A 72,089-nucleotide genomic window follows, 5' to 3' on the forward strand; every position below is an offset into this window, starting at 1 on the left:
TTTCAGATTTGAAAAACTTAATATTATGATGTCTGAATTTTTTAAATTGAATAAAAAACACATATTTTTATTAGCATAGCAATAAAAGAAAAATTCGTTGTTCTGCGAAAATTGCGTAAATTGATGTTCTCTTTTATTCGTTTATCAAGCTTGTTTTCCATTCAAGATCTCAACAGTTTCTCCGCCATTTCTGGGTGGGGTTTGCCCTTGCGCGACATTTTTTTATTCGAGTTGTCACTCAGGTTTTGACAAGCTTCGTCTTGACGAATAAAAGTGCTTTGTTTGTGAAACGTAGCTTTTATTTTTCCACAAATAAGCCACAAGTTTTGCTGCATTCAGAAAAGAATATTCAATGCAGTGAAGTGTCTGATTCAAATTCACTTTTTCTCGCACACAATTTAATAAGGAATAAAGAATTCGAAAACTACCAGACACATTCTAAACAAATAAAAAAAGGAAAAAAAAATCGAAGTGACGACAGCCGATCGTCTGCCTTTTTCCAATCTTGTAGTGACGCCACGGTTGCCATGGCGATGATTGTGTGATAAAGGGTGCGGTGGCACGTGAGTCACTTCCCTATGCTTTACCTAAAGATGAAATAATCAAAAATAGAAACAAACACACTTGACGATCCTTTTTGGCATTTTGCGCCTTTTCAGTTCTATCTTTTTTTTTTTCGGTTTCATTTTTAACTTAACAGCCCTCTCTTATAGATTAGAAAAGATACTCAAACTGTCGTTAAAATGTTCCTTCTCTTTTCTTTTTTTTCTTTTGCCTTTTCAGTTCCTAGCAGTGTCGTTTGGTATTAGCAGTGAATGATTACACTAAAAAACGAACCCTTTTCACTTTCAAACATAAAACTGAAAGTTTTTGCTTGCGCACGATGACACAAGATAGCTCTTAAGAAAGTAAAAAATCAAACTCGTTAACTGCATGTCTATGAGGTTTGGACTGAAAAGTTTCATCAATCCAAGAACTAAATAAAATAAAATTAAATTAAAAATTAATTTGAATTTTGACATCTGGAATTCAAATTGTGTTTTTCGCAATCACGAGTATGTGTGTGTGTATGTAGGCAGGTGTGTTTGTGTGTGTGTGGGGGGGGGGTGTATGTGTGTGTAGGCATATGTGTTTGTGTCTGTGTGCAGGCATGAGTGTGTGGGTAGTTGTGTGTAGGTGTCTGAATGTATGTGTAGGTGTCTGTATGTATGCGTGTGTGTGTATGTATGTGTTTGAGTGTGTGTTTGTGTGTGTGTATGTGTTTGTATATATGTGTGTAGGTGTATGTATTTGTGTGTGTGTGTAGTTATGTATGTATGCACGTGTGTGTAGCATATGGATGCAACCTGGAGCCGGCTTTCGCTATAGGAGCAGCATCGTGAGGAGCCGGTCGACGGTGGTGCTGGCAGAGGGTGCTGGCGGGAAAATAAAATAATAGCACATCAAAACAGTCAAATGAAAGCAATAAGCAATCGTGATTGCTCAAAAAAGAATTCTACTTTCGGTTTTTCCATCAGAATACTTCCTCTCTTTTACATACGACAAATGAAAATTCCACACAAAGCAGAAAATATACAGACACTGTTCAAATAAAGGTAAGTACTCCGGAGCGGGAATAGGAGTCGAGTCAACAGAGTGCTTCAAGTGGGTCAAGCCATCGCTCGAACCACTGAGGCGCCCAAGCAGTAACTTCAGATTGGTTCATTTCACTAGCGCAGCCAGAATTACCTTCTGGAAGGGGTTATTTCAAACGGTCCTTGCACACTGCTGTATTAGGGTTGGCAATGATGTTAAAACCAAACCAAGGCCTCTAGGGAGTGTCCCCTCCTCCCTCCTCCCTTCGCGGAGCCACTCGTTCATTTACGTATCAATGAGCTGCGTATAGTGCTGCTAATTAGCATGTAAAAAAAAGATTTTTCCTTGTCAGCAGATTGCAGCATTGAGTCTTGTTTGTTCCAAAAAACATAAAGTGGTGGAAAGTTCACTCACATGCTTCAATTTAAGTAGACAATGTTGTTTTAAACTAACTTAAAATATTTAGAAGATTTTAGCTGTACAAAATCAACAAGTGAATGGAATTATCAACGGAGTGTGAGTTCATCCACATTCGAATTTTCACCATACTGTGTGGAGCACGATAAGCTTTTTGCTTTTTTAAGAATACCTTTGTAGCGTTTGAATAATTTGCATTTTTAGTTCACAATCAAAATAATTGAAGTAATAAAAACAGCTTTTTTTGATTTAAACACCAGAAGAGATTTTATTTGAAATTGAAATACAACTTTTAAAAAAGCTAAGGCAATCCCGAAATCCCGCGGGATTGAAACCTTAGGCCTCCTTTACACAAGGCAAAGTACTTGAATCAACTTTCGAACGGGCGCACAGTGTGGCATAGTGGGCAAAAATCCACCGAACTCGCGGGTTTTGAGCTAGAATCTTCTTTTATGGCTCAAAATGCGGCAAAATTCTTCGACTATTTCGTAGTGGTGCTACAATTTTGAATTTCTTAACCCCCTAAGCCCCGCAGAGCTCAGAATGGACCCAAGTCGCGATTTTGAAAACTAAAAAGTATGACCACATTTTTTCCCTGATATATCGCTCAATGTTGAGTACAAATCGAGGAATTGGATGATAAAACACAACTTTTGATCGTTGCCGCGTGTTTAGAAGTGATTTTTTCCACTGTATAAGTCATTAAAAACGTGATTTTTCAGGTTTTTCCGTTGAAAAAATCGGTTTTAACGGTCTTTACAAATTTCCCGCGCAAGAACAACTATATATTTTAATTCTAAACTACTACTTTTCAATCATTTTTCAAAGTTCAAAAGGTAAAATCCTCCCTACAACACCGAAAAATCGCTCAAAGTCCGAATTTCAGCTCGAGAATCTACCATTGTCAATGTGCAATAGCGGCAAACAGATTATTTTGTATGTGTACATTTATATGATATACATTTCGAGAATAATTCGTCTGCGTTCAAGTAAAGACATTTACATTTAGAATTTTCAAATACTTTAATGTTTTTTTGAAAATTTAATGTATTAAAGTAACAGTTGAGCAAGTGTGTACACTGTAAAAAAAATCCGTAAAATTTACAGAAAAAAACTGTCAGCCAGGACGCCAGTTTTCTTCCGTTTATTTTACAGAAATCTTCCGTATTTTTATTATTTATTCAAGCTGATTTATTATTTTATGAAGATTAAAAAATGAAACTATACTTTCATAAATCCATTTCAATATTTACTATACTACTACGAAATGCATGTATACAAAGGTAAATTTCCGAATATGCCTCTGTAACAGATGATAAAAAAACATAATAATAAAATATTGATTAGAATTCAATGAAATGGAAGTTGCAAACGATTTAAGACTTACTCGCTTTAAATAAACATAAGATCAAAAACTCGAGCACGAGAACGAAAATCCAAACACGCGGGCGAAATTTCGAAGATTCGAAGAAAAACAAAATACAACCGGTTACAGATTCAAAAAAAAAAAAAAACAGAGAAATCCTGTATTTTATTACGAACAGTTTTTTTTCTGTAAAAAATACGGATAACTTCTTCAAAATTTACAGTTTTTTTTTTACAGTGTAGACGCAAAATTAGGATGTTTGTCTGTTTCCTTGGAATAATCGTAATAATCGAATTGTAACAGGTATTTTCACTCTTTTACGTAAGTGTTTTTGTTGAAATTCTAACTTAAAATGTAAAAACACATGTTAAAATTTTCATGTTTTAGCCTAAACAATTAATGCTCAGATGAACCTTTTTAGACTCAGTGTTGTTCCTAACAACATCATTTATAGGTTATAATACAGCAAATTTAAAGTAGGACTGAAAGGATAAATGAAATTATGATTTTACTTCACTTTATTTAATTTAAAAAACGAATATTTACAAACATATGTCCATTAGCTTTCACTTTAGAAGTATGAAAAACAGTAAAGACATGTTATTTTAACTTTATTATAAAGTTTGATTGAATTTATATTAAAGTTTTTGTTGTTTTGTTGGTCTAACACGCAGATACTAATTTTAAAAAATGTAATTTACATAATTTGTTTAAATACTTATTTATGTAACAGAGAGGACAAAGTTTTCCATTTTGTATACTTAATGTAAAAGAGTAAACATACCTATTACAATTCTAATATTACGATTAATCCAAGGAAACAGACAACAATTTTGCGTTTACACATTTGCTCAACTGTTACTTGAATACATTACATTTTCTTAAAAACATCAAAAGCATTCGGAAATTCTAAATGTAAAGGTCTTTATTCGAACGCAGACGATTTAATCTCAAAATGTATTACACATAAATGTATACATATAAAATAAGTTGTTTGCCACTATTGCACAGATGTATTCTCGTGGGCAATGGTAGGATCTCAAGCTGAAATTCGGATTTTGAGAAATTTTCGGTGTTTTAGGGAGGTTTTTACCTTTTGAACTTTGGAAAATGATTGAAAAGTTGTAGTTTAGAATTAAAATCTATATTTGTTCTTGCGCGCAAGATGTGTGAAGACCGTTAAAACCAATTTTTTCAACTAAAAAACCTGAAAAATCATGTTTTTAATGGCTTATACCGTGGAAAAGAAAAGCATTTCTAAACACGCGGCAGCGATCAAAAGCTGTGTTTTATCATCCAATTCCTCGATTTGTACTAAACATTAAGCCACATATCAGGGAAAAAACATGGTCATATTTTTTAGTTTTCAAAATCGCGACTTGGGTCCATTCTGAGCTCTGCGGGGCTTAGGGGGTTGAGAAATTCAAAATTGTAGCACCACTACGAAATAGTCGAAAATTTTTGCCGCATTTTGTGTGAGCCATAATAGAAGATTCTAACTCAAAACCCGCGAGTTCGGTGGATTTTTGCCCACTATGCCACACTGTGGGGCGGTTATCAGGAATCCAGGCAGAAAAGTGAAGGAATCGCCCGTCATCCCTCACACTACTGTTAACTCATCAGGCATATATGCCGCAACCATTATCATCAGGGCATTGCCAAGCATTCGATCAACAAACCAGTAAACTAGTTGAATCAACTCTGTTCATTTTCAACAGCGTCTGTGGAGCAGCAGCTCGAATAAATTCGGCTTATTAGAAGAAAAGTTGGTTTAACTAAACTGCCTCGGTGTAGACATAACGAAAAATGTCAGTCAACTAAATAACAGGCAACTTTTTTGAAAAGTTGATTCAACTAACCACCTCTTGTATAGGAGGCCGTAGTCCAGGCGTATTTGGGATCAGAAAATTTTGTGTTGCCGTTTCTGAAAATTTTAGGATGACAGCACATAACCCCCCCCCCCAAAAAAAAAAACATTATTAATATTAATAAAACAAAAAACTTTTAAAATAGTTTCTGCAATGATTTCAATGATTTTTCTATGCATATTTGAAACGTTTTTATGGGAGGTGAGGGGCGGGGGGGGGGGGTACAAGCTTTCTCATAGTTTCTGAAAATTTCACACTGTCTTCAGAAAACTTTACTTGGATCTACTATCACCCGCCGCCTTAGTCAAAACGCAGGGTTTTTGAGAGACTTTAATCCCTAAACCCGCTGTGTCTCTGATCCAGTACCTTCTAACTTCAAATACGAGAAAGGTTTATTACATAGATGTTTATCATTGATTCTTAACTTGTGCTCCGCTAGCAACTTTCATGTGAAAATTGATCTACATCACCTTTAGAATTGTCATTTATTATTTTTTAAGAAAACGTTCTTATTCATCTCATTTACTGAATACTATGATTGCTGTAAAAACGAGCTGATGTGTGCATCACATGACTTCCTTTTACTCCAAATTAATGTCATTTCCCCATTATTGGCAATTTTAATGTGATTCAATTGTTTACTCTCTAAATATCACCAACAGTAGACAAATTGAAACAGATTTTAAAAAAAATCGCCAAATATGTCGCCAAGTTGGCGAAAAAACTTGACGACCAAAAGACTGGCGATATATCGCCAAGTGTCCGACAAATTATAACACCACTTGAGTTTACATCGAAATTAATAATGATTTCCCCCCAAAAAGGGGCAAAAGACCCCCTTAGGAACATCCGAATGCAACCAAAAGGGAAGGGGCACAACTAGGCCCTACTACGAGTCTACGTAACAAATTTCAACTTTCTAGGGCATACCGTTTTTGAATTATTCAAGATGCATACACACATACGCACATACATACGTACATACAGACTTCACGAGAAAACTCGCTGTAATTAACTCGGGGATCGTCGAAATGGATATTTCGGCTGTCTGTACGTTTCTAGGCATATATCCACGTGTGGTCGGTTTGAAAGAAAAACTCAACATTCATTTGGGGGTGAGCAAAATGGAAATTAAGGTCGATTTTTGAGTGAAAATTTTTTCGCGAATACAATACTTCCTTTTTTGTAAAAGGAAGTAAAAATATTATTTCTATCGCACGTCATCCGCTTAGGATTCGGAAGGGTATCAAAAGCTCCTCAGTAGTGAAAAGCCTGAGAACCACTGATCTAGTGCAAAATAACCGGTTGTTTTTAAAAGTAAATTATTCCAATCATGACACTGTAGCAAAGGCGGTTGTTTTTCCTGCAATGATACTGACCTGACAGTGAAACAACTTTTACAAAATTCTTGAATTATTTTAATGAGAGCTATCACACGAGTATTCTCGTGCTTGGAGATGAAATTGGTCGCTACGTTGACGATAAGCCTTTATGTCCACTCGACGTTAAATCCCGGTTATCACAAATTTGCCATTTCAACTGCGCTTGCGCACGGACTTAGCTGATTTCAAAACTCTTGCTAAATTAATTACAAACATTTTAAATTTGGTAATAAATATGAGATGGCAAAAGATAAAAATTAGAAATCACAAAGTTTTTTCTGATTTAGTTTTTAGGCCTCGGTAAAGATTGAATTTTGCGTCTTAATTATTAATGGATTCGGTGTTTGAATCGTCTGTCCTTTTTCAGGACCAAATTTTTAACCTCAGAAGAGCGTACTAGAATTTCAGCATCACTTCTAATACAAAGCCGAACCCTCAACCTAAATAAAAATGTATAATACTAAGTTGTTTTCGCCTTACGTAAAATATCCGCAAAAGACGGATTTCTGTACTAATATTCCAATCATTTTTGAAGTACACAACGTGTTTTACATTTATGTTAAATAAATATTTCCAAACTAATAAATATTGAAGTGTCATTTTTCTCTTAAGATTATCAGTTATTCATATCCGTAGTTTCATATAGTATATCACGAAGTCGCTGTGAAAATATTCTAATCGCATTCATTAATTTGGTGGGACTCTCGCTCAGCTTAAATATAAACAAGCAACACGAAATCTTAAAGCAGAAAGCCCAAAAAGCTAAGTCCGCGCGCAAGCGCAGTTGAAATGGCAAATTTGTGATAACCGGGATTTAACGTTAAGTTTTATGTCCTTAGATAAAGTTAGAGAGCTCTGAAACAGTTTTTCCAAAATATGGGTCGAGCGCTGATTTTTGGTGAGTCGCGACAGTCTCACGATTTATTTAGTTTCATTCCGAGAAATTATTTCTTAATTTCGTTGCTGATTTTAAATTCAGGAACTATTTCTGAAAAGAAAAAAACCGGAGCCTGAGTTTTTTTCTTTATTATAATTTTGAAAAATGTCGGTTTCCATGTGATAAAATAAAAACTGCTTGGAAAAAATCATGTTGTTAAATGTTAGAAGTAAATACTACTTGGTTTTACTACTTTGGTGTTTGAAAACTTTTGGTAAATACTTTTAAAGGCAATTTAAGATCCCTCTTAGAGCAGAAATCAACTAAGACACAATGGGCTATCTCTAACTTTTCTCACCTTATTAAACCGAAAAGTGTCTAAATCTTAAAAACTCCCCGTTTTAGCACGGGCATCGCCGTACGGGTACAGCTAGTACTTAGATATTTGCTGAGACAAGGGTCAAATGTTGTTAATTTCGAGTTTCCCCTCAATTTCTTTTTGATTTTCAACTTTCTTTTGGTTATTTATCCTCAATGATTCCTTTCATGTTTAGTTGAATACTATTTCATTTTCAGGCATTAAAATGGTAAAATCCTTTTTCTTTACTTAAAAACTTCGCAGTTCTTTGTATCATGGCAAAGAAAATGAGGAGGGGTGAAGGTAGGGGGCATTTAAATCAAAAATAATAATGGGTTGTTTCATTTTGCGAATACATTCCATACTTCTAATAATTTGATTAGTTCATTATTAAGTCGAAATACTTTTTAGGAAGTCCGTCATTTAAACGTTTTCCAAAAAAATTTTCCTCAAAATTTTCAATGTGAAGGTTTTTGGTTGTGTGTCATCGATGTCGGTATCCTCGTTGGTTTTGACCGCCTTTGTCACTCCTAAAAGCCCTTCTTCCAGTTGGTTCTGAACTGCATGAGTTTAATAACTTTACTTCTGGAAAGAGCTCTGGAACCAATCGTACAAAATGTCTCCAGTGGCCCAAGCTCGATTACTAGCACGGCAAAATGCAGTTTATTACGTGTAATCTACAATATTTAGGAGTTTGGACTTTGGAAGAGGGGAAAATTTTATCTGTTTGCACTTCCTCATCCGCGTAAAACCGAAACTCATCCGCGTAAAATAAAATAAAGGTGTCAGATCCTAAACCGTGTGTAATCGAAACCGCGTAAAATAAACTCGCGTAAAACGAGGGTCTACTGCAGTAAGAAATTCCTTAGGTACAATTTATATCTTTGAAGAAAGTAATGAATACCAAATTCAATTAGTCGTAAAAACGCATTTTATAGCCTGTCTTCGGTGACATCAGAGAAAAAACGGAGGAGGGGGGATTGCTCCCAGAAAATTACCGAAATTAGCGTACGAAAAATAGTTTTAGTAATTTTTGGTTGTGTTTGGTTGCAAGGAGAAAAGAGTCAGGTATATTCAAGGTGCATGGAAGAAATTTTCAAAATTGACGTCAAATATCGCTATTTTAGGAACTTTTTCGAGACTTCAGGGGGAAAGTAATGTTGGAGTTCTCTTCTAAAATAACTTCAAAATTGAAATCAATTCGAAGCTTTATTTGTGACCGTAGCTTAGGAAAGATCGGCACTCTTCCCGAAAATTTTCCGAAACTGAAGTTTTAAACAAGCAGATTTGTGTTATCTTTTATTGACGTACGTTGCTAGAGGGAGGGAGATTCAATCACCTCCCATTGAAATGTTTCGAAATTGAAGTTTAAAACGCAAATTTAGGCTGTCTTTGGTGACGGCAGGGGATCTGGCGGCTTTCCTCCTGCAATTTCTCGACATATTGTTTCAAAAATCCATTTTTGGCTATATTTGAAAACGATAGGGGAAACGTGAAAATATTCCGAACCAAAATATTTTTCGGAACTAAAATCCATTTTAGGCTATTTTTGGGAAGGAAGGGTTTTGGAGCTCCGAAGCGGATATTTCTAAAAGTGCAATTTTATGCTATCTTTGGTGACGTTAACAAAACTGGGAAGTTTCGGCGGATCTTTCGGATATTTTTCGATATTAATATCTGAAAAACACAACTATAGACTTTCGTCCATCTCACTTCGACGATTGATGGGTATATGCCGCACTGGCGTGAAAAGTTGCATATGGATTTCGGGGCCCTCCATCGCAAAAATTTCGAAAAAGAAATACGAAAAAGGTCCTTAAGCAATTTTTGATGACATTAAGAAGGACTGTCCTCTAAAAACACATTTTGGATTTTAAAGTCAACATTTTCAGGCTATGTTTGATTAAGTTAAGTTGGAAGGGGTGAATCAGATTTAATTGGGTCCTTCAGATCGGTGGTTCAAACAGCAAAATTTTCCGAAGTCCTAAAAACGCCATTTTAAACCTTCTTTAGTCTTGTCAAAGAGGTCATGGCATCCTTTTGGATCTTCGTTTTGGAGCTACGTTTAAACTTACTACCCGGGGCAGTTCATTCATGATTTTAACTCGAAAAAATGCTGTAAAGGGGGAAAATTACAAAATTTTAGTTTGTCATTCATATAGGTTTGACTCTCAGGGGAGTCGCAAATTTCCAGTCTCTCCACGCATCCGCGATTGTTGAAAACATAATTTGTTGTTCGAAATGCTTGCGAGAGTATCTAATCAGTATAGCTTTTTTAAAATATAACATAAAATGTGTCTTCATTGTTTAGGTCTATAAAAGCTTGGGGGGGGGGGGGGGGTAAACATTAGTGGCCGCCCTGGGCCCTGATTACTCCTTTTAGAAGGCACCCTTTCATGCTTCAGGAGGGGGCCATTTCCCTCATCTCCCCTACCCTGTATCCATGCCTGATTACCGGTTCTGTCATAAATTTTGCAACCAAATGAAGCATGTGTGTAAAGAGTAGATATTAATGGACAATAAACCAACACAATGTTCCTTAACAATCTATTTTTCTTAAACTATGCTATGCTGTCGGAAAATCGGCACTTACTTTGATAATTGAACATTTAAAATTCAGCACATTTATTTGACTTGTTATAAGTTATCTTTTGAGAAATTCTCGAGGAATTTCGCTTGATTAAAAGAACTATATGATGCGGCCTACGGCCGCCCTTTGTTTTGGCCGCCCTTGTGCGGTGCACACTCTGCACACCTGCTAGGATCGGCCCTGCATAAGCACATACTGAGATTCCCGAAAATAAGACCCGGTCTTATGTTAATTTTTGTTGCAAAAGATACGCTGGGGTTTCGTTTTAGAAGTTTTTTTTTTTTTTTAATGCACCGTAATTGACATTTGTTCTTTGCTCAAAAAACACATTTATTCGGGTTCAAGAAATACACTTATTCAAATTTAAGAAAGATATTTGCTCAAGTTCAATACACTTATTCTCATTCAATAATCATGACCTCCCATTGATTAAAGCACCAAACCTACGTTTTGAGGAATTTTGATTGAGAAACCAAAACCCCTGTTTGTGCCTCATTAATACATATACAGGGGCGGCATTTCAGCATTTCATTTGGGGGGTCGACTTTCTTAAATACGAATTACCCCAGTATGGAACAAAACACACATTGGCTAACAGCAAGTAATCATGATATGGGGGGAGACTGCATAGTTAAAGAGCCCTACAGAAAAGATATTTGTTGATGTGAGATATTATTTTCAAAAATAGTATGTATTTTTAAAGAGTATCTATGAAAGCATACTATGCATTGAGCAGCTGAAATGTCTTTCTAGCAGAAGAAAGTAAAGAGTACTCATACAGACATATTTAAAGTATGAGCGTAACAATGAATGTAAAACACCAAGGCATTTTCTTGTGAAAATCATGCAGCCACATCACTTCACGGACCTATCATAGCCATCGTTACGCAGAGCACACAAGAACGAGATATTTGGTCTATATGAGGAAATTGCGTCTTTAGTTAAAATTAGCCATGATTCTTCATCCATTTTTGCTGTTCTGAAAATGCCGGTAAAAGCTTGATGAATTTCTAATAATTTAAGCAATGGAAAACACTTGCTCTTGTCTGGAAATGTGTCGAGTTTCATCAATTATTACAGAGAACAAGCAAGGTTGTTTCTCTTGAACATTGATTGGCGATTTACGTAAATTGAATCCTCTCAAAAAATTTGGGGGTGCGACCGCCCCCTTTCGACCCTCCCCCTATTTGCCGCCCCTGTACATATACAACCCCTCTTTCGATTTCTGTGGTCTCAAGTGGGGCTTATTTTAAGAATCGGGGTGATTTGGAGCCAGACAGTACTGCTTTTCAAAGTCCCCTTTCACATAACACCGGTCAGGAATCAAGATTCAATCATTTCTCATTAGCGTTTCGGTTCTAGAAAATTTACGAATTCACTTCTAATACTGAGATATAGCTAGGAATTTTTTTCAAGGCATGAAAATATTCCTTGACATTTTTAAAGGAGTGAAATTCATTTTCGAGAAGCAAAATAAGCGGAAACATCAAACACTATAATCGAAATAGACTAAAAATAAATAAATAATAATAATAATTTTCTGAGGATGAAACGGTAGTTGGCAGGAAAAGAACAGCTGCGTAAAGAAAATTACGAAACATTCAAATTAAAAGTTTTAATAGCGTTTTCCTCCTCGATCCCAGATTTTATTTAAAATACAAAGCATTCAAACGCGCTTGACTAAATTTTTAAGGAGTGTTTTCGTTTTTCAATAAGTGAAATACGCTCGTACAGACGTTAAAAATACCTGTGAGAGAGATTTTTTTTTTCTTCCCCAAAGAGGGTGATTTTTTAAAAAAAATATCTGTATTTTAAATTGACTTCATTTTGTGCTATATTTTTTTCTTTTTTCAAAAAAAAAAAAATTTTTTTTTTTTTTTTGGTTCCTTACTTGAATTTCGCCACCCGAAACTAGTGCGTAAATCCACACTTGGGCACAAAGGTGGATTTTTTTCCATGCCCCCTCGGGGCGTAACCAAGAGAAGATTTGGGGATACAGTCAGACCTCGATATAGGGTCACCCGCTTATAAGGTCATCCCGCATATAGGGTCACTTTTCTAAAGTCCCGGCTCTCTGAATAGGAATTCTATGTCATGTGTTATCGGATATATGGTCAGGTCATAATACATTAATCGCTTATAAGGTCACTTTTGTCAGATTTCTTAGAATGATTTCAGTACCTAGCAGATTCACTTCCAAGAATTCACCGCGATATACGATCCTTAAAAAATGAAAAGTCTTTTTTCCTATTAACGTAGCAGGTAGTGCACAGAATGCAGTAGCAAGTGAGCATTACGACAGTGATACTAAAATATGAAGCAGTAATGCGGGCACTCAGCGTGTATATATTGCACTCTTTACCAGTCATGAGAAGCTGAAGAAATTTTCAGAAAATAATTAGAAACCATTTTGTTTAAGTTAAATAAAAAACACATTACTTAAATTTGTCTTAAATACCGGACTAATGTAAGTTGCACATCAGCTGTTTACTTGGGGATATTTGAATGCTGCTTTACTCTAAATGAAAATTTAAAAAAATAATTTCGAAATTTCTTATTGATTCCAAAAATTTAAATTGGTTCAAATCAATTCAACTATAATAACCTAATTAACTGATAGTTTTGAACGTATTAAATTTTGAAGTGATTTAATGAATTAAATGTTTATTTATCAATGAATATATATGAATCGGTTATAAGGTCAGTTTCGTGAAGTCCCAAGGGATGACCTTATATCGAGGTTCGACTGTATATTCCTCCTCCCCTCTGAAACTCAGAAATTTTCCTTTTTTGCTCATTGGAAAGGATTGAAAATTACCATATCCTCTCTGAAACTTATCCATATCCCACTCAGAATTTTTTTGTTTCTGACTAGGCTACTGAGGATACCTAGCTCGCCCTCTCCTACTTTTTACCTCCTCACCCCCTTCCATTTTGCTTCCTCTTTGTCCCCAATTTAAAAGTCTCTTTCACAGGCAAAAAAAATTATGTTTTAGAAAAAAAAAAAAATAAATAAATAAATGAGTAAATAAATAAAATAAAATAAAATAAAAGCCGAAAACTGACTTTACTAATAAATTTGTCACCTAGGCATAAATTAGCCTCTATAATGTATTTATCTTCCTGCTGTCCTCTTTCGCAGTCTCACAAAGAGATTTGACTTGAAAATCTAACTTAGGGCTTAGTAGGCCGAATTCATTAGCCTTTTCGGAAGGACATGGTAACCAAAAATAATTTTGCGAACGTAGCATATAACATTTTCATACATTCCTGGTTTTTAGACACGTATCCATTTTTCTTTTTTGTTTTGTATGAGCATTAACTAGACGCCTCACCATATTTTTTAACAGGGAGTAAAAATGACACTGAATTTTCCGGGAAGTGTAGCCCGTTCTCTTCTTGCTTAGAAAATTTCTGAAGCTTCTTATTTCAGATTTTTATCGATTTTTTCTTTCAAATGGAGAGAAAAAAATATATACGTATAAACATTGAATTTTTAGAGGTTTACAAACAAGGAATCTGCTTGAATATCATCAAAGACAAAGAAGTTTTTTTTCCCAATAGAACAATATCAAAGTACATCTCATCCGATGATACCGAAATAAATCTCAAATCTCATTAATGCTCCCCTCAAGTCCTTCGAAAAACAGTGAAACAAAGAAATGAATTCGATATTAATTATGTACTTACACTAAATTAGAAAACAAAAGTCGGAATTCACAACGCAGTACTTTCTTGCACTCAAAAATCGAACTAATTTCCATAGTTTTTCAAACAGTCATCACATTTGTTTGTTGAAATCTGAGCAACATTGTTACAACTTATTACTGTCATTGAATCTTCTCATTGTTTTATGCATCATTTATTTTTAAAAATAATTTACGTTCAGTTTTTAGTTCTACAAAAAGCAAGGTTTTTCGCGGGAATATCAGCCCTGAGTCCCCTTTTTAAATCATAACGAAATTGAATCAGGAAATTAGCATTCAAAAATCAGGAAAACATATAAGAAATCGAGGAGAAAAAAGAAATTAATTCATTGTTAAAAAATATTTTAAGTGCTAGTTTCGTTTTTGGGGTTTTGGTTTTGCTTTCAGGTTTTATCGATTAGTCTGATGTCCTACGAATGTTATGTTTAGCGAAAAAAATATCCACACAAAAACGAAATGCTTTGAATTGCTATAAAATAAATGTTTTAGAAGCAAAATGTTAGAATTTATTTCATAAAATAATCCCAATATTATTCCTTTATGATTATTATTTTTTTATTATCTGTCGCCGGTTTAGTGAAGAAGAACAACGGATGTTTATTTTTCCCACATAGTTTGGAAACCATCTTTAAGCATTTGCAGCACTAAGATTGATCAAGCGCTATAGTCTGACGTCATTTTCGGTGCATGTTCTTCAAAGCGTGAAAGAAACGTGTTTGCTGCAAAACTGGATGACTAATCCAGTATCGCGGCTTGATTCTTCCAACGCTTTTTAACGACCAAGAATCTCAAAACAGATTTAGACACCTGTCAGTTGCGTTAGGTATGGAAGGAATAAATCCTGCGTCATTTAACTCCGGTGCAGAAGATTCTAATTTATCTAAAGATTTATTAGGCAATGATTCCCCGTTACTGGATTTCGAAGGTTTAGAAGCTTTAGGTACAGCAAAGAACAATGTTAGTGATCCTAGTTCTGGAATAGATGCGTTGGATGATTTCATTGGTAATTCTCAGTCGGGATTAGTGTCTACGACACGCCCTCTCGTGACTAGCAGTGAAGAGGACCCCTTGGAATTTAGTAAAGGTGCTTCTCCTACCTCTAATTTACTTGATTATGCAAATGCCGATATCGGTTCGTCTTTGATAGAAAGCGGTGCCGATACTCGCGTGGAAGATTCTTCGCACGAGCAACGCGGCGGCGGGGACCGGTTATTGATCGACGACGATCTACTGGCTGACGATTCCGACTTCTTAATTAGTGCCCCGGCAGTCGGCAGAAATTCGCCTGTATCTCCCAACAAAAAAACAGAATCGGAGCCCGAGGAGCACTTGCCAAAAGTTAAAGATCCGAAAATAGACGACAAGCCCAAAGCAGAGTCCGATAATTACGAGTGGGGAAATCGTGCGTATGAGACAGCTGCGCAACCTGCTGTAGAAAGCGAGGTCGCCATGGAGGATCAAGCAGTAGGAAATCAGAGTAAAAATCCTGAATGCGATTGTCCATTTGCTCCAGGTAAGCAACCATTCTTTTATTTCTTTTCTCATGTCAAAACCATGTCTTCGAACCTATCCCACAGTCTCAATTAATATATTATTGCATGCATCAAAATAGTGGCGGAAATGATCTCCGTAATAGCACTAATCCCGCCAGTTATGACTGCATTACTTGTTCGGCCAGAATTTGTTTATCTGGTTGTGTGATTACTTTTGCCACGTATCTATATTTAAAATTACGTTTGCTTTTTTTTTTTATCAACATAAGTGGACGATCTCTTGAGTATGAAAGCCAACCTACTCTACAAATTATATTTTTAGACCCGTTTCCCCCCACTGCCCTTGTTGCTATATCTAATCATTGTTGTGTTTCCTATGTTTTGTCTTTTTATTTGTTTTTATGCTTTAATAACTGTTGCATAAAAAGTTACCATGGTTTTTGCCCATTTCTGTCTAACTCGACGGCAACGTGTTTGATTTGATGTTTGATTTGCTATTTTTAATATAGCAAGAAGTTTTTCTCTTTTAAAGTAAATTTTAAGTGTTTCTATATAATTATTGGTTCTAATCCTGTTTTTTTTTTTTTTTTTTAAATTTTGTAATGAACCTAACCTATACAACCCCCCCCCCCCCCTTCCCGTATATAAATCTCACGATATGCTCCCTATATTTTCGAAGGGTCTTGTTGTGTCTTTTACATTTCTTGTTAAACCCCTCCCATTGAAAAAAAAAGTATGTCAAATGAAGAAAACGATTGACTTAAATTAACTTTAATGTGAAAGCCTGCGTTTAACGTTCCCTCCCTTTCTCTTTGAAGTTTTTCTGTAATTTTAACTCAGTAATTCTGTATTTTTTCCCCCTCTAATTCAACTCAGTTGGACCTAAATGCTTGCATTTCTTTCTTCTTTTATAACTTAAAAATTTTTGCATAACATTTAAATGTTATGTAATTTACAACTGTTGATGCTTTGCCGACTGAAATAATAATTTGGAAAAACTGGTGGTAGAACCGTTGAATTATCTACCAATACAAAGCATTAATATTGCTTATTATAAGGAGGTAATGATGACTTTGGCATATGTTGCAGCTATGAAGATGTATTAGTGATTGTGTTTAGTAATGTAATTTGCATCTACAATACGCTCGTTCTAAGCCTTATTTCAGAACATAAAATCTGATATGCATTATCTTACATAAAAAGAATTCGTGGAGAGTTTTAAATACTTGTTGCAATAAACCGCATAGGTAACAGATTTAATTAAAAAGAAACAAACAAGGTTTGATAAAAGGGAACCTGTAAAATGAAGGAATACTTTGGTCCTTTGAGCAGCCAGAATTATTCTTCTAGGAGAAGGGGGGGGGGGGGGGGGGGGGGGGTACAGCAGTACTTACAGGTGCATAAACGCCATACTGATCCTGATACATCGATAATTTGTAGTAAAACTAAAGGTTGTGGGGATTGAATCCCCCCTCCCTCAGATAAGATTAAAACCCCTCCCTTTATGAAAATCTGGACACGGGCCTGTTAGGTTGGTATTCAGTTATAAAACTTTCATTGTTGAAAACTGCAATGGCTATAATCAGTCTTTGAATGTTCTTTGATAACATACAGAAAATAAATTTGAAATATGTATAGTTAGTTTTTTTAAACAACATCTAATTAATGATAAGATTTTTTACTGCATTTTTTCTTTTAAATTTTTAAAAAACATCGTGACTTTTGTGCAAGCCAATCATTATAGTTATGAATTTATAATTTCTTGCTCCTCAGAAGATGAAAGTTAAAAAATTATACTTTCGTGTTACAGTTTCAAGTGTAATGCAACAGACTGACTCTCTTGTAGAAGGAATTAAAACGAATATTTTAAAATCTTTAAAATAATCATTTCCATTGTATACAGCTCTTGCTCAATACTTTTTTCTTTTTAAAAATTGCTGTTTTGAGGAAAAACACCCAATTTAAGCACTTATTTACTGCTCTGTAATTCAGGAAATGTTCCAAGGAAAATGAAATAAAGAATGAACAAACCGAAATTTAAAATAGCGCAGTATATAATTAGGTAAACATAAATAATTACTTTATATATCTCTAGAAATTTTAAAATTTCCCTTTTTTAAGATGTCTTGACAAATAACAACAATATATATGTTTATTTTTCCTATTGTTAAAGTATCATTTTGCAAGGGTCTAGACAGAAAATTTGAGTGTTTTACAGACTTCAAGAAATTCCGTTCAACAAAAATGGCCACTTCTCAAAATTCCGATTTATCCGAATGGACCTTTCACAAAATTTCGATTGATCAAACTGGACTTGTTTCAAAATTATAATTTTTCAAATCAGTTGGTATGTAAGTGGTTATCAGTGTAATAATGTTCAATAAAAAGTTTAAATTTTGAAATTTCACAACATCTTATTTAAAAAAGTTTTTTTAAATTTACAAAATTTAGACCCAGTGAAAAATTTTAGACAGAGCCCTGTGCTTATGTTTCAACAATGAATTGCTCAACAGTTTACAATAGTGTGAATGCAGCACTTCTTTATACTGCAAAATTCATTTTTTACAGAAGTATAAATCAAATATCCCGTGAAAGGACTTAATCATGATGACGAAAACAGTTGACATTTTGTTTTTTTCCTTTTAAGATGTTATTCTTGCATGTTTTTTGCATTGTCTCTGCATTTTCTGAATTTCTTTTCTTTTTTAAAGTAAGATTTCTTTTTTTCATAAATGTAAAATTCGATCAGGTGTAAAATTTGAGTTTTCATTTTCTAAGCTGTTAAACTGATTCACCTGGAATATTTTCTCCTTTCTGAAGTTTGATGAAAGACTGATTCATAAGTTGTAGGGGAAAAGCATCATAAGATACATCCTTGTTTCTTTACAAAGACATCCAAGGACAAAACTTGACTATCTTTTTCCTACAGGAAAACATAAAGTATTTCCAATTCGAATTAAGATCAGAATTTGTAAAATATCTTGATTATTTTGTTCTCATTCTATTAGGCTATGGAGAATAAAAGCCTAAAAATAACAGGAAAGTATTTTATGGTATGAATTGTTTAAAAATGTAAAAGTTGAAGTCAAAAATATTTTTTTGTTTTGTTTTTTTTTTCTTGTTTAATAGAATAGATTATCTGCATGTTATTTTACACATTTTGTAAACTTTACTGTAATTTTCCATTTTCTTTCATTCAAAACTTTTGAATGCAAGCTACATATTTAAATAAATGCATTTTTTTTTTTTGCAACAAACTATTATTTTCTTTTGTATTATTAAAATTTAACATAATTGCTAATGTCATAATTAATTTAAAAAAAATATCCTTTTAATTTTAGGAGCATGGCTCAATCCAGAAAAGCTTCATCCTGTTGGTAAGTCACTCATAAATATTTAAGAAATCTTTTCCAAACTTATACAGTTGGCTCTCTGTTTAACGACTTTCAAAGGACCACAAAAAATCATCCTTAAGTAGAAAGCGTCCTTAAATAGAATGTTTTTAAAACTATAGTGGACCATCTGGGACCAGTTGGCTCTCTGTTTAACGACTTTCAAGAGACCACAAAAAATCGGACCACAAAAAATCGTTCTCAAGTAGAAAGCGTCCTTAAATGGAATGCTTTTAAAACTATAGTGGACCATCTGGGACCAGTTGGCTCTCTGTTTAACGACTTTCAAGAGACCACAAAAAATCGGACCACAAAAAATCTTCCTTAAGTAGACAGCGTCCTTAAATGGAATGCTTTTAAAACTATAGTGGACCATCTGGGACCAGTTGGCTCTCTGTTTAAACGACTTTCAAGAGACCACAAAAAAATCGTCCTTAAGTAGAAAGCGTCCTTAAATAGAATGCTTTTAAAACTATAGTGGACCATCTGGGACCGTGAAAAGCCGTCGTTAAACAGAGAGCCAACTGTATCTCTGTAACAGGAAACTAATTTTGAACTTCTTTAGTTGCAGATTACATATACTGGAGAGATCCCAAGAAGAGCGGAGTTGCATTTGGGACGTCTCTTGTTTTGCTGTTGTCTCTTAAATATTTTTCCTTCATTAGTGTTGTTGCCTACATAACTTTGGCTGTTTTGACTCTCACAGTGTCCTTCCGCATTTATAAAAATGTACTACAAGCTGTCCAAAAGTCCAATGATGGACATCCGTTCAAGTAAAGTTTTAATTTGTTCGCTTTCTTTTATGATTTGATCTGCTTTTTTAATGTTTGAATTGAATTTTTTTTATCATATGAATCTGATATGCATTATAAATTTGGTATGATACATAAATTCTTACAAAGTATTACGAGTCCAAAATGTTCTAAATAAAATTGAATATGATTAATGGGTCATTCCATATCAATTCAACCAATAGAAAATAAATTTTGAAGGTCAATGTTTTAGATTGTTATGATTTTTTGTCTGTTTATTATACTTACCTTCAGGATGAAGAACTGAAGTTTCAAATTTTTTCAACAATTCTTTCAAAAGTTATGCATTTTTTAAATTTTGGAGGAATCTTTAATTTTACATTTAAAAGGGCTGTTATTTAAGGGATGACTTAAAAGTCTACAATTGGTGCTGTTTTGTTCTGTCCTTCATGAAGTTTTAAAAAATATTAGCTGCGTCGCCCTGCTTTGCACGGTCTACCTCGAAAATTAAAGTTATGTCAAGTGACGCAAGTTCAACAAACACTCAGAATTGTACCAAAAAAAAAGTCAGTGAAATTTTGTGGCAGATTGCGGAAAACCCCCAAAAAGTAAACATTTCAAAACCCCTGATTACAGGAAAAGCCTCAAAACAAAAACAAGAATTTTACCTGTTCATATTCAAGAAAAAAAATGGCTACAGATCTTTCATCTCAGTGATTTTCTTCACGCTATACATTTTAATAAAAGCATTGTTGCGGAAAGTTGAGATGAAGCACTGAATAATAATTTGAATGGAAGGGAAGCCTTCGAAAAATAGGGATTTGATTTTGAAATCTAAGAGTCATAATTAATAGTTTTAAATTGATATCTCCGCTAATTATTATCGGAGGATTATGTTAAATAGCCAAACATGAAGACGGGAAGATTACGAACCCATCGATACCTGGTTTGATGGTCAGTTCACTGTCGTTCTGGAGAAGAAGCTTGGACATACATAGATACATAGGTACATACGCTCAGTTTTTAAAAATATAAGAAAAAACAAAACTTAGTTGCAAGAAAAAAAAATTAAATTTTTTTAAATAAAAAATATTTAATTTATAAAAAATCAAAATTTTTAATTTTCTTGAAAAAAATACAGTGAAACCTCCGAATAGCGGACAGTCAAGGGACTAGAAGTTTTGTCCGTTATTGGGAGGTGTCCGCTATTAGGAGGAACTACTTAATTTACCTTTTTTAAAATGGGCTGTTGTTCCCTTTGTAGAACACAATCGAAACAATTGCGAAAGGTTTACTACATTTTACGTCAAGTGTAATTAATCTGTTTTTTCTTTATAATGGTATACTGATAGCACACACTTGTCTTAAAAAGCATTAAGTAATCAGTTAAAACAGTTTGACATCTCTTTTTTGCATTACCAAAGGCGGCGATTCGGCGGAGCAACCCCCCCTCCCCCACACACTTTTTATGGTTAATTTATTTATTTTATCTCGAGTATCACTATTGCATGATTGACAGTTGGCAATATGACCTTGAATATGGGCAAATCTTTTTCTTATCTAAAAATTAAACAACCCAACGAAACCACGGCGCCATAAAGCCGACTACTAACTGCGCCGGTCTGCTCAATTGCATCTCCCGAGAGCCCCAGTTAGAAAAAGCGCCCAGTTTCTCTTTTTTATCTTAACTTTTGAATAGTTATTGTGTATAAAATTCATTAAAATCTTAAGAAAAACGTACGTTAATTGTTAGACTGACACCAGTTTTCACTTATCTGTTCAATACTCTCAAAACTACCGTTACAAAATTATGACTTTTTCTTTACTTTTTCATTTTTTGCTGCTCGCAAAAAGTACCATGCCTTTTAGTTTTTTTTCTGCCCCCCAACTTTTAAGCCCCAATCGCTGCATCTGCCCATTATCACCCTTTTAATTCCAAGAAACAGTGATAAGGAAATGACGGGGGAGGGGGGGGGGTGGAATATCAGTTGTGTATGATGAAAAGCTTTGTAAGGCAAGCAGTTGCTAAGATATTCTGTGAAAAGAAAAAAAAACCGGAAGTGCTTCGATCGCAAGGGAAATTTTTTGTGAAATAACTGTCCGTTATTCGGAATGTCCGTTATTCAGAGGGAATTACATGGAATGGCCTATATTGAGGGACTGGGACTTGCAAAAATGTCCGTTAATTAGAGGTGTCCGTTATTCGGGAGTGTCCGTTAAGGGAGGTTTCACTGTATATGTTACTTAGCTTTCTGTTAACAACATGTATTCAAAATTTCAAGATGGCCTTCTTTTGGTATCACACAGAAATTTTTTTTTCCTCTTTTAACAGTTACTTTAATTCTAGTTCTAAAAAACACCTGATCTATTAAAGAGTAATTCAAGCATACACCATAGCTATTGCATGGAAAAACAAGTACTTAGCTATTACAAGCAATTTTTTCAAGTGAAGAAATAAAAAATTGAAAACATAATTAATTTAAATTTTTAGTTCAAAAAATTGATTTACTTTTTTTAAAGCACTATTTTAGTAACAAATTTACTGATGTTTATCCTATATATATATTATACATACATGGGGTGTTTTGGTTTAAATGGATGCTTTTTTTTTTTGTTCAACCAGATCCCCCCCCCCCCCCCCAATGTGTTCATGAATTTTCATATTGTTGGAAAATGTAAAATTCAATTTATGCAAAAATATCAGCAAAACTTTAGAAAAACTGAAAAATTTAAAAAAATGCAAAATTATTATTTTCTTAATGCTTTGAAAGTTTTCTGATTTCTCTCTCCCCCCCCCCCCTCCAATATTTCCAATCAGTGCAACTTTAGATACATAACTGCACAACGCAGACAAACTTAAGTTTTTAAAAATTACATGGAGCAAAACCCAAGTAGTTTACTGTCATTATCCTCTCTCTTCCCCCAGTCTGTTACATTCAAAATAGCACAAAAGCATAATTCAGCCAAACCTTCTCTTACTACTTAATTTGCTAGGTAACCAGGGTTGGCAAGTTTCTGCCGAGGCGGTTAAAACAGGGGTGATTGTGTTCCGGTATTTTACCGGATTTCCGGTATTTTCATCTTGAATTCCGGTATCTTCATCTTTTCCCAAAAAATACCGGAACTTCTATATTTTCAGAAAAACTCATTTTAGTAAAATTTAGGGCGATGTTTGATGAAACGAAAAAATCCAAATTGAAGACATTTGGTATAAATATAAAGCGTAAGCTACGGTCATGTTTTGTAAACTGGGGGAAGGTAGAAAGAGAAAAGAGGTAAGAGCTTCGACTCCTGTCTTTTTTCTTTATGGCAGTTGGAGGAATTGATCGCATGCAAATATTTTCTTTATTTTATATTCTGGTTTATGATCTTTATCTGCGTTCGTTCTGTTGTTATTGAACTAATTCTAATTATACTTCATCGTTATTAATATGCTCCTCGTAAATATAAATTAGTTTGTTTAGTTAACTCTTACTTTTCATTTCGCTACTATTTTTATTTGATAAATTTATTCATTTGAACTTAGCATGTTCTCATTTAAAAAATGAGGTATCTGGATAAATCTGAAGATATTGGCTCCATCGATGCAGGAAAGAAGAACAAGTTTAATTGGGAATGGTTAAACAGAGTGGATTCCTACAATGAAAAGATGGAAATATAGTGTAAAAAAATTGATAGGGCTGGATTTTGGTTTTGTGTTTCTTGCAAACAAGCCCCTTTACATATGCTAATGATGGTGTGAAGGCATTATTGCAATGCAACATTCTTCTACAAATACTCATAAAAGAAACCAGGAATCATTAAAAAATGCTGGTGTATTAGGCTTTAGTGTATTAGTAAATAAATGTAATTAATGGTTAAGGATTCAGTTAACATTCTTTGAAAAATTTTAAGAAATGAGAAAAATTAAAGGAATTTAATTCCCACCATGCACATGGACGTATGAAGTCCAATTAAAACTTCGAGTTTTAGCCCCAACAAATAACTATGTATCTAAATTATTTATATACATAATATGATGTGTACATACACGTAATGCATATATATGCCCATCAAAGCACTTTTTCTTCTTGGGAAAAAAAGTTCAGGTATTTTTTTCATGGAGTTACAATCACCCCTGGGTTAAAACCACTGGTAGAAACTGGTTAAAACCGGCATGGCAGAAACTGGCAAAAACTCACAAAATGACAAAAAATTAATTATTGACACACAGTAGAAAATACATGAAAAAAATAATTAATTGTTAACTAAAGCACAATCAATTGTTGCATTGCAACAAATCTTACATTGTTTGAACCCTGCAGTTACCTCTTAGAAAAGGTGGTTTCAAAAATCCAAACAGTTTTTTCAATATAATGTGCACAAATGGGGAACTTAAGAATATTCTTGCAACATAAGAGGTAGCAGGCAATGCATGAAAGAACAAGCAATATTCGTGAAACTTTCATCTGTTGTATCTTTTCTTCAAACTGATCCACCATCTAGTAACTGGGAAAGTGGTAAAAATTTGACTGGAAAAATAAGTTTCGAAAACTGGGGTCAATTTGTTTTGCAAAGCTATGACATTAGGTAGGATACAACAGGGTGGCGACAGATCAGGGAGATCAGGGAAAAGTCAGGGAACTTTATTGATCAGGGAAATATCGGGGAATTTCGAAAAAATAATAATTCAGGAAAAATTGATCAAATGAAGACAAAAAAATTTTTTTTTTTTTTTTTTGCTTTGCAAAATTAAATACTTTTTTTTCTTATGCATTTTCCGCCAATTATTTGTTTAAAGAAAGTAAAATTATTGAGGTGCGATTATACACTAACACATGTTTGTGCATTTTTCCCCTTAAGGTCAAAGTATTGAATCTTAAGTTATTAACCACAGGATAAACTTCCTAAGCTTCTGTGTCTGTCAAGTTGTTTTTTTTTTACGTAGTTTGAATTTTTCTGCCAGGCGTTCCATACTACGTAAAATAAACAAGCCTACATGCAAAGAGGAAGCTGCCATTAAAGACTTAGCTCCATTGCTTTTACTCATTGTCTTGAAGTAGCTTGCGTACTGTAATCACAATTTTAAGAAAAAATCTTTTTTTTTTCATTTAATTGATACTGCTAGAGCTTAAAAGGTATTTTACTTGGCATTTTCGATTTGATTGCTAAAATTGAATGTTAAATGAAAATCAACTATATTTTTTGCCATTTTATTATTTGCTGTCGCTTTAGAGTACACGAAGATTTTTTTTTCAGACTTTAAAATTCTTTTATATTAAAACCAAGTTATACACTATAAATTTTGAAATTAATTATTGTTTTTTAAAATTTCAATGTTGTTGGTTACAAAAGATTTTTTTTTTTTTTGACTAATAATGAAATCATTTGAAATTGAGTTGTGTACATAAGTAAATATTTTTACTATTTTTTAATAGTTAAAAAATGCCGTATTCCTTCATTAAAACCTAAGTTCTTGATTAGAGAATAGCTCAATATGACTCGTTGTTTTAAAAGGTTCCAATTTGTTTTGCATAAATATGTCCATTATTTACATAAGTAAAACTGCATTACTTCTATACTTTCACAATTACTTGTTATTCTCGCAGCAACAATATGCTGCTTGAAAATTCAGTTCAAAATTATTTCCAAATAAACTTTTTTAGTTTTATCATAATTAGATATGTCTTTAAGAGTGGTTTTAATAATTTCTTAGAATTCTTATGTTACCAAGTTACTGGAAGTAAAGAGTATTTGTTTTAGATTTCCTATAATATTTCTCGGCAGATATTTTAATATACTATTTTTACTAAATAAAAAAAAAAAAAAGCTTATTTTCAAAATATATTTTTAATTAACAGCTTTAAACACTGCATTTTATTTAAAATGCAATGGTTTTCAGCTAGGGTAAAGGAAGAAAACCATTATCAAGGGTAACGCAAATCAGGGAAATTCAGTGAACTTAATCAGGGAAAAGTCAGGGAACTTTTTTTCGCCGTTCTTGTCGCCATCCTGTACAAAATCTAGGTTAATATTGGCTAGTAAAATTCTGACACTTTCTTCTTGAAGCACATGATAATTTCAATCACAAGCAATTTAGATGAAGAATATAAAGCGAGCAAATTACAATCAGTAATGCCTGTTTAGTTTTGTATGTCACTCCTCTTGCCTAAGAACCCATATGATTTTTGTCCTTTGTTAGATTAATGCAAATATTATGAGCATCTGCAATTGAAAAGTTCCTTTTCTAAACTAAATCAAGGGAATTAGCATAGGATTTTATTTTTTACAATGAATAAAATGAAGTTTGATATCTCAGTTTATTAAACCGAATATCATTTAGTAATTACTTTAAAAGTAAAGTTAAAGTGATTAAAGACACTTTTAAGTTTTTGCCCGTTTCTGCCGGTTTTTACCGGTTATAACCAGTTTCTACCACTGGCACGGCAAAAAACTAGTTTCTGCCGGCAGAAAGCCAACCCTGTAGGTAACTTAAAATTTATAGCGATGCATCATGGATCGGTAGCGTATATGAATTTTAACTCTAAATGATTTTTAAATAATGAGAGAGAATAAATAACTAAATAAGCCCAAGAGTACTTTGAAGGCATAAATGACTCTAACACCCGCACACTTGTTAGCATATACTATGCTTCATTCACAATACAATTAGAACAAGGAAAAAGATGCATCAAATTTTTGAAAACATAAAATATGGATGAAACTCTTGCTCTTAAAAGTAAAATTTAATGCCTAATTTTCACCTTTCAAAGAACTTTTTTTGATCATTATTTGGATTTGAACAGTCAAAAAGAAAGAAATAAATTAGGGTTGGAAAAGACTTCAGAACTTGTCTTTTCGTTTGAAGCTTTCATTAAAATATTTTTTTTTTTTTTAACTAAGGAAATCATTTTCCAAATGTATGAACCAGGAGAGAAATAATGTCTGCAATGAGAAATATAATGATTTTCTTAAAACCTATTCTTCCTATTAATATGCGTGTTGTCATTGATACGTAAGGTAATTACTATTACTTATCTACAACTTTTTTCTAGCTTTTAAACAAAATGTGTTCACCTTTTGGTTTTATAGTATTTAATGTATATCAGACTTGTGATTCATTTGTAAATACTGCAAAATCATTTCCATGTCACAAATTATGCTTAAGAATGCAAGATTTTAATTTTATTTATTTATTTACAGTAGAAAATGATATTTATGAAAAAAAAAAATAATTTAGAAGGTTTCATTCCTGGTCAACTACAACTAATCATGTCTTAATTCTGATAATTCTCAGCTACTTAAAAGATAAATGAATAAACCTTACAAATTACAATAATAATAATAAAGTTATCAACTCTGGGGTGTCGATCCCACCTGCCCCACCCCCGGAATGAGACCCCAATCAGACAGAACAAAAGACTCCATTTGAACACCCCCTTAAATATTTTCATGGCACAGTATTTACCATGCTCCCTCCCCCCCCCCCCCCCTCCCAGCTCGGGTGATCAATCTGGTCAAGCTAGTATGAATTGTTATGTGAATGAAGAGGTTAAATGAGGAAATATTTTTTTCCTCATGATACCACAAGAATGCCATCATGAAATTTTGCATAAATGTTGCTAAAACAAGTCTAAATAAAATAATTTTTTTTCAAAAAAATTTTGATTTTGAGGTTTTTTTTTTAAATTTCAATTTTATTTATTTATTTATTTTTTGAAAAAAAAATTAAGAGTAGCTAGGTCATGTCGTATATTTTATTAAACCTCATTAAATGCTGAACAAAACAGTACCAGTTTTAGCTCTTTAGGTCAAATAGATTTTTAATTACGGCTTTTTTAAGATAACTCAGTAATGCAAAATTTGTGACTTCGTCAAAAGTTTATAACTCAACAACGAATGATCAAAAAAAATCCAAAACTTGGTATATTTTCCCAGTTTTGCTAATTCTCCATTTGAGCCAAAAATCAGCAAAATCCAAAGACTGGCCAAAGATGTTTTGGCCGTTGGTTGATTTGATGTGGAATTACCCTAAAAGTAATTGATCATTACTTTTAAATGCATGAAAAACAATTGAAGAAATTGGTTTACTTTCAATTGAAGGGCTCGAGGCAGAAATGTGACAAGCCACAAGGAGTGACTTTTCAAGCAAAATTTTTGTTTCTCATAATTAAAATTGAAAATATCATGACAATGGATTGTGTCATTTGGAGTAAAATATATCTGGTTTTAATTTTGCACAACATAGAATGTATAATACCTTTGAAAAATCCTACAAATATTTTATAAGTTGGAAATTGGCCTATCGAAAAATTCACTTCATGTGGCATATCACATTCTTGCCCAGAACCCTTAAATTGAATTCTATGCTAGCTATTGTATTCTATGTTCAAAATAGCACTCCAAGGATGGATAAAGAAATAAGTTTTGAAGGGGGCACTGGACAGTAAATGTGAAAAAGCCTTCTGATACAATTTTTCATTGCTAAGTTTTCGCGAAATTCTTTTTAAAATGTTTTTTTAGACTCCCTTACTATTAATTACCGATTCAATCAAGGAAGAACTATTGGATGAATTGGGCTTTTAAGGTAGTACCTTTGAATCCTAAACCAGTAAATGTGCTGTGTGCTGTTTTGAAACAATAGTTCAAAGAATTTGATTTGTGCTATTTAGAAATTTATTAAAGAATATTTAATGGAATAGTTAAAGTAATTTTATTCCTTTGGAAGGCTCTCCCCCCCCCCCTCCCAAATTGTATTGTGTATTTCATTAAAATTCATTCCGTAAGCAACGCTCAATCTCTACTATAAAATAACCTATTGAGTTCATTTTTTTTGAAGGTAAGTAGGAAATTCGATGTCTTTATTAAGAACATAATTGAAATCTCGTTGTTTTTTTTTCTGGAGTTCTTAGGCTCCAGTGAACAAAAGATCACTATTGTTACTAATAAGTGTGCGATAGTGTTTAAAAAAAAAAAATCCACTGTACCAGACTCCAGTTATAGTCCTGGGTCTCTGTAATACAGCTTTGCTAGTATAATGTACAATTGAACAAAGCAATTCTAGAGAGATTAAGTCAAAGTACCTACTGTATGAAAGCTAGAGTGAAATTCTCTTTAACTATATTTTAAGGAAAATATACTCAAAAAGTGGGATCAAACTTTTGATTCACTTCTGTGACAGTTTTTTTTTTTGTTTGCTAAAAATTGTTATTCACATATGAGGCGTTGCAGATAACGAAGGGCAAACTCAACAAAAGATAGTTTTCAGAAACTTTTCTGGCTGGAGGGAAACTTATCATGAAATGGATACCTGCACATTCTCTGCCATGTCTAGATTCTAATGGTGGGAAAACAAAACAACATTGAGTTCACTCTTTGTATCCACAGCACCTCATATTATTTTTTAATTGCAATTTAGATTATTTCATTTTATTTCTAATGTTTTGAATGTATTATTTTCATATTCTTTTAAAATATTTTAGAGATTATTTGGAGATGGATATTGCTTTATCTCAGGGTAAATGTAGTGAAACCGTGGAAGTTCTTATACAGCACGTAAATTGTGTTACTGGCAAGCTACGTAGTCTAGTTCTTGTCGAGGATCTTGTCGACACATTGAAGGTATTTTGTGTTCACTTTCGTTTCAATCTTGCCTTGAAAGGTATCACCACATATATATGAGCTTATTTTATTTTAAATAGCTTGTGCTGCTTGCTTGGTGCTTGACTTATGTGGGAGCTTGGTTCAATGGACTGACACTTATTATATTAGGTAAGCAATTCCTCTTTTCTCATGTATATTTGACTTATCAGAATGTAGAAAATGCATTTTAATTTTGATGGTAAGAAACTTACTCCAGTTGTTATCTTGATGCCTGAATATAAAATCTGATTTATAATACTGATGATTGTTAATTCTGTTGTGCAGTTGAATATAAAGGATTTGTGAAGTAATAAGAAGCAATAATTAAAAAACACAAATTAACTGAAAAGCTACATACACAAGTTTCGAATTTGCAAGGAACTCCTTTTTCAATGCAAAGGGAAGTGAGCTTATGGATGAAAAGGCGCTGATTTGAACTTTTCATTCATAAGCTCACTTTTGCATTGAAAAAGAAGTTCCTTGTAACTCCGAAATATGCATATGCAACTTTTTTGCTAATTCATGCTTTAAATTGTTGTTTTATATTATTATTTTTTTGTCATGCTTTGAGAAGGGATGACAATTTGCAAAATTGTGATAACAAGGAGGAGCGAGGGGGTAACCAGAAATGTCTTTACATATTTCTTAAAATTATAATACAGTAGAAGACCGTTATAACGCCGACCTATATAACGCAATTCTCTATAAAGTGCACAACTTTCCAGAAGTGAACAATATGTTTTGAAGTTTAAAAAATCTACCTCTGTTTTACTTTGCAAGCATAAAAATTGTCAGGCAGTTAAATTTTGAAACAGTTTTTCATCTTTCCATCTTAATTCAAAGCTTTAAAAGGAAAATTAGTACTTACAATAAATAGAAAATACCTGATGGCTCTTGAAAATGCAGCTGTTATGCAAACCATGAAGCTAGCAGAAGTGCAGGATAATGCACTTTCTTTTAATTGTGAACCATATTTATTTGTGAATAACTAATTGTAATATTGTGCTTTAATACCCATTGCAGATAAAACTCATTCTGAAGTGCTAATATATAGATATATTCTGAATATTAGTTACAAAATCTGTGAAATGATCTATATAACACAAAAACTTGTATAACACAAAAGCTCTTGTCCCAAGGTGTGCGTTATAACGGTCTTCTGCTGTATGTTTATGCATTATAGCATCACATATCACAAAAGTAGGAAGTGCGGGGGGGGGGGGGGGTGAAGTTTGCACTTTGACAAAGGAGGGGAGGGGGTTAGTGATACCATTTGTATTCAAACAGTTATTATATTTTATATTCGAACAGTTCATGCTTTTATGCAACACATAGTTTTTTAACCTGAGGGAAAAAAACTTCTCTTAAAAGTTATATATTCAACTTAATCTCTTTTAAATTTTATAAACTGTTGATTCCAGGGGTGCCAATATATATCAGCCAATATATACAATGATACATATCACGTTATATATCCGATATTTATTTTGAAAATACCATGGTATTTTGATATTTTCGATTTTTATTTTTCTTCAACTGTGGTATTTTCAATACCAAAAGTATATCAATCATAGTAATATTGTTCATTTATTATAAAAAATAGCCAAAAAATTGTGTGCTATTTTTTATGATGCATTGATGCGTAGTTGATATAACAAAGTAATATAATATTCTTTTTTATTTTATATTCATAAAATTATTAGTAATGTAACAACTTTAATTCATATTAAAAGTGCCTAATTAAATATTAAACTTGCTCAGAAAAAAAGAAAATGTCTTATGACTGTCCACCGACTAATGCATGGTATTTATTTCTTAATCATACAACTGTATAAGTAGCTAACAAAAGAAGAATGAGTTAAACAGCTAATGCTAAATTACCTCCATTAAAATTGATAGAAATGTAAAATGAAATATTAGATATAAATGATGATGGAAACATTAATTTTAAGTGTACATATTGTAATTATAATGTAAGAAAATAAAGTGAATTGAGGATGCATTTACTTTTTTGAAGAATTTAGTTTGTGCTAATTGAAAATTTCGGATATATATCAAAATATCGGACATTTTTGAAAATACCATGATATTTTTGATTTCTGTACTGAAGAATTTTTTCTAGTACTGTTTTATAAATCTTAGACTGAGGCTGCTTTAAAACTTACCACACAATTTCCATTTTGGTATTTGCAGAAATGTCTTCTAGAAATTTGTCTGCATTCGCTTCAGAGCCTTCAGTGATGAGGGACACTTTTTTTTTCAAAAATGAAAATCTTGTGCATTTTAGATCATAAAATGATACTACATGAAAAATAATTTTCCGGTTGATTAAAAAAAATACCTTAATGTAAACAAAAAGCTATCATGTGAAACTGAAAATGTTCTAAGAGAAATTGTGACTGATTTTGATAACATTAATAACTAATGATCATTTAATCAATTGTAATAAAAAGTGAAGTGTATGAAGAAAATGTTCAAACAAATGATAAACCAAAATAATTATTTTGGATTGGTAGATCTGAGTTACAAAATGAATAATGCTTTGTGCAACAAGGTGCAAATCTCAAACAAAAGAGAAAATGGCTGTTAGGCGACTTTACATCCTCAAGTTCACATGTTTTGCATTAACAGAGGATTTCCTTGAAACCACAAGACACTTCTCTGCAATCAATTACTAATTTGCTCTATTGAAATGTATTTCATACTGTTACTTAGACCTGAGTTGTTTGTGTAAATTGCTGGCAATATTATTGACTGAATGCTTTCTGGGTCACTTTACGGTATTTTGGACAATTGTGTCGAGTCTGTAACCATAGATCTTAAAATAGAATAGATGTGCCTTCTCCCCACTTTTCTCCTCAGAGCGCGCGTCAACATCCCCCGTTGGACATCACGTGATCAAGGGACTCCCCTCACAAGAAACTGTTTCCCTTATCGAAGAGAATCACTTTGCGCCGCGATCATTTGCACAATTAAGGGAAATCAAAGCACTTAACTCATGGGTTAAATGCTTTAAGCATGGGTTAAACCCCCCTTTAAGCATGGGTTAAATTAAAGCATTATACCCATTATTAAAGAAAAACGGAACACTCTGTCACGTAACACCTCATATTTTTCACTAAAAGTAATAATTAAAAAAATTTAACAATTTTTTTATTAAGAAATCGCAAATGTATTTGTTGTACTTTTGCAAAAAATGTTCTTTGTTACCTTTTTAAGTTATTACTTTTTAATGAAATGCGGGACAAAATGACAGCTTTTTCATGGAATGGTTCATTAGATATTTTCCCCATCATGACTTTTGAAGCAGACGCACAAGCTATTTGAACTTTTTTTCAAGTGCTTTAAATACTGAGTAGAAAAAGACGTCTTCAAAAATCTTAACCAAAAATTGACCTTATAAATTTTCTTTTATTTCAATCAAATTTTTCAAATACAGATAAATAGTTTCAATGCGTGCTTTTTCCCACAACTTTTGAAGCCAGTGCAACAATTTAACATAAAACCCGATCTAAAAACATAAACCAATTAGAAATACAAATGTAAATAGTATCGAAATAGTACTCAATTAAATAATATTCTAATATTCGCATGCGTTTCGCACCAACACTATATTAGCCAAACCAATAACGTTGGTTTGTTCCTAATTTTTAAGCAACTTCGGTGTTTTTTTTTAAGTACTCAGAAAATAAATTATTTGCAATTATAAACTACATGAATGGTCATTTGACTTCCACCCCCTCCCCAATTTTTTTTTCTTCTTTTTTTATTTTGGCCCCACAGACTATGATAATTTTGACAATTTAAACTCCAGGGTGAAGAAAACTAGTGATTATTGTCCCTTAAAAATATTAATTTTGTTACTTTCCTACTTATTGGTCTTTGTGAATTATTTTCATTGTTTGAATTGACTGCGCGATGCATTCTAACGCTTAAATATTTAGTAACGATTAATTTTATAAACTTTTTAACGAGAAAATCTGCTGCTTCTGTTTCCAACATATGCTTATTTAAACTTAGAAAAACGGAATTCGAAATTTTTTGCATAACTCTTGTGGTCTCATGAGTAACATTATATACTCCCAAAACTTTTTCACATTCTCGCTCAGTTGTTCTTCACAAATGTACATATTTCAATGGCTGCAATCTTGCAATAAGTTATCATACTTGAATGTGTCCCAAAATTCTTAAATTTTATTAGGTCTATTTTTGATTTGTTGTAGTTAAGACTGCAGTCGTTGCAGTTCACAACAGAGTGCACTTGCCGGAAAAAAAAATCCAGCGTAGTCAGAAACATCATTAATATACTGCGTCATGTTAATTGAGATGATTTCTGAATTTTCCAAATCGTCGTCAAAGGAATCGGAAGAAAAGGCTTTCTTTCAAAGCATTTTTGTTACGCTTCAAATTTAATCTTAGCATTTGAAGGTTGTCAAAATCAGCGCAATTTGAAGAACTGAACTCCTTAAATTTCCGTATGAATGAATAATCTTTTTTTCGCACTTCGAAATTGTCCGACGATTATTGTTGAATCCCCCTTACAACCTGATCGCACTGAAAAAAGTTTCAAGGTAATCCTGAGTAAGCTTATAAATCATTACGCAGTTTAGAACTGGAATTCAAGCACCTACATACTTTTCATATGTTCCCAGCACACTTTTCATAGAAATTAGGGAACCTAAAAATCCAGTTTTTCGCGGACATACTATAACTAATTTTCCATCGCTAGTTTTTAGTGATTTAATATAATGCTCGGCATCTACAGTAAATTGTTTAAAATATTCTTAATTTCGATTCTGCATGGGAACTTTTTTTGCCTTTAGCAGAAAGAAAGATTTCCGCTACTTACTATGTCTTTATTTTTTAATAAAATTGGCACTAGCATTGCATTCATTAAACCCTCTTTCGCTAGAAAATCTCAGATTCACACATATAGAGATTTCTCACATAAGTATAATGAAAATCTTCAGACAATCCTGGACTTTTAACGACGCATCGCATTGTTATATCATTGCTGCCCGAGAAGAGGGAGACACGATGTCCCTTGATCACGTGATTTTCGGAAGAATCATGATGACCCCACTTTCTCCGGGCGAAATACGCTGCGCTGTAGGAGAAAGGCCTATCTATCCCTTTTAAAGATCTATGTCTGTAACATGACCTTTTCCCCCCATAACTTTTGAATTTACTGTTTGATTAGTACATAATTTTATTTTGGGTTTAATGTTTCTTTATGGCAAGAGTTTGGACTGGAAACTAATTTTGATATCAAAGCAGGAGTATCGACTTCATCCCGTTAGGCTAAACATGGATATGCCATCCTGGTAGGCTTCTAAGTAATCTTATCCTGCATATGTGTCTGGGTGAAGGAGAACCCAAAATAAAACCATATTGTTTAGTCTGACAAATGGGTTAAAAATTAGTCTCTTTTCTCAAATCTAACTCTATTTCTTGATCTGAGTCTGAGGCTTTGCATTCTAAAGTTAGGAAGTTGACTGCTGGACCTGGACCATCAATTGGGAAATAATTATTCAATACTCAATACTTGATTGTCAATTAGGATGATCAGTAAATGGTTGATAGTTTTTTATTTGTATTTTAAAGGATTTTAATTTGTTGCTGAATTCACAGAAAATAATTAATTATGATATTGTTCCAAACTTTTTAATAACCAATATTATTTATTTTTTAGGGGTAGTGGCAGCCTTTACCTTGCCAAAAGTATACGAGACCAACAAGGTAACATATTGCTTTATCTTTTTTGAAGTAAAGGATGAAAAAATAGTCATATTAATTTTCAATGTTTATTTTTGTGGTAATTTCAAGCATGCATTTGAAAAACTTGCTTATTAATGAATAAGGGTAGTTCTCAAAAGGTGGGAACAAAAAAATTAACTTCAAGTAATTTTTTTTTAAATTAGACATCAATCTTTTCCTTTATTATATAGTACTAGCTGTACCCGACGCGCGTTGCTACGCCAACAAAAAAATACATCATTATACGATTTTCAGGACAATCGGTTGAACGGGACAGAAGTTGCTACTCTGCAGTGCCACCTGGTGGCGAGTGGCTTCAATGAGCATATTATGCACCTTCTCCGTGGAAAAATGCATATATATAGCAATTTTCATAATAATCGGTCCAGGTATCAAGTGAAACCGTGACTATACTCAAATTTTGTACTCACGCAGTTTGCAAGATCAATCCATCGCTAAAAATATCAAATAGAAAAAGTTTTAAATCCCCCCGTTGCATGAAAAGCCATAAAACAATAAAGAATTTATTTGTTCAAAGTCAAGAAAAATGGCAACAGCTAACTTCTTATCAATGAGATCTTTCACGCGAATTAATTTCTGCAGCCGATAATTTTATTCGTATTTTCCAGTGGATTGTGACTTAAATTGGAATAAAAAAGGAACTATCGATCGGATTTTTTTCAAACTGGTCTATAAACATTCCCAGTACCAAAAATAACAAACGGTGAAAGTTTCAGCCAAATCTGCTGGGTAGTTTTTGAGTTCATGGATGACATACAGACAAACATTCATTTGTATATATATATATATATATATATAGATGTACATCTAGAGCATAATATATAAACATAAAAAGACAGCAGGCATTTCTCAAAATTATCAATTAAGAAATTAAAATCATCAGTCTGCAAGTTACAGGTTTTGGATATTCTTGTGTAATAGGCGACAGATTTGAGCATCATTATAATGTAAGTCTCACAATTCACAGATTAATTGTTTGATCTGAAAGAAGAAATAGAATTACAAACTGGTATTTGTTCATAAATAAACCACAAAATAATTTTTTAACTCTAAATATTTAAGAATTAAAGTAATCATTTAAATTAAAAATAATTTAAATGTAAAAAAAAGGGACATTAGTTTCAACTATGAATACAGTGGATTCTCTCTATCTGAACACTCTCTTAATGTGAACACAACGATATTTTGAACATATTTTGATGGTCTCGGCGAATCTCCGTAGCAAGGTTCGCAAGGTTTTTTACACTATGGTAAAAACCAGAGTAAAAACCCTGGTTTTTACCGTCCTGTCCAAAACCCTTGTGCCCAAAACTATATTTTTAGAAAAATTGTATTCTGTGAGAAAACATCAGAAACAGAATAAAATGTATCAAAGTAATGTTTTATATTGAACATTTATTCAATGAGAACATTCAAGTTATTTATGCTGCTGGTTTTAATTTAGTTGTATAGAAGTTGAATTCTTGATTAAAATTTCAATTTGTACTCATGAGTTTATTTTTGATAATAGTAACCAAATATCCCAATGTTTATGCATGTAATGTAAATGAAAGCAGCGTTGGCAAGGTTTTTATCACCCTGTTCAAAATCTTTGTGTCTGAAAGTGTCCAAAACTACTTTTTGAGAAACTATATTTTGTGAGAAAATACCAAAAACAGAACAAAATGTGTCAAAATTATTTTTTTTCACTATTTAATATATTTATTCAATGTCAACATTCAAATATTATAAGTTTTTATATAACTCAATAATGCAGCTGATTTTAATCTAGTTACGTAGAAATTAAATTCTTCATTAAAAATTTCAATTTGTATGCAGTTTGTTTTTCTCCATAAAACCAAATGTTTCAACATTTATGCATGTCGTAAAGAAACTGTTCAAAATATAGTGCAGTAATTGACTGAAATGCAATAAATTAAATTTTGTAGTTACTTCTTTGCTGGTGCTACAGCCTGTTGTAGGCCAAGACCGTCTCTTGAAGTCTTTCCCACCTAACCCTATCCCCTGCAATGGCCCTCCATCCAGGGTTGGCAAAAACCCCGGTTTTTTTAAAAAAGCCCGTGGACCCAGGGTTTTTTAAATAAAACCCAAAAAAAACCAACTAAAGCTGGGTTTTTTAAAAAGAAATGTGGTTTTTTTTGTCTTTTTTTAGGGGAAAGGTGGGATACTCGTAGTATATTGTAGCATAAGTATATGGACAAAGCACAAAAATTGTCTTGATAAAAAAAAGCTGGAAAATTCAGCGTTTTCTGAAGAAAAGTATAAAAGACGACAAAATTCAAGAATGGTGAAGTTTCAGATTTTTTTAATTTCCATGATTACCAACAGTTAAGGCAAAGTTACTTCTTGAGTGATAAAATCTATTGTTCGTTTTTAATTTCGACATTTTTTTTTTTGTATTTTACTTTATTGTATTTCATTTTGTTATGCAAAACTACTGTAGAACCTCAAGTAGTTTAAATCCCTTTTTACTGAATTCCAGCTTAATCAAGACGTTTCTTTGAATTTTATGTTACATGTTTTTCTATTTCTGTGTACAGAGTAGGAAATATTAAACTTTTTCGTAAGATAATGAAAATACTGTACATCCTATTCTGTTTTCTGTCCAACCATTTGTAAAACCTGTTAATTTCTAAAAAATATACCTTGTTTATTCGAGTTTTGTGACGTGTTGGTTTGCAGAAAATAATTCACATGAGAGCCTTTTAGCTAAAGTAGTATCCTTTGTACAATCTGCAAATATTGAGAAAATCTGACGTGACAGGACTTAGTCCAGATAATTTGAGTTCCTTTTTGACCAAATGAAGGGAAAAAGTTAAATATATTTATTTAAAATCTTTGAAGTATTTTTTAATGCACTTAAGAGTTAAGAAATACTATTAAAGTTAAATTCATTTTTTATATCCATTGTCTATGGTGAAGAAGAAATAAAAAAGAAGTTTAAATTGTAAAAGTATTTAAATTAATTTTTCTTTTTAAACTTCTCAGAAAATTTTAAAAAAACCCAAAAGTTGGCTAAATAATGGGTTTTTTTAAATGGTTTTTTTTCAAAAAAACGCATTGGGTCCAACCCTGCCTCCATCAGTTCACTCCTACTACCTTTAAGTCCTTTTCTACCCCATCCAGCCATCGGACTGGGGGTCTCCCTCTTCGGCATTTTCCTTCAATGTTGGAGAAGGTGACTCTTTTTGTGGGGAATGCATCTGAATATCGAAATACGTGGCCCAGCCACCTAATGCGAGATGCCTTTATAAACTTTTAAGATGTTAGGTTCACCATGCTTTTTGTAAATTTCATGGTTATAAAGCTCTTCTCCAACTTTATTAATCTTGTTTTATTGGTCCAAAAATCTTTCTTAAAATTTTTCTCTCAAAAATCAATAAGTCGTCAAAAATAATGCAACTGATGATAAACGGACATCAAAATTCTCCGCTAGAACCTTTTGCTTATTGTACACTGCATGTTGTTGCTAATGAGATCTGCTTGGCAATGTTTGTGCAAAGGGAAAAAAACACTGAGATATTAGAGCTTAGAAGGAAGCTATTTATTAATCAACAAATGCCTTTCAGATGTCAGTTTACTGCCTTAATTTGAAAATATTTTATCTGAAATGTCAGTTGAATAAGACAATGTTCAAAATTTCGTAGAGTTGTGAGCTGCTGCCGTTTTGTTTAGTTAGTGTTCATTACAATTGTGAGTTAACACATTTCTATTGTTATTTAAATAATGTTCAATGTTACATGTTAGTATATATGTATAAAGTAAAATACCATTGGATTTGCGACATTAACATTTTTTAAAATTTTAGTATGCTTATAATACAGTAGTTCATCTATAATAATGAATCAACGGAAATAATTATTGGCGTTTAGATGAAAATGCAATTTAGACGACATCTCGATATATATGAAATACACCGCCAGCTCAGTCATTTCCAGCCAAGGACTGCAGTTTCGTGCTTATTAGCACTCATCAGCCCGGCATAGGAAAATGACTGAGCTGGAGATGGGGAAACCTCTTAAGGAAGCCAAGAGTGCCAAACAAACTGGTAGCTAATATAGAATTAGCGCAGACCAGAAGAGTGACCGAAGCAATGGTTCGGTCATAGTCATAGCTTTTCCTAATACTAGATGTTTGTATTGTGTGCAATCATAAAATAAAATTTGCTTAATACTATAATGCTGTGTAATTTTTGTTTAAAAAGAAATTCTATTTGTTCTTATAACAATAGTAATAATATTTCAGGCTCAAATTGATGTGTATGCAGACATTGTTCGCACAAAAGGAAAAGAAGTTATAGACATGTAAGTAATATTTTAATAATTTGTAATTAAAAAACAGTCTGAATAAGTGTTCTGAAACAAATCCTTAATTTAATTTTTGGGATGTAGGTGTATGTCCTAATGTTGCTGAGGCTGTATTTAATAATGGATTATTCCGTAGGGAGAGAAAAAAGTAAGGTCATGTAACACGTATTCAACACTGTCTAATAAACATATAAAGATAAATTTAGTTGAAATTTCCTCCTAGAATAAGGATAAGGTTCCCTAAAAAGTTTTATTATAATGAAGTTTGCAATCCCAAAGAATAAGGACCGTAGTCACTAAAAAATCCAAATAGGATGATAATCTTTTTAATATGGATACACCTCTTGAAAAATCTGAAGTTCCTAAAAATCCTTATTAGAGTAGTGTCATGATCAGCTGTCCCTAAAAATTGAAATGTCTTTACCAATCTTGTATAAGAAACACAGCTGCAATACTAATCAGAATGCTATCTGCTGCAAAATTGAAATTTGGCAGCAGGGCACAAATTTTTTCTCTTGACTGCTGACTTTCCCCTGAGACACCTGGCTTTGCCCACCATAAGCAGTAATGGCGAAGTGAGAATAAATTTGCAATTTTCTTTCCTTATACTTTAATGTTGTTCCTCAAACCACTGAACAGCCAGTTTCATTTTTTCAAGTCAATTTACATGATTTATTTAATATATTTATTGTTCTATCGAACTTGTTCAAAACTTTGCTTTTTGAGCTGTGAATGAAATTGATGCAGAACTTATGTGGAAAGCTTTTCCTTTTACATAATGCTTAACTTTATGCATTTAAGAGTGATTTTGTATGAAAATTGAAACCTTAATGACAGTAAAAACTTGGGACTCTGTCGAAAGCAAATTTTTGCAAAATAAGAAGCCAATGCAATAGCTGGGTTTATTTGTCAAATTTGCTCTTGCGGCTTTTTCGACTCGCACTTGGGGGATCATCTTGTTCCTGATCATTCGGTTCCAGAGGCAACTGAAGATATTAATTCAGGTCAACAAAATTTTTCACATATATTTACTGTCAGACCACTGATTATATGGAAAGGCTAATATCCGGTTTACTGGGGGAAATGGACGCGTTGATTACCTTTCAGTGATAGTTGTTTCTATGATGCAGATGTGCGCGTTTGCCTCTTAATAATTTTGACAGTTTTTTTTAAAAATAACAGTTTATTCACTGCACTAATTTTTAAATCAAAACTATATTTGATCTATATTCTTACTCAAAAATTAATTGATTTATTTTGTTTACAGTCAACCCTCGTTTATCGCGGTTAATTCGTTCCAGACTTTACCGCGATAACTGAATTTCCGCAAAGTAGGATTCTGTATATGTTTTTCTAATTAGAGCGCATAAAACTTGCTTACGGCAATTTAAATAGGTTTTTAATCATAGAGCCCCCTAGACATAAAACAGCACCCTTAGCCACCCTTACATTTGTATATAATATGAGAAAATTAGATATGTTAGACGTAATAGATATCACATCGTTAATTATTGGGAAATAAACTACACACACGCAGTTCTTACACACTACTACTAGTCTATTAAAAAACTTCATTTTGTTATATGATGAATCAATTGTCCGTTAGTGACCGTAGGAGCCCCCGTTCTTCCTCTACATATACGTATACAACTTAAAAAGCTAGTACATTGTTGAACACCATTTACAGATGTATTTATCCCCTAGTAATAATACAGTGATTTATACTTTCCAGTTAGTGCTTAACTGTTAAAATGAGATAGCGATCCCCTACACTTTCTTCGGCAATTTTATACCTCCACGTACAACTAGCCCCTCAGACCTTACTTAAAAGCTTACCTTACTTAAAAGACATATACTTTGTTATTCTTTTGTAGAAAAAAGTTAAAGCGCATAAAAAAAGCTAATTACTATATTTGAACAAAAAAAAAGAAAAAACTGCGATGTAGTGAAACCGTGAAAGTCGAAGCGCGAAGTAGCGATGGAGCCATTCCATTTCAGATCAGGCAGGGTCTGTCACATGACCATCACCGATTTTTTTGAAAAAATTACAATAGTTACAACTAAGCGACATATGAACTATCCCAAAAGGATTTTGCAAGAAAAATTTTTTTTCTTCAGTTACAGCCTATTAAAATTCTGCACAAAATCCGCCATTTTGGAAAAAACCGGCAAAACACTCCATTTGAAATGGACACTATTTCAAAAGTATTTAACCTATTCGAATAATTCTTTTTTCTAAAAATAAATAAGGACCCATATATCCTCTAGACATCGTTTTTGAAAGTTTAGTTAGGTTTTTTAATAAAGAAAAAAATTCATTTTTGCCGCCAAAAAACTGCATTTTTACCGATTTCATGATTTTTTTTCTCCATGAAAAAAATGTTTTTTTTACTAAACGGAGATGGCAGTCTAAAGCCGTTATATGATAGTTTCATAATATATTTTATTAGAATCCTTGGATGCATACAGCCTCGGAAATAAAATTTGAAATTTTGAAAATTTTCAAAAATTAGCGATTTTTGAAGTGATTTTACTCAAAAAACCCATTTTTTAAAAATCTAAAAATTGGCTCACTTGAACCCCATATAATGCTTAACAAGTGGATAGACACCGCATCCAGTATTTTTTCCCATAAAATGTTTTATGATTTTTTTAAAGTGACCTTATCGCCCATGGCATGCATGTAAAATAAAAATTTCTAATAATTTCAGTCACTGAAAATCTGATCATATTAATGAATTAATGCCTAATAGCTACAATGATGGTGCACTTTATCAGCAACAAATAAAATTTTACTGACTTTTAATAATATAGCAGTATCAAACCGCTTCTGATGACCGAGTCAATTCGTCTTTTTGTAAGACTCTGTGTGTAGCCTTTAGATAGAAGAGCCTTTTGTGATTATATTAATGACTAATTCAGTGGCTCCCAAAAGCGTTCGTACACCTTGAAATTTTGTAGTAAAACCAAAATAACGCAAAACTGAATTCGAATATGAAGTCCAATTTTTTTTTCACATCATTCCTATGCCATTCTGAATAAAACCCAGCAGTTTTTTTTTTTTTTTCAAAATATCTGATGACTCAGTCAATTCGCCTTTTTGTATTTCGTTATATAAATATATTTTTCTGTTGATCAGCGCCTAATTGTTATGGGAGCTGAGCTCCCATACTTCCTTATTTGTTTCACTCGAATTTTTGTATTTTTGACCGAATTCAGGCCACTTAAGCATTAAAACAAGTTCTGAAGACTATAGGGATCCTGCACTTCTTTTGTTAGAAATTGGATCCCTGGCTATAATAGTCACCTTTAGTGAGATCTGTTTGGTTACCTCAACTTACAACCATGTTCAATTGATTACTTCTCTCATAAAACAGGTGGGCTTTTTAAATTCTTAAACTACAAGTGAGTTTTACGGTTTGAATTTAGTATAAATATTCTTACGTATAAAAGTAATCATATGAGGTAGGATCCAAAAATTATGTGACAACATTCGCCAATGACAACCAAAGCACGAAATTAAAATTAATCGTTTTAAATGCATTGTATTGTTCTTCCCTTTGATGATTTCCCCTGTCGTGTAATTGAGTTGAAGAGAATGACTATTGAAAGAGAAAAAATATGATTTGTTGCTGCATATGAAAGTAACGGTGAATGCATAGCTTTGGAGACGAAATAAACTAATATTTATTTTTAAAAAAAGGAAAGATTTTAACTGTTACTGATAAAGTACATCATTATCATAGCTAGTCATTAATATAATCACCAAAGGCTCTTCTACCTATAAACTACACACAGAGTCTTACGAAAAGACGAATTGACTGGATCATCAAAAGCAGTTTGTTACTGATATATTATTAAAAGTCAGTAAGATTTTAGTTGTTCCTGATAAAGGGCACCTTTATTGTAGTTATTAGGCATTAATATAACCAGAATTTCAGTTACTGAAATTATTAGACATTTTTATTTTACATGCATGCCATGGGCGATAAGGTCACTTTCAAAAAATCATAAAACATGTTATGGGAAAAAATACCGGATGCGGTGTCTATCCACTAGTTAAGCATTATATGGGGTACAAATGAGCAAATTTTTTAGATTTTTAAAAAATGGGTTTTTTGAGTAAAATCACTTTAAAAATCGCTAATTTTTGAAAATTTTCAAAATTTCAAATTTTATTTACGAGGCTGTATGCACTCAAGGATTCTAATAAAATTTGTTATGAAACTATCATATAAGGGCTTTAGACTGCCATCTCCGTTTAGTAAAAAAAACTTTTTTTTTCATGGAGAAAAAAAATCATAAAATTGGTAAAAATGCAGTTTTTTGGCGGCAAAAATGAATTTTTTTCTTTAACAAAAAACCTAACTAAACTTTTAAAAACGATGTCTAGAGGATATATGGGTCCTTATTTATTTTTAGAAAAAAGAATTATTCGAATAGGTTAAATACTTTTGAAATAGTGTCCATTTCAAATGGAGTGTTTTGCCGGTTTTATCCAAAATGGCGGATTTTGTGCAGAATTTTAATAGGCTGTAACTGAAGAAAAAAAAATTTTCTTGCAAAATCCTTTTGGGATAGTTCATATGTACCTTAGTTGTAACTACTGTATTTTTTTCAAAAAAATTGGTGATGGTCATATGACACTTTTCATACCTGCCTGCCTGATTTGAAATGGAATGACTCGAGGGACAACTACAACATAATGTTGAGCTTACCATTTTTCTTTTAAATTTCCAAACGAACTGAAAACATTTTATTTTCCTTTTGTTGTTTCCATAGCAACTTATTTTGTTTCCACTCACTCATTTTCACCTCAATGAAAACAATAAATAAGTACTTCCTTAGTGAAATTACAAAACGCGTGCATCAAAATCCCATCGCTATTTTTCCTTCTCCCCTGCTGGATTTATTCAGATGGAATCGTCTTTACTTGGCCGATTGCCAAATTTGATACAATCAGTGGTCAAACAGTACAATAGCATAAGACAACTTTTTTATACTATTATTGGAAATTTGACATAAAAAAAGTTTTTTTTATACATTCTATTGTACACAATATTTATTTACCTCTCTTTGCCACATTATGACTATTAAAAGTTACATGAGATAATCTACAGTGTTTTTTTAAATCAAATTTAAGCTAAACATCACATACGTTCTAGGGTTGGTAAGTTTTTGACACACGACAGTTCTGTCATTTCGAAAATTGTCAAAAACCTCTAATTTTAAAACTACAATCATAGCTTATCTTATATAATTAAAAACTGTGCGTATGTACCTATGTATGTCCAAGTTACTTCTCCCAAACACCAATGAGTTGACCATCGAGCCAAGTATCGATAGATTCCTAATTTTCCCGTCTGTATGTTTGGCTATTTAACAAAAATAATTAAAAAAAATTTTAAGCGATGTTTCTTGGTACAATGTGATCTAGGATCTTTGAAATTAGGTCAGAAAAAGACTCGATCCACCTTAATCACGGGACGCGGGAGCGTCCCATGATTAAGTGATGACTATCATCCTCCCTCTTCTCCTCTTTCTTCACACCTACTTCCATTAGAACCTGTTCCCACTTTCAACTCCTCAGAAATATGGATAGATCCTTTAAATTGTTTATCCTGTTTGGCGAGAAGCTTTTCAAAGTGAAGTGGTTATTTGGTGAGCCAAAAAGCTTCCCGCCAAACAAGATAAACAATTTAAAGGATCTATCCATATTTCCGAGGAGTTGAAGGTGGGAAGAGGGAGGATGATAGTTTGGCAGATACTTGGCGGGCAAACTAGATAGCATAACTTTTTAAGGCTGAGGGTTTTTGGGTTTAGGATGAAGGCGTTCTTTTTTGTGCGGAAAAGTTAAAGGTTTTCTTGGCAGGGAAATTTTTACAACAGGGTTGATTTTGATGAGCGATCTGGTGCGGAGATATCAATTAAAAACTATTAATTATGACACTTAGATTTCGACATAAAATTCCCATTTTTCAAAAAATTTGCTCCAATCAAATTCTTATTTACAGGGATGAGATTTTTCCGGCTTTTGCCGGAATTCCGGCTTTTTCTGTTGATCTTTAGAACCTTTCCTCCTTTTCGTCCTTTTTTTGTCTCTTTCAGGCCTTATTTTTCTCAAAAATCGGAAAAAAATACGATTTTTTCAAATTTTCGGTCCCCGTTTTCTTATTTTTTCTATTTTCCTCCCTCGAATCTTCCTCCTCCGCGATATCTGCCAAAAACGTATGTTTTGGAATCATGCCAACGATGTCAAACACGTGCTGCGCCGAAATATGCATGCCTCGTTTGAGATTTCAATCTTTTTGCATCTTGCAAGTATTTCAATTATTTTCAATGGTGGGTGGTTTTTCACTATATGATACCTTATATCTGCTTATTTTATTCATTATTTCAATAATATTTTTATTTCTTTAATTTATTTTGGAAAAAATGCAAAAGTCAATCAAAAAATGTGGCATAGCACCCACAGTCCTGAATTTTATTGAAACTTGGTATGATAACTTTTTTTGTGTATTTAAGAAAGTGTAGAAGATATTTATGGTGAATCTCAAACCGTTTAGGCTTTACAGCCTGTTAAAAGTTTCGAGAATTCATGATTAAATAAATGAGGCGGCTGCAAGTTGTTCTTTTGATTCCGAAATCGTATTAGGAAGTTTTTAAAGACAAATTTTGGGTTATAATACAAGGAAAAAGATAACCAATCGTTTATATACATATATATTTATTTTCAATTCTTACTATGAAAAGTATGTTCTACCACATAAAGAAATTATAGATTTTTCTCTCCGTTGTAAATTTTTATTTTACAAACAGACCTAATTTTAAAATTTATGTTTTCACTCGTTTAGCACTATAAACTCAAATGTTTTTAATGAAAAAAAAATGTATTTTTTTCTAAAAAATATGAAAAGTTACAATATTGTGTGATGCAGCCAAGATTGACCTCTGACTCTCCCAACCCTTTGTTCAATCGGGTTAGAAATTGTTGCCTTTTTTTCAAAAATTAGATTTATTTATTAATAAACACTCATGCAAGAAATGGTACAATGCAACAAACTGTACAAAATTATTAAATACCTATTACCTTTAAAACTGGTAAATTAGCCTCTTTTTATTGAATTTTTGAATATCATGGCTTCTACGCTCTATTTTGATGCGGTTTTGGATATCATCCCTTTTATGAAATTTTTTTGGATTTCCTCCTTTTTGCTCTCTGACCACTCTCATCCCTGTATTTAGGACTTCATCTCAACTTTTCATAACAATGCTTTTGTTAAAATTTGTAGCGTGAAGAAAACCATTGAGAAAAAATATCTGTTGCCATTTTCTCTCGAATATAGAATAATAAAATTTTGACTTTTCGTGAAATAGGGAAATTTAAAATGTTTCCTTTTTGGTTATTTTTCCGCAATCAAGTGCAAAATTTTACTGATTTTTGTTTTTGGTTCAATCCTGATTGTTGAACACGCATCACTTGACATAACTTTTATTTTAGAGGTATACCATGCAAAGCCGGGCGATGCAGCTAGTTAGTTATTAACATGTGAAACAATGCATTTCTAAGAGGATTGTTAGTACTAGAATATGGTCAAAAAGTAATGTAAATTTTCATAAAATAATATTGACACATGTAATGTTGACACATGTGTAAATTATGTATAAAGTGTAAAGATGTGGACTGTTCTAATTTTTTCTTCCATTGCTAACAAAACTTTGTTACAAACTAATAACTTGACTACTGTATCAACTAACTGATATTTGAATTACATTTTCTTTTTCCTTTGTCACAGGGTGAATGCAAAGATGCCAATGGGAAAGAAAAAGAAAGAACAGTAAAGAATTCCACCATTCCTTCATTATTTCTTTTTATATTTCAAGAAAACTCAAGTTGCATGTTATGTACTTATGCAATGATTACGCTTTAATAAATGGTGTTGTAACTAGCCACTTTTGTAGGTAGAAAATCCAAAACACCTCTTTGTTTCTCAAATCGCGTTCATTTAAAAATGTTTTTTTAAAGATGTAAATGGCAAAACAATTTGTACACTAGTGTAAATGCTATTTGTGGTTCAATTTTTCTGAAGTTCTTTAATGCGTAGTCCTGTTGTCGGCTTCTGAGATTTAGTGATTATTATTGTGATACTCATCCAAATGTGATTTGTGTGCACCGAACATTGTATTCCAATATTTCGCTTTATATTCATGTAAAGCTTGTTTCTAATGACATATGTTAATATACTTCAAGAATTCTCAGCCTGTTAAATGTTAATACTTTCTTTTTGTCTAAGCATGTTATCCTTATTGTAGAATTCCTAAACAATGAATAAAGTTGGCTTGTTATACACTTAAGCAAGTGATTAATTTTTCATCATAAACGCATCTTGTTCCTCAAAAAATTCAAATTTATACACATACGCACGGAATATTGTCTTTTTGTTTAGGTCATTATATATGAAGCATGACATGATTTATACAAAGGCCTTCCAAAATTTAATAGTAAATAAACTGATTCTGCAATTTGCAATAGCTATTTAAATTTGTCCTTTATAAATAGGTTTTCTATTTTTTTTTTATTAGTGCTTAAATCATTGAGCTATTTTTAAATCTTATACAAGTTGAGAAAAATGCATTATGATAAATTTTCTTACATTTGAAGGTGCTTCCTACTTTGAGATATGAACCTATGCTTGTATTGGTGCAAAAAAGATAGTTTTTTTTTTTTTAATATGATCATGAGACAGTTTAACCAAAACAAAGTTAACTGTATTTGGGGGGGAAAAAAAGGAAAAATTATTTGATGAAAAAGGACTGCTTTTTGCTGCAAACAAAAGCTAAAAGTTAATAAATGAAGCTCAAGTTATTTGTCAAGTCCGTAGTTGTCCCGATTTTTTAGTAGAACATACTAGGGCCAACTCTTCATACAAAATAACTTCTTAACAAAATTTGATTGTTCTGGGACTCGGCAGTATGACCTTCCAAATTTCGAAATGGGGTGTGTTTTTGTTTAGAACGGGAATGCTTGAAAGTGGAGAAGAGTACACTCATTCCAAGAATTGAGCTTCTGAGTAGGAATTCCAAAATATTTATCTGCTATACGTCCTTTCCAAACTAAGAGTTTGGAAAGGACGGCTGCATACAAAATATATGTGGGGGAAAAGATTTGAAATAGAAACTTTCATCTGAAATAAATGCAAATTTTATAGCAGTGTTGCTTTCCAAAATTATTAGAGTAATTATTCTTGTAATGTGTGAATCAGAACCTGTAAGTTTTGGTTATTTATCAATCTGCAAGTTTATTGCTGTTTGCTAAGTTTTATGCTAATGTTTCTAGTAAAAAAAAAAAAAAGCTAAAAACAAAAGCACCAGCAAATTTGAATACAATATATGATGATGAAATACACAAAGCCATGCATGTGACTTTCATTGATCACAAAAAAAAAAGTCCTGATTTTTTTTTCCAAAGATACTACCAAATCTTTATTCGCATTTAACATTTTGTTCACTAATAAATAGTCTCATACGAATATACAAGTTAATTTATAATTCGCTACTCAACTTGGTGCTGATAAATATTAAAATTTAAAATTCTATTTACTGGTAAATTTTCCTTTTTAGAGCAAATAGTCATTTATCTATTAATATTCTCTAAAGTTGTAATACGAGAATAGCAATTCAATACAAATCAGTATCCAAAAATGATCTTTAATTTTTAGTAGGTAGTAGAGGAAAAAAGTCTTAAAAACTGATCTAGTTTGTATGAAAAAAAAAAAAAAGAAGCTTTTCATGCAATGTATGATTTTTCCACTTTTCAGAATAACAATCAAAGTTCATATGTTCTTGGATGCAGAGGTGAAACTTCTATTTGGCTACCCTGAAAGTTCTTTGGTTTTTTTAACTAACCAATTCTGGTAAGACAAATTTGTGAGAAATTTACCAGAACTTGGTAATGAACATTTGAAATTGCCATTATTTAAGATTAACTTTGAATAATGTATGTCTAAATGCTGATTACTTTCCTGTTATTATCTAAAGTTGCACTTGCTAGTTTAGACCCAACCTTTTCGCCCTTGCGAACCCCTTCCAAACTCTGAAAGAAATAGGCGAACCCCTTGGGTACTTAAGTATGAAAAAACGTCAAAAAAAGCACAAATTGCCAATTACAGCAGACACGTGTTTCGGTGTTACAGGGAATGCTTTTGTCGGATGTCTTTTCATCCATAAGCTCTTTACTTTTTGCATTGAAAAAGGCGTTCCTTGTAACGCCAAAAAACGTGTCTGCTGTAATTGGCAATTTGCTTTTTTTGACGTTTTTTCTTACTTGACTGTTCAGCACAAAGGTATGTTACCCTTGTGCTGAACAAGGGTAAGATAAATAGGGTGACCCCCTATTTATCTTACCCTTGGATACTAGCTAATAAGTAACAAGAAAAAAAAAAAACCTTATGCACACACAAACACATAGACAATATTATTTGGCAGGTTTTTTTTAGTTTGATACTGCTCCACAGTTTAAAACAAGAACAAAAACATAATTGCAAAATATAGAATTGTCAATGCTGCTATGAACTAAAATGATCGCTAAAAAACGAATGCAAAACAAATTCACCAAAAAGTAAACACAGTGATTATTCTTCAATCAACCTTGGGAAATTTTTTAAAAATGGGATACATGTGGAACCAACAGACTCAAAGTTCGGCTGAAATTTTTCTGACACAAGGGTACATTGATGACGCATACAATCACTAAATCAGATGTCAATTAAGGAATGATCTTTAAAATACCTTTCAGGGAACTGTCTCAGATTAATTAATAAACATTTTTCTTCCAGTAAAATGAGAAAGCTCTTTAAGTTTAAATCTTCTTGAAAAGGAGTACGAGCCTAGATGTTTGATAAAGATGTACTGGGTACATTAATCGTTTGACTGGCTGAAGAATTTTCATGTACTCATGCTATAAGTACGGAGTAAAATGCATACTTTAAAACATAATAGAAGCTTCTATTTTTCAATATACGCATTTACTCTAGTTATTACACAAAAGGTATTTTTAACAAAACAAATTTTCTACGCAAAGTTCATTAATTCCCTATTTATATATAGCGCAAATTAAGTTGCTTGGTTTTTTACTTTCTTCCATATCTAATATATAGAAGAAAGTATTGGATTCGTGCAAATTTTCGAATTTCGAATTTTGACGGATTCGAACGTTTTGAGGTGTGCTGAGTCCATTTCGACTATTTTTGGAAAATGTCTGTCTGTCTGTGTGTGTGTGTGTATGTGTGTGTGTGACCAGTTTTTTGTGGCCGCTCTACAGCAAAAACTACCGCATGAAATCGAACGAAATTTGGTACACATATGTGCCCCTATGTGAACTTGTGCCCATTGGTTTTTGGCGCGAATTCCTCCAAGGGGGGTGGAGCAATGGGACGTTTTTTGAGTTACGCGTGCTTGCTATTCCTCAGGAAGTAACTGGCGGAATCAAACAAAATTCGGTCCATATGTTGCCCCTAACAGGAGCAGGTGCTGATTCAATTTTGGTGTCAATAGCTCAAACGGGGGTTGAGTTATAGAACGTTTTTTGTCGTCAATTGTGACTGCTGTATCTCAAGAAATAACGAACGGAATTAAACAAAAATTTTTTGACAAGTAGCCCTTAGTGGGTATAAGAGCTGATTTTATTTTGGTGTCAACAGCTAAAAAAGGGGGTAGCGCAATCGCCCGTTCTTTTTTTCCATTGTGAGTGCCCTGTCTCAAGAAGTAATGCTACGTTCTGGTTGAAATTTGGAATATATGTGAATCCATATGTAAACAGGTTTTGGTTCAATTTTGACGCCGATCGCTCCAAGAGGTGTTGATTTTTTTTTTTTTTTTTTTGCGAATAAAAATATTTTTATTAATGCAACAATAAGAAAGATAAATCGTAATAGATTGTCGTCTGCGTATTTCTCGTGATTTTAATTGTATGGAAATGATCGGAAATATTATCTCAATGATTTAAAATTTTTAACTGTTGCCATCTTATGTTTGTTAATAAATAAAATATTTGTAATTAATTCAAGTAAAGCTTTTAAAGTAACTTTCAATTTTCGCTCTTTGCTTTGCTTTTACAATAATTCAGACATTGGGATGATCGTCAAGTTTTTGCATGTGTCATTTTGTTTTTGTTAGGAATATTGCTTCCTCGTCAAGCATGGGGAGGGATCAGAAAAAGGAAAAATATAGAAGAAAGTTTCGTGATGGCCACAACATACTAGTTTCCGTTGATGTATTTTTTTTTAAATATGTAAACCACACACTGCCAAACTTTCATCCATGAAAAAATTCTAAAGTAATTAAATTTTTCATACTTCCTGTGGTATCTTTGGGTTACTATCCATCCTTTCTCTTTTTTGATAATAAAGCTCGAAGTAAATTGTAGTCTATGTAGTGTGAAAATTATAGCAACAAACTACAGCATGATCTCACTTCTATGCATTTTTGACTCGACACAAGAGGAGCTCTTTGTCGAACTCAAATGGTAAAGAAACTAAACATCAAAATATTGGAGACGCATGCATATGCTACATGTAATGTTTTCATTATCTTTACTAATAATAAAGCTGAAAGTCTCTCTGTCCGGAGGATGTCTGGATCTCTGTGACGCGCATAGCGCCTAGATCGTTCGGCCCGATTTTCATGAAATTTGGCACAAAGTTAGTTTGTAGCATGGGGGTGTGCACCTCGAAGCAATTTTTTGGAAAATTCGATTTTGTTCTATTTCTATTCCAATTTTAAGCACATTTTTCACAGAAATTTAATAAAATGGGAAAGAATTTGTTCTGAAAATTATCTTTCTTTATCTTTCATTTCTTTACTTCTTTACCTTTCTTCTTTTCTTTTCTTTTTAAATAAGAAACCTGAAAGTCTCTCTGTATGGATGTTTGGATCTCTGTGACGCGCATAGCGCCTAGATCGTTCGGCCGATTTTCATGAAATTTGGCACAAAGTTAGTTTGTAGCATGGGGGTGTGCACCTCGAAGCAATTTTTTGGAAAATTCGATTTTGTTCTATTTCTATTCCAATTTTAAGCACATTTTTCACAGAAATTTAATAAAATGGGAAAGAATTTGTTCTGAAAATTATCTTTCTTTATCTTTCATTTCTTTACTTCTTTACCTTTCTTCTTTTCTTTTCTTTTTAAATAAGAAACCTGAAAGTCTCTCTGTATGGATGTTTGGATCTCTGTGACGCGCATAGCGCCTAGACCGCTTGGCCGATTTTCATGAAATTTGGCACAAAGTTAGTTTGTAGCACGGGGGTGTGCACCTCGAAGCAATTTTTCGAAAATTCGATTTTGTTCTTTTCCTATTCCAATTTTAAGCCCATTTTTCACACAAATTTAATAAAATGGGAAAGAATTTGTTCTGAAAATTATCTTTCTTTTCTTTACTTCTTGATCCTTCTTCTTTTCTTTTCTTTTTAAATAACAAACATGAAAGTCTCTCTGTATGGATGTTTGGATCTCTGTTGGATCGTTCGGCCAATTTTCATGAAATTTGGCACAAAGTTAGTTTGTAGCATGGAGGTGTGCACCTCGAAGCAATTTTTTGAAAATTCGATTTTGTTCTTTTTCTATTCCAATTTTAAGAACAAAAATATCCTAAGATGGACGAGAAAAATTACGAAATTATCATAACGTGGAACCGTAACATGGGTACAAGCCAATTGGCGAGAAAATTCACCATACATTATTCGTAAATATACAGGCGAACCAAAAGACCTTTTCATTTTTCTATTACGGGCAAAGCCGTGCGGGTACCACTAGTATTTAATAAATCTTTCCGATCAAAAGCTTCTGAGAAAAACGCTTTCAAGTTCTTTCATCCAAGGACATTGTATTCATAAATATAGCTTTTTCACCATAGCTTCACGGCTATCATTCTCAATGAAAACACTAAAACCGGCGCTTTGCAGTGACAGACTAAATTCTTCAAATGTAAAATATGTCAACAAGTATGCAAATATTTCCATGCTAAGAGACTTCATCAGAAACAGGCATGTTAAAACTCCTCCATTACAATATTTTTTTTGCGAACCCCCTGAAAACCTCTCGCAAACCAACAGGTGTTTGCAAACCACTGGTTGGGAATTGCTGCTTTAGATAATCACTTGTTAAAACTGCTCTTGCTACTAACCAGATTCAATACATAAATCTTCTAATCAAAACAATATGAACTGATTTCAAAGGTTTCATATTTATTACTGAAAAATGAAATACTAATTAGAGATGTTATTTATGTATTAAAAAGCTTAAATTAATTGAAAGAAAAGTAAAACTAAGCCAGCATTTAATTTTTTTGCCATTGTGCAAAAAATTTCATTTAATGATTTAATTTTAAAAAAAAGCTAGCCTCTATAGTAAACATCAAAAATGCAAAAAATCCTATTCCGGATATGCAAAGAGATAGTGATTTTCAATGTGAAGGCGTTAAAAGTATAAAAATGGCAGATAAAAGAAATTAAGTAGAATTACTTAAGAATTTAATTTTAAAGCTCTACGATAAACATATCCTTTATAAGTATTGACGCAATTGCAACAAAAATAAAATTAAACCAGGGAATCATATGGGGCATTCTTGGGAAAACTTTTTCACTAGGTGGCGCAACATGTGCAGTTGGTATTCTTTATTTCCAGTCATTACGTTAACATGCTTGAGCATACGTGATGAAGGAATATAATATTTTCCAGAGCTAAATCAATTTTGAAGCGAATGTCAATAAACAAAAAATTACTATTTCAACTTTGAAAGAAGAACTAAAAGTTTTGAAGGTTAAAACAAGGGTCTAACGCTGAATTAAATATCAGAAAGTATGAATAGTATTTAAATGATGGTTAAAACTATCAGTTAAAAATAAATTATGAGATTTCAATAATTCTACGGCTAACATAAAATGTTCTTACATTTTTGTTAAACATTTTCTCATTTTTAGAACAACTATTTAGTAATTATTATTTCATTTTTAACACATTTTATTTCTTAATTTTGATATTCAAAACTCCAATTGTTTACTCTAAAATATGCTGCAGCTTAATTTTTTTTTTTTCGCTAAATGTACCTTTCACTAATTGATGGTCAAAATGTAATGAGTAAGAAAACCTAAAACATTACCGCTCTCATATTTTTCAAAAATTTCATTTTCTTTCCTTTTTTTTTTACATACACACATCAAACTGTACATAATTTCAACAGCTATTAATAGTTTTTTGTGCAAATTATTATTCGATACCCTATGAAATGAGCAAAATTTGACAATAGAAGATAGAATGACAATTTTAGAGTTGTGTCATATTGAAAAAGAATTAGATATAAAAACTATCTTAGATTCGCAGGGGAAGGATTAACTTTTCCTGGGAGGAAGTAAAAGGATTAACTTTTCAAAGAACTCTTACTTTTACTTTTATATCTTGATTAAAAATTAAATTATTCAAAGCAGTTTTATGTTGAAGAGTGTCCCTAACAATATGATACATATTAATTTTATGCACTGTAGCAGACAAACTTTTCAGGGGGGGAGGGGGGGGGGGGCTAACAGGCCCTACATGCAAAAATACGACCCAACTAGTATTAACCATGTATGTTAAGATGAAGGGCTCTGGGGAATTTTTCACCCCCAAATTTCTCCCTCGGTATGCAACTAATATTGTACACAAATACATGGTTTTGATTTATAATTTAGTAGCTTACGGAGGAAAAACCATAATTTTATTAATCATCCAGAATTGTTCCCTTTTTTAATACGCTTTTATTAACTTCACCTGTATGTATGTATGTATCTTGTAACGGAATCTTGCAGCTCAAATTTCGCCCACTTCCTGCGATCGTATTCTTTTGAAATTTGGTACGCAGCCTCAGACCCGATGACAATGCAATATTCTATAATCAAATTAATTAATTAACTCTTTTAATTGTTAGTTTCGTCCAATTTTAATCAATATTTTGGCATAAATCCAACAATGTGAAAAAGGAAAAATTTTAAAAAATACATTAAAAAATGTTCGCAAATTTTTTTAAAAAATATCTACAAAAACCTTTAATTTTTCTGCGTCAGACAAAATTTTTTCTAATGTTCCAAGGTAATTAGAACATGAAATATAATTGTTTTTAACTAATTTCATGCCAAAATTTAGGTGAGCCTTCAGTTGGAAATTCATTGCTGATCAGACCATTGTTGAACAAAACTTTTATGCAAATGCATCTCAAATTATCAAAGTAATATAAATATGATTTCCGCAAACATACATCGATGACTCACAGTAGCTTCGCATCGGGGTGCCCTTGTCTTAACTTTAAGATATTACCTCGCACTCGTTTTATAGATAATTTTGTCGCCTGATAATTCTCCAACATAAGACTAAAAAACAGAAAAATAAAATAATAGTTTAAAAAACTAAAAAAACACGCTTTCGTATCAAAATGAACTAAAAAGTGACAAATAATCTTTGGATGATAGTAGTTGACCAATCACTTAATTTTAATGTAATACAAAAAAGCGTGGGGGGCTTCTTATCTTGAGTCTTGAATTTCTTCCATTTGTTGTCCAAGCAAAAATGTAAATAGACAGTACCCCTTGCTTTTTTGTATTACATTAAAATTAAGTGATTGGTCAACTACTATCATCCAAAGATTATTTGTCACTTTTTAGTTCATTTTGATACGAAAGCGTGTTTTTTTAGTTTATTATTTTATTTTTTTGAGTTTGGTGGAAAAGAATTTTTAACACCTCGTCCCCAAAAAGGCTGTTTATTAACTTTTTCTAAGACTATACACTAAAGACAGACAAAAAGTAATTTTAACAGCTAAAAATCAAGCGGAATTATTATGTATGTGATTGGGATTTCAGTTCATTAAGGATAAGAACTTAATCTGTATGAAACTAAAATAGAAAATTCAAATAATAATATAAATATACTTTCTTTTAATTTTAAATTAAGTTACACAAATATTCAGGTATTAATTCACATTAGTGATAAAAACTAGGCAAGACATCTTTCATATTTAAACTAAATAATGCGAAAGGAAAAAAAATGATAAATTGTAATAAAATAAACTACAAAGATTTGAAACATACATGCATTTCTGACAGTAAGGTGTAGTAGAGGCAGTGTTTGCTATTTATTTCATCAGCATATTGTATCAAACAATAATAATTATTTCCATCCTAACCATTTCGATTTACATTTAATAGTAAACTACAAAACGGAATGGACCTTGTGAACAGTGTGCTCTTATCATCCTGATTGTGAAATCAAGTCTCCCTTTTTACACGATGCCTTTTTTTTTCTTTAAATGTTAAATATTGACATCGAAAAAGCATGAAATGCAAAACATCAATGTTATTCTCTTTTAACCTGAATTTTTAATTTACTTCGTCTCTAACAGTAAAAACAACAGTAGGTATAAAATATTTTTTTAAAACAAGTTTGCTAATATGTATACAATGTATACACATGTATCTGTACATATAAAAATGCACATTTCAGAGAAGAAATCCCTATGCTCTTCTTTATTTCTTTGGTATCAAGCAATTCACAATCAAAGCTTACTGTACTTGTTGACACAATCGGCTATTTCAAATGGAATTGCGATAGAAAGGGTATTAATTTTTTTTTCCCTATATGGAAAAAATATACTGATGTCTATTCACTTTAAAAAATAAAAAACTCATGGAATATCTAAAGCGCATAGAAACTTCGAAGACTCATCAGAACTTCTCAATCTTTCTATGACAAGACAAATGTGGCGGAAAAGCCAAAAGTAATTTATACCAACATTCGTTTAGGCGCGCTAGGAACTATGGGAGTTCTAGCCTGCCGCATTTTAACTTTTTGACAGATTTTGACACTAGAATTTTGGTCTAAAATTTTTAATTTATGATTGCAATAAAAATAAATTTCATTTATTTGCCTCCTAACAAAGGATAGTAAGCATCAAAATTAGAAAATTTGATTTTTGTATCGGATAAATATATCTCGTTTTTCAAAATGACAGCATAAAAAAAAGTAAAGTGAAACAATTTAAGCAAGGAATTTTTACAGGTTTATACCATGAATATTCATATTTGCAGACGTAATCACCAAAAATTTAGAGTAAAGCAAAAAATTTCAGAGGTGGAGAAATAAAAGCATAACGATAAGTGCATGATTTCTGGCATTTTCAAAGATAAAAATACAATAACACTATCACCCCTGTACTACTGTATTTTTAACAATGTGTTTTATATTATGTCACCTAAGAGCAACACTAAGATATCCTACTGTTGCTCTGAGGCAACGATTTAATCATTTAATAGGGAAATTAAATGAAATTTACCATTTTTTTTCAAACAAATATGGTTGAGTCCCTTTTGGAACTCTCCCTTTATAACTGGCCCCTTTTTGAAGTTTATTAAAAATTTAGATTACCATCTAAGTGGGTTATATTTTGCTTTTTAGCTTCTACCTCAATGGTCCATTCCATTCATTTTTTATTTTTATTATTTTTGTTTTGTAGTTTTCCTATAATAGTAGACATCCTGTTTAAAAGATTTATCGCAAAAGACAAAAAAAAAAAAAAAAAAAAAAAAACCCTCCACTATTTCTTAGTGCAAGAACAGGGTTTCCACTCCATTTTGTCAAAAAAATTCCCTGCATTTTCCCTGTTTGAATATGCAGCATTATAAACAAGTGAACACTGATATTTGAAAAAGAACCTTAATATCCTGATAGTTTCACGCAAGGGGAAAGAAACCAATAAATAAAATTAACAGGAAATAAAGAATAACTTATTGTAACTGAAAAAATGGCATGGCAATTGAATTTATTAAACTTTTTATTTAAAAAAAAAAGACTTCTCTTTGACATTCGCTTGGACCTTATAAGATAAAAATGCAAAATTAAGCAAAATAATAAATATTGATCACTAATTTCATGCTCTCTCAATTAAATTATTGTATCAAATAAAACAATAAATAATGTTTGCTTTCATGATAGACATTTTAATATTTCCTTAAAAAAACACTTCAAAGTAAAATCACCATTTTTTATTTATGATTTAGAATTATATATATATATATTATTTTGTTATTATTAGGCGATTTGAGCACTGATTTGTGCAACTACAATTTAAAAAATATAAAATTCCCTGCATTTTCCCAGTGTTTTCAGGTTTCCCTGTGGCGTAACAACCCTGAAGAACCCCACAAATTGTTTCAATCCAATAAACTCTTTAATTAACAGTGTAGTAAGAAACAGTTGCAGTGATTTAAGTATTACATTACTTAACAAAGCCTTTATTAACAAATGTTAGAAAAATTTTAGTACAATTTTTTAATATGCCTAATTTGATCACACAAAAAACTCCTTTCATAATACAGCAAATGTCGGGCTGAAGACAAATCCATCATTGACACATGAATTTAAGTATACATCATTTCAGCCATATGAGACATCTTTTTAGGAATATATACAAAATTTTCAAAATATCCCGCTAACTCGTCTACTGTTATGTCATCTGATGCATCTTGTTGAGCAGGATGGTTATCCACATATTCAAGTGATATTGCTAACCGATGATCTAACAAATTTGTATCTGAGCAGTGTTGAGACATGACAGATTCTTTTACCGCTTGAACAATCTCTCTCAAACCAGACTCCAATGGAGAATGCGACTCTGATCCAGGGGACTTATCTAAATTTTTATTAACGTATTTCCTGCGTTTCTTACGGTTGAGCATTCTGGCACAATTATTATTTGTTCGGCACTTGCAGTGTTCCAATTTCATTGAGTTCAAAACATTATGGTTGAAGTTTTTGTCTTTGATAACATCCAGATGACTTCGCCAAGTATTTTTGTTACTTGTTTGCTTGTCATGTGATCGGCACAAGCTAAAATGGAAGAGAAAAATTGTATGAATAACATATATTTGTAACACAGTGAAATCTCGTTATAACGCATACCTATACAACGAAATATCCATTACAATGAACAAAACATTTGGTCCGTTTTAAAACCCATTAAAATAACGTATAAAAATATTGTTTTAACAAAGCGATTTCTTTCAAAAACTTGTTACCAATGTACTTATATTTTAGATTGTTAATAATGGTAAACATTGCAGATTTAATTATATTTAAGTGCAAATTTGCAAAAAAAAAAAAAGTTTTAAGACGATTCCGTTGAAATTAATGTTCGGTTATGACGAAATTCTTTTTTGGTCCCTCGGAGTTCATTGTAACAGGATTTCACTGTATTTAATATTCATTTTCCATTAGTATTCTAAGTAAATAACATTTCGCTTACTTTCACGTCAAAGTCAAAAATAGTGCTAAATAAATGAAAGCACAAGAGATGATTTAATGTTTCTAAAAATAAGAATAAATCAGAAAGTAAAATCAGTTCATTGAAAATAATGCTCTGAGATGAAGAAAAAGACTAAATTGTATCTATTGGTCTATTCTAAAAACTTTAGAGAGAACACTGATTTAAAAAAAAAAAGTTTTTTTGTCTTGAAGCCCAAGACATCTCTTTCCCATGCTTTTTTAAAAATTGTATTCTCACAATTTTTGTTCAATTCTGAACAGCTTAAAATGATAATAATGTACTGAATATTAGGCTCTAAGCAGAAAATTTGAGTTCTATATAGATCCTAACTTAACAGGCAGATTTGCTTTGCACAAATTACTTTATTGAAAAGAGCTTTTGATGTAGAACCTGTACAAAAAGAAAAGATTTTGATTTGATTATTTTCCTACATTTTGAACAGTTCAAATTCTTTGAACAAGAACTTCTATTAGTATTTTAATGCTTGATCATAGTAAAATCTATTTCAAGCACAAAAAATTAAGGAAATTTGCAGATTTAAAATATACATACATAAAAATATGTCTTCCATTCACTAACATCGATAATTTCAAAATGCATTTAAAAAAGTATTTCCAAAGTTTTAGCAGACATGAATGCATGAAACTGATTTTGTCTTACATTGCAACCAAGGAGGACTGATGCAAACTTAACTTAGTCTTCTCTTTAATGATCAAAACAATTTATATGATGAACTTCATCAATCTTTCTGCCATGTGCAAAATTGAATTCACAAGCATATTTAGCTGAATGAATGATGATCAAACTATGTAAGGGAATTGTACAGGCTTTCCTTGGAAAGTTTTCTTTCTAACCATCAATAAATGTACCTATGTATCTTAAAAAGCTGCGAATAGAAATAATCTAAACCCAGATCAAGAGTGAGAAACAACCTTACATACGACTATAGAGATGGAAACGATTGCAAAATAAACTGATTTTTTTTTTTTTTTTTTTTTTGCACCTGGGGAGGCAGAGGTCCATTTTTTCTTCAAAGAGGTTTATTTTCACTTGGGAGGCACAAAACTATGTTTTTTGAAATTTATTATACTCAAGATTTTTTTTTTTACATTTAAATATTTTATTTTTTTTTATGTTCACATACCTGGCAACTTTCCAAGGGAAAAATCCAGTAGATTTTTTACTATTCTTTTAAGTACAATATGAAAGTTCTTTACTTCATATGCATAAAATAATGGGGTCGTTTCCAAAATTTTAAAAGTATTTTTTTTCTGAAAGAACATGTTTAAAAACATAGGATCTGACCATTTTTTAAATAATTTATTTGAGTTTAATATTTTTAAAAAATTACTTAAATCGGTGCGCTTTCATTGTTTACACTTCTGTCGTGTGACAAATGATGAAATGCCATTCACAGAACAAAATATTTAATTCGCATCTTTACTCACGTGTATTGGCAACAATATTGTTGATAGCAAGCCTAGAGAGCAGTTTTGATTCGCTGCTTGATTATCATAACGTGGAAACATAGTAGAAAGATGCCCCAAATTGCATCATTTCTGAAGTCATAAAGACCACGCCTTGTTTGAAAAATCGGACATTTTAAAAATTAATTTAAAAAAAAACTGTTGGTAAAATCAAAGTATTTTCTGGGTGCATGTAATTTTTTTTGCTCATTCTATCCATTTCAATGACTAAAAGTAGTACTTTTGACTGAAGGAAACCACCTCTTTAATTGAAACATGTAACAGAAGAATAGAAGCTAAATTAATGCTTAATACGCAGCTAAAACTTATTTTTGATAAAACTTACCTAATAAGTGTTTGATAATGTTGCTAGATTTTGATGTACTAAAATTTGAAATAAAGAAGGAAGCTTTCAAACCATGTAGTGCATATGTCTGAACTATCGTTACAAATAATTTCACAGGTTTTTTCGCACAACATTCCCTAAATAAAAAGGTTTTCCCAAAGACCTATAAAATCCAGCAGATTTTTAATGAAAATCGGAAGATCGGGAGACATGCTCAAAATACTGGAAAAACCAGTACAGTTGGCAGGTATGTATTCAGTATCTCACTTGAAAAAACTAATTTTGATATTGAAAGCTGCGAGATAAATTTTTAATTTTCCTGTGTGAACACCTAAGTATTACTTGCTACCCCCCTTTCTCATTAACTATATAAATATATACAGAACAAACATATTTAGTGTATCATTGATATCAATTAGTGGAGATATTTAAATAAAAATTTTAATCTATCTTCATTTAATGTGTGTATATATGCACTTCTATACATGAAGTAAAACCTCTCAATACAGGCACTAATGGGACCAGACATTTTCCCCCTTAAGGGGGTCCGGGACACATTTTGAAATTTTTTTTATTATGTACTTTAGAGTTTTGAAATTTTTTGAACTGATTCATCATTTATTTAATAAGCAAAATCATAACATAAATATGAAAAAAAAATATTTTTTTATTTAAATTTAATTAGTTTTTTTCAAAAAATGGGGTTGCTTTAAATTGCTATAACTCAAAATATTGTTGGTCAATTTTCAATTTTTTTTCAAAAAAGTATGCACAAATATCTAAGCTTTAATTTTTATTCGGCGATTTTAAAAATATTGATTCAATAAAAAATAAAAAATATTTGAAGAAAAATTTCGAAAAATTCGAAGATACTTTTAAAAAAAATCATAATTTTTGCAGTAAACGTTTTTTTCAAATTCGCCGAATAAAAATTAAAGTAAATTGCTTGAAAAAGATATGCTCCAAGTTTCATTACTTTATCTCTATCGGTTTCTGACTTATAAGAGCTTGAATGCAAGAAATCGGGAAAAATTGTATCATGGAAAAAAACGCGTTTAAAATTTCAAAGTTATGTACACATTCGTTAGATGCATGCAACAAAAATAACTACAACTTTCGTTCTATTTAAGGTAGAAACAAGATTCAAACGTCCTCTTAAGCAGAAAAAAACGGAGCAATTTTTCAAATTATAAAAAAAAATTGCAAAATTTGAGGATTTTTGTGTCCCGGACCCCCTTAAATAGAGGTGTCCCTTTTTCGGAGGTATTTTAGTTGATGAATGTAGTGTGTTAGCTCAGCATAATTTCATAATAAGAGTAAACTATTAACATTTAAGATTAAATACTGAAACTGTTTCATATAAATTAAATAAAGTGCTCAAACTTCTAAGATTATGTTAATCTGTTTATTACAATTTAATCAAAAATTTCGCATTCCAGAGTTCGTACTCAGTTTCAGAAATAAAATGAAGGAGTTTTGAAGGAGTAAAATGAGATTTTGAAGGAGTACTAATGGAGTGTCAGTAAATGATGTCACTTTTTTTCAATATATTTGACCATCTGCACCCTTTACCACAAAGTGTCACACTTCACCCCAAACTCCTCCTCTTGTCACATCATATTTTTTACAAACATATTGTTACAATAACTGTGTGATGTCACTTTTTGTCACCCTCTCTCTTCCCCTTGTCACAATTTCATGAGCCCGTCTCCTCCTCAAAGCATGACATCACTTGTGGATGACCTTTTTTACAATATCATAACTGCAATTAACTAAACAATCGTTTTTTTTAAACCCAATCACTTAATGTAGTACATTTACTTATGTAGTTTTAAATATTTAAATAACAATTAGACAACTTGACTTTGGCTGCTGAGAGTGTGATAGAGGAAAAAACAATAATCATAAAACTTGAAAAAATAGCCAAGCACCATTTAAGCATGTTTTACTTCACTTATGAAATGGTCTTCTAATAAAAATTTCACCTTCAACTTTTATGAATTAACTATGATCAATTTGTAAATCGAAAAAAATAAATACACGAAATTACTACATTAAAATCGCCTTAGTGACGAAGTTAGTTGTCAATCGAAGTATTTTAAGTTTCTGTTATAGAGGAACATTATGTAGTCTTGAACTAAAAAAGAAGGAGTTTTGAAGGAGTTAAAACCAAAATGAAGGAGTTTGAAGGGCCCTTCAAAAATTTTTTATAAATGAAGGAATATTGGAGGAGTTTTGAAGGAGCGTACGAACCCTGTATTCGGAAAGTTTTGTAGCATGCAGAAAGTATTTTGAAGTAATTCATCACATGGATTTGCTTCATGTCCTGTAACTTACAATGTAATACGATGTGAATTATTATTAGTGTCCACATTTCAAGTTTTACATACATAACTAGTTAGTTGGTGAGCACTCTCTGTCAACCTTGAGCCTACTTAAATAAATTGCTGATAATTTTTAGAAGAAAAAATGAAACTTGAATCCCAGTAAATTCACTATTTCTTATGTACTTATACATTATTTTCTGTCTAATTTTTTCCACTGTCACTGTCCCTTAATTAGAGGCAAATAAATGGAGGTCCCTATTCAAAGGGAACTGTTACCAGAAAGAATGTCCCTTAACTAGAGGTGTATCTTGAAGGAGGTCCTGCTGTATATGCATGTCACAAACATTTTTTTTTTCAAAAAGGAAACTTTCTATAAAACCTCAATTTAGAAAAAGAACTTAATAAATTATGTAAGGAGGAGGTGGGGCACATTGGTCTGCTTTTTTACTTATTTTTTATCTCATCAAAAAATTTAATGATCAGTTCGATTTTCTGCAATAAGTTTCACTAAACACTTCTGAACCCCACAGATTTTTTTCGAAGCGTTGAATTAATCAACTTTTTTCATATTAATTTTTTAACGGAACCCCACAAAGTGAACCAACGTGCCCCACGAATGGGGGTAAGTTGGTCTGCATAACTCAAACAACATTTGTTATAATTTTAGTGATAAATACTATTAAACTTTGTAACTACCTTATTCTCTGTTGTGTGAAGAGTGAAAAATATTAAGTTTAAAGATCAATGTAACATATTAAATTAATTTTTTGATAAATCATCTTTATTTAAAAAAGCAATAAGCATTCACCATTAGTACACAATTATTTTTTAAAAATTAAAAGAAAAATCATAGAATATTGTTATAATTATTGAGATTTAAGAGCAAAAAAAGTTTTTAAATTATGTGGGGTAGGTTGGTTCAGTCCAACATGCCCCACAAAGAGTGGACCAACTTACCCCACCTTCTTGGTCTGAAAAAGTGTTGTCATAATTTTTCTTTTTGACAAAAAATGAAAAAAATGCCAATCATTATGAACTATAAAGAAACTTACTTCAAGAAAGAAGTTCAATTTTTTTCGGCAATCTTGATGAAAACCATTAAAAAAAAAAAAAATAATAATAATAAAGTTAGTTTTTTGAAAATTACTCAGGACTACTGAAATAACCATAAACATGGTAACCAGTTCGCTAGCGCTCACTTAACTAGATAGATCATCCTACGGAACTGTGGAGGGGAAAATGACTGCTTTTGAACTAGTCTCAGCCGCCATTTGGTGAGCAAAAAAATCGGTGTTGGAACTGCATTTGGTTCGTTTTTTAGTGTGTTTTTTTTGGCGGATAAAACTCAAGCATACTTTTAGGCATTAAAAAAATCGACTCTTAGAAACAAAACTTATAATCTAATTATGTATAACACACAGACAGCCAGGCGTCACTCGAAAAATTCTATTTGATTTGCATTTTTGAGAACATAAGACTTAGATCAATCAAAAATTAACATTCGGGCCCTGGTGATGTTTCGCAGGGCGGGCAGAATTTGTAGATCCGGGCCTGGCAATACCTTTCCATGGCAGTATAGGTGAGCACCATGATGACAGCTTACTACAACCTGTAAAATTATCCTGCTTGACTAATTACGAAACAATGACCAAAAATTTATACATTTTATGTTTCGGACTTAGTATAGTTTGCTTTCATTATTTAGTATTTACTTATTTTGTATATAAGATTTTTTTAGAATCATTTATTACCTTAAAATTACTTTTATTTCACACATTGCATGCATACATATTTTCGCTATGTTCACCTCTTTAGTAACATCTTAAAAAAACTAATAGTGCCCGCGATGCGACCGATATTCTAGTATGTGTTCTTAGGTACAAAAATGTTGGGCAGAAGTGTAATAGGGAAGTTGTGTGTTTAGCAAATGTTTATGCTTCAATAACAATTTCGTTGCAAGTTGTTCATATTTGTGATTTATAATAGTTTATCAAAAAGTGACTGTGGGATTTACAAACTTAATGCACCTTAGGTTGTTTTTGTTGATTGAAATTTTTTTGTAAATGTAACTGCTTATACTAGTACCAATTCTGATCAGGGGTGCATTTACAGTTTATTCAAGAGAGCGGTGGTTGAAAACCGTAAAAGCCATTCCTCCCTCCAAACCCGTCATGTAGGGGCAGGGAGTCAATTGCACCCTCTTTTATCCTGTCTTTTAAATACTAATTGCCTCTTATAGCCCCTCACAAACTTATTGCTCCCTTGAAGTGTTAAATGCAGACCACGAAATGGTTTTTTTGGGGAAAAAGTAGGAAATAAGGAATGAAAAATTAAAAAAGTAGGAAAAGTAGGAAAGAAATCACTTAAAAAAAAGAGGAAAAAATAGGAAGAGATAGGACTACACTCACGTCAAGAGGAAACAAATTCAGCATAAATTTTATTTCTAATGTAAAATAAACTAACAGTATATTTGATTTAAAACTGTCCCAAAAATAAACCAACAGTACTTTTGAAGTATTAAAAGAATTAAATGAAAGACAGAGTTGCAAAAACAATACAAAATAAGCTGAGAATCATCAGTATCAAAAAAAAAAAAAAAAAAAAAAAAACTGGTGGAAGCAAAGATATTGATTACAAAAATATGAAAATAAAATCCAAACAAAGAAACACTCTTCAACAACACAGTAATAAAATGTTTAAGTGTGACAGAATAAAATTATAAAGAGCGCGACTGCAAAAAAAAATAAAAAAAAAAATAATAATAATAATTTTAATGAAACTCATATTTTTGTGCAATAAAACCATTTTTGTTGAAGATTTGTTTTGTCAAAAACGAAAACATTCCTTCGAGAGCATCCATTTATCATTTAAAAATACTAACACTTTCAGCTCCTGTTGTCATAAACTATGATACAAAAAGCAAAGCAAATATTAAATTAGTTTTAGTTAAAAATAATCAGCAGCTGACATGAATTCTTGCATAAACAGGAGTAGATGTTTGAATTTGAAAAAAAAAAAGGAAAAATAACTGAAAATGCAGAATTAAAATAAAGTTGTTCTTAAATATGGAACATAAAATTTATATTAAACTAAATAAATAACGAAATACGCAAACTAAATTGTATTATGTTATGTATTTTTAACATTGAACATAAATTTTTGTTTCAGGCACGTCATTTATGGGGGTCAGTGGGGTCTATATTTCTCCCGTCCCTGGATTTGGAAAATTAACGCTTAACTAGACAAGTTTGTGCGGTGTTCGTTGTTTTCAGATAAAATTTGCATTCAGTATACATCCTTCGATGACGGGCCAGTTTTAATTTTAATCAAGCAATAAAAACGAATATTGTTTTATTGGTTTGATGATTTTTTTACCTCCTTGTTCCAAAAATTTTGTCACCGAAAAAAAAAGGAAAAACCCATGCATGGTAAACGTAACATTTTTATCAAAGACAAAGATCAGTTACTAATGTTTCTCTGTGCATAAAAGGAAAGGCATATAGTTTCTCTCAATCCTCACCATACAACAAAAATATTCATTCGGAACTTGTTCACGAAATTGAGAGTGAAGGGGTGCACCTGGCATCAAATGTCTGCATATATTTTTTTCTCCCTCCCCCCCCCCCTTGATCAGGCGCCTTTAGAACAATAACTTGCAGTAGATTCGCCACATCGGTATAATTTCCGCACCCCGGAAAGATCTGTCAAAAAAAATTTTTATTTTCAGAAATGTCGCATTGCCATAAACGCAGCACATAAAAATGATGAGCAACTCCACCGATATTGATGATGCATCAGAGTAGAAAATACCCATTTAAAAAATACAATACATTTATGCTTGTGGTTCTATCTCCCAACTTTTAAAATTGGAAGAAATAAAAATGGAATCTTGCATTTAAATTAATTTCCGATTTTTCTCCAAAAATCGGGAGCGTTTTGCAAATCTAGGTTTTTTTTTTCTGCAAATACTCTGCAAGGAAAGAAAATAATTTCTTTTAAATTTTAAAATCATGTTTACGATTTTGAATGAACAATAATCATATTTCTGTATGAAAAAAGTTAGTTTCCGCTATAATTTTTGAAGTGGTTCGTTTTTGCGAATTTCTGTCGCTTTTATTTTGCATTAACATCAATAAAATATGCAACAGTGTACAGGTTTCTCATTTTTTTCTTTCTTACATTCCTTTCAAGGTTTTACATTGCCTTTCTGTTTAAACAGAGCTCCATTGCACTTGTAATCAACTGTACAAAAAATTGGGGAATAGGAAACATTTTCGGCTTTTCCGGCACTTTTTGAGCAGTCGGCCGTTTACTTTAATTAAAGTTTCTAATTGACGGGTAAATGATATATAATTGCATCAGAATGTGCCAGTTTCTATTTCTTTATTGTTTTGTTAAAACAGTAGGACTGAAGTCTGGGCGATATAAAGAAAAGTCTATCATAAACGCCGCAACGGCAAAAAAGTCACTGACGAAAATTTCACTTTTAAACACTCAAACGCCGCGGCGTTCCTTCCAGAAATTATTGTAGTCAATCAAAGAAAAGTTCAGGAGCCTCTTGTTTCTTTTGCTTTTCAAAATTGAAACATGCAGAAAATTATTGGTGCGTCATTGTAAAACTAAGAATCAATGCACAATTAGAAATGCTATACTAAAGAAAGAAAAAAATAGGAAAAAAAAGGAAAAAGTAGGAAAATAAGGAGAGAGCTCTAAAAAGTAGGAAAAATAAGAACTCTTCGGGGTCTGTAAATGTCCCCTTTGGGGGGCTACCTCCCCCTACTTTTCTAGTCATAGCAATGTATTATACCATTATAGTGTAGTCCATGGAAGAAAAATGTTGGAAGACATAAACAATTATAAAAATTATTAAAATTAAAAAAAAAAGGGGGAGGGACGAGCTAAGGTTCAAATTAAAAAGTGGGTAACACTGTCCATTTACAACTACACTAGCTGTCTAAACTTAATTTAAATCAAATTTGTGGAATGTACTTGATTGAAATTAGTAGCGATTGCTAGTAATTCCTTCAATTCTATATTATTGGTTTTAGAAAATGACTGTCACAGAGGGGGGCGGCCGCTCCCACTGCCCCCCTAGTAAATCCGCCACCGATTCTGATTGCTAGTAATAATGCTGTGCTATCATGATTTCAAAACCAATGATCAATATCAATTTCACATTTTATAATTGAACTAAAAATTTCATACGGTAAATTTCAGATATGTCCATGTTAATTAAAAAGCCCTTTACTTAAAGATTCGAAAATTCATATAAGATGCGAGATGCAGCCTAAAAAATCCTCGTAGCGATTCACACTGACGTACTCTGAATCCATAAAATCATAAATTATTTTTTTGTTGATGACAAAGGTATATACTTTAATGTTTCACATAATGCCGAATTACAAATGAGTTACAAATTAGGAAGATGCGAAATCTATTTTCTGTTTTGAATACCTTCAATAGTGAAATTCCAAGAGAAAAATTATTTTGAGACAATATTTTTTCTAAAAAATAAGATGTTCGTTTGAAAGTGGTACTTCAAAATTGAAAAATCCTTGCAAAAATTGAAGAAAACAAACCAATAGTGAGCTTATAGGATGTGCGGTGGTAAGCTCTTGCTCATAAAATGACAGACGATCGTTGGTTGAAAAGGAATCACTTTTCTACCACAGGATGATCCATTTCGTTAAGTGAGCGGGAGCGAAACGGTTTCCATATCTATGGAAATAACACTTTCTGGAATAAAATTTATTCAATATAACTGTACCATGTGATTTCATTATAGGATTTTTAAGCCCATAGGTGCTATTTGTTGGTCACAAAATAAAATAAAAAACATTAATAGTATTAAAATAATTGAGACCAGTCCAACGTACCCCACCTCCCCTTTCAACTTTCAGTTTTAGTAGTATTCAAGTGAAAATTTAAAGGATGTTACAAAATTACACCAATTAATTTGTACTTATGTTACTTTTTCTTGAATTCACAAGTTATGTACCCCTTTGCAATACTTGATTTGGAATGTTAATAACTATTTATAATTATAATTATTTGCTTTTCTTTGATATTTCAGAAATCATCTTAATTAACAAATTGATTTCCGTGAACTTAGTTCTAGCACTAAAATATTTTTTACAGTTTATTATGCAGGAGAATACATTAAAAAGTTCTACCTTTCAGAATATCAATGTTTTTGAGTCGATGTATTGATACCATTGATGTTTTAATTTTGAACATCAATGTTTTGAAGTATCAATGTTTCTTCATCAACTACTAACAACAGCTAAAATGCATTTTATGATCATGCATTAAAATTAATAAATTATAATTTTGCTGCATAAAGAAACATACAAAATAAAACAAAATTCAAGTTCACAATTGAGCTAATAGTATGATGACATATACCTGTTTAGATCTACTCGCAACTTCTTAAACTCATTCTGCAGGACAGCGAGTTGGCAGTCTTCTGTATCTGGCATTTTTCTTTTTTTTAATTTATTTTGTTTTCCTGTACATCATTAAAAAGAAAATTAATAAATACGAAGCAATTTTTAATAGTAGGTAATATTTACGGAGTAAATTTTTTACTGAAATATTCAAAAAATAAATAAACACAATAGTTCTTAAAGCAATTTCATACATTTTTATTAAAAAAATTATTTCCAGCGCTTATTAATTAAAGCTTCAATAGGATTCTTGTGAAATTATTCCATCTTAAAGATCATGAGTCGAATACAAAATGGGTCTTAACTCATTAAAGGTTAGATACATACTATTTTTACTTACGAAGGCAAAGATAAGGTATTTTCTCAAGATTGATGGGGGTAAAATTAAAGGGAATTACGAATTTAGCGATAAAAGTTTAAGGTCAGAACATCACATAAAATTAGGCTCCCTTCCGAGCAATTTATACCTCGAAATAAATCAAACGCTCATTAATTGGTTCAAGGAATTCCAGAAAAATGCCTGAAGAAAAATAAAACTTTCATACGGGAAAAAATATACAAATATGAGATTATATGATCCAAAAGAAAATATAGTTCAACCAGTAAATTATAGGTGTCACAGAGTGTAAGCAAACGCGGAAAGATATTACGCGAATAGTATTCAATAATATGGAACGTTACCTTCAAAATTTTGCTTTAACTTTCGTTCTATTTTACAAATGTTTTCCAGAAAACGAGAGTAAGCTCGACAAATAATTTAAAATCATTTTCGCGTTCACACATATTCATTTACTCGCATTCAATACAATTACGCATCATATTCGTTGTTTGGAAAGCTTGTTGCCAAATTTGGTTTAAGAAATAAGGACTTTATAAGAATTAGAGGCTCCACAGTTAGCTATGCAATAATAAGTTTGTGCTGCAAAACATTAAATATGATACGGAAAATTCATTTCCACTACAAATGGAATGTGGAAGGATTATGATACTTCCCCCTAAACGTTTTAAAATTTGGGGAAGCGAAAAAGATCCCAAATAAAAAAATGCATTCAACCTTGTGCTCCCATAGAGCAACCGGCCGACCGCGGATAACCGGTCCAACCAGGTGAGTTCAACTAGAACTACCTGTTAATGAGAACGAATGATAACATATTATTATTCAACGAACCTCACCGGTCTACCGGTGAGTAACCGGTTGCTAAACACAGCGTTCTTGAGAGCTACCGGTTAACTGGGTGCTTCCGATGTCGATAGGGACTCTAGTTCCATGCAAGGAGGATTCCATCGTCCTAGCCGATGTTCCTCCAACCGATGTTCCATGAGCATCATCGGTTGAACTACCGGTCAACCGCAACTTAAGCTGGTTGATTGGTTTAGGGAACAACGTGACATTTTTGACCATCATAAGTATTTTCCACCTGCGTGTTATTCGTCTGTGCCATGTCTAAGCAAAAATCAACCACTGACGTCACAATCAACCAACCGCGGTCGACCGGTTGTTCTATGGGCGAACACAAAGTCAGTTTTGCGCTGAAGGGGGTGAAGACTTTTATTCGAGAAGGAAAGACCCCAAGGCACGTGGTAGATATTAGAAAAAAGCATTGGAAGAAATCAGATTCAAGGGCTCAGATATTTTCCCCATAGAAACCGATTTCAGTACAGATTAGAGTTATTAA

The 72,089-nt window shown here is 32.1% G+C and overlaps 2 protein-coding genes across 2 annotated transcripts; one reads left to right on the top strand and one right to left on the bottom strand.

Annotated features, from left to right (window-relative positions):
• The first annotated feature begins 14,789 nt into the window (after positions 1 to 14,789).
• LOC129216907 (reticulon-3-like) lies at positions 14,790 to 47,838 on the top strand. The gene is made up of 8 exons (XM_054851123.1): positions 14,790 to 15,653; positions 18,975 to 19,010; positions 19,591 to 19,798; positions 29,239 to 29,377; positions 29,458 to 29,527; positions 35,091 to 35,137; positions 39,422 to 39,480; positions 47,280 to 47,838. The coding sequence occupies exons 1-8, from the start codon at positions 14,966 to 14,968 to the stop codon at positions 47,323 to 47,325; spliced, it is 1,293 nt and encodes a 430-aa protein (XP_054707098.1). The 5' UTR covers positions 14,790 to 14,965; the 3' UTR covers positions 47,326 to 47,838.
• Positions 47,839 to 58,781: 10,943 nt separating this feature from the next.
• Positions 58,782 to 71,244, bottom strand: LOC129216908 (uncharacterized). The gene is made up of 3 exons (XM_054851124.1): positions 71,095 to 71,244; positions 70,373 to 70,475; positions 58,782 to 59,392 (listed from the first exon to the last, which is right to left on the bottom strand). The coding sequence occupies exons 2-3, from the start codon at positions 70,444 to 70,446 to the stop codon at positions 58,924 to 58,926; spliced, it is 543 nt and encodes a 180-aa protein (XP_054707099.1). The 5' UTR covers positions 70,447 to 70,475; positions 71,095 to 71,244; the 3' UTR covers positions 58,782 to 58,923.
• Positions 71,245 to 72,089: the final 845 nt, after the last annotated feature.

Source organism: Uloborus diversus, chromosome 2 (assembly GCF_026930045.1).
Source record: "Uloborus diversus isolate 005 chromosome 2, Udiv.v.3.1, whole genome shotgun sequence".
In the NCBI taxonomy this organism is placed as follows: domain Eukaryota; kingdom Metazoa; phylum Arthropoda; class Arachnida; order Araneae; family Uloboridae; genus Uloborus; species Uloborus diversus.

Bases quoted from the DNA above. Each gene is read 5' to 3' on its own strand.
- LOC129216907 (XM_054851123.1), top strand. From the start codon at position 14,966: ATGGAAGGAATAAATCCTGCGTCATTTAACTCCGGTGCAGAAGATTCT. The intron at 15,654-18,974 runs GTAAGCAACCAT...TTTTAATTTTAG, and splicing joins CGATTGTCCATTTGCTCCAG to GAGCATGGCTCAATCCAGAA. The intron at 39,481-47,279 runs GTAAGTAATATT...CCTTTGTCACAG, and splicing joins GGAAAAGAAGTTATAGACAT to GGTGAATGCAAAGATGCCAA.
- LOC129216908 (XM_054851124.1), bottom strand. From the start codon at position 70,446: ATGCCAGATACAGAAGACTGCCAACTCGCTGTCCTGCAGAATGAGTTT. The intron at 59,393-70,372 runs GTATATGTCATC...CTTCCATTTTAG, and splicing joins TTGCGAGTAGATCTAAACAG to CTTGTGCCGATCACATGACA.